Genomic DNA, 56,276 nt, shown 5'->3' on the forward strand with positions numbered 1-56,276 from the left:
ATATTATCCTTACAAACCATGTTCTAGAAACTCTAGAAAACTGGGAAAAGACAACAGATCGCCCTTCGCGTCTCTGGGGTTGCCAGTGCCGTGAGTAATTCTGGTTTCATTTGTGAGTTTTGGGCACTTGTCTCTGCTGACCTGGAGCGTGACAGCTTCCAAGCCTGAGCCTACAAGCGGGTGTGTAACTGTGCGGTGGGCACCCCAAAGCCCACAGGCGCCTTGGACTTGGGAAGGGGCACCTCAGAGCGGCCAGGGGGCCTGTGCCAAGAGGCAGAAGCCCACAGCACCAAAAGCCCCTGACTGCTATCGTGTTTTCCACCAGCGCCCCCCTTGGCCAACGGGCCATGCTGGTGGACATAAGTGGACAGCCGGATGCTGTCACAACCCCCGACAGATGCTGCATTCCCCTCCTGGGAAGGACCCCGCCCCTGGAAAGGCCGTGTGGGACCAGGTGCAAGAGTGTTTGGTGCCAGCAAAGCAGGCAGGGACCCAGCCCCCACCCCCCACCCCCAGTCACCTTGAGTCACCCTACTGCTGTGACCACAGGAAGCCTGGAGCCATTCATCCTCCGACACGGAAAACTGTGAAACTTATAGAAATGAGGAACTCCAGTTCTGGGTTGTGGCAGGCCTCTCCTCTGGCCTCCTCCCCACTTCCCCCGGCCTGCCCGCCCCTCCTCCCCCCCCTCCCCCCCACCTCTCCACACCCCACTCAACTCCTGAGGAGCCAGAGATCCAGGCTGGTGCTCCGGGGCTGGGAAAAGTGCAAAGGGCTGGGGCCAAGGCTACCTCAGGCCAGGCCCAGCTTCCAATCCCAGTTCCTCCATTTGCATGCTGTGTAACAGCAAGGAGGACTGTTTCCCACTCAGAATCTCATTTTCCTAAACTAGAAAGCAGGGAATTAAGAGAAGTAAATGAGATGAGACCCTCAGAAAGCAATAATAAGAACGGATGTTGAGCACCTGGCACGTGCCCTGTGCCCATCACACTATCATTTCCACCAAGACCCTGCTCCAGCCAGTGCCCATTGTACAGAGGGGACCGAGGCTCAGAGAGGTTAAGGAGCTTGCCGGAGGTCACACAGCTAAGAAGTGGTGGAGACAGGCTTTGAGCCCAGGTCTATTTTCAAAGCTCATCTTTTTATTCTTCATCCTCTGCTGCATGCAATTCAAGGCCAAACTAAACCAAGCAGAAATCTGTCAGACTTACTTGGTCCGCTGAAACCCCTGGGGAAGAGATGAGTAACTGCCATGGTCTCCTCCAGCCTGCCTCAGAAGCCTTTGCCTCCCCAGGGCGCCTGGCTGCTCAGTGGAAGAGCATGCAGCTCTTGATCTCAGGGTTGTGGGTCTGAGCACCACACTGGGTGTAGAGATTACTTAAATGAATAAATAAAAACTTAAAAAGAGGATTCCTAGCTTCCCCCACTTTATTGTCGCATGATATCAGGCAATACTTTTCTGAGCCTCTTCTGAGCCTCAGTTTCCTCACCTGTAAAGTGGGAATGATAATGTCTGTCTTGCTTACTTGTAGAGAGGATTAAGTGAGTGTATGTTTGTACTGAGCCTGCTCAGAGTAGGTGCCCACAGAATCACACCTGCCAATGTTTCTGGAAACATAGAAATGCCCCCTCTGTCCCATCCCCTCTGCTTAGCATACCCTCCTCCTGGGCCTGTAGCCCCATGGTCCCTGGCATACCTCTGTGCCACTCTTCTCAGCTCTTGCAAGCGTCCTTCCTCCTTTTCTTATTGGGTCCATTGGAGGCTCAGCAACATTTCAACATGACTGAAATACGCCCTCAGAAGATATAAACGCCAGCATACCATTTGACCCAGAAATTACACTTCAGGGATCTATCTCAAGGAAGCATTCTCCATGCATTCATTCAGTGAGTCATTAACAACAGCGATTTATTGAGCATCTATTGTTTGCCAAGCCCTGTGATATGTGATTGCTACACTGGGGAGCAAAGCAGACTGGTACTCCAACCTCTGACCACCAGAAGCCAACTGTCTTTTTTTTTTTTTCAGTAAGTTCTGGATTAAAAAAAATTTTTTTTAAATTTTATTTTGAGTAGGCTCCACACCCAAAGTGGGGCTTGAACTCACGACTCTGATTAACAGTGGCATGCTGTACCCACTGAGCCAGCCAGCAACTCCAGAAGCCAACTGTCTAATTGCTGAGGAGACATTAAATAAACAATTACACATATAAATATATAACCACAAAACTGTAACAGCGAGGAAATGTTTCAATATGCCGGTTGTAGAAGGCTTTTGCCTGCTAATTTGGTAGGTCCACTTCTGCGCCCAGGAATCTGAGAAAAGATAAAGGTCAAGGGCAAGGGAGGGTTTTAAATTTTTCTGTTGAGTGTTACCACTCAGGAGCTTCTCCCTGAAGGTCAGGGCTGGACCTGATGTCAGCTGGGTCATGGCGTGGGCAGCGATGTCTGTAATGTTTATGCAAAGAAAGAAAAAGACAAAAATAGGGGGCGCCTGGGTGGCTCAGTCATTAAGCATCTGCCTTCGGCTCAGGTCATGATCCCAGGGTCCTGGATCGAGCCCCACATCGGGCTCCCTGCTTAGCGGGGAGCCTGCTTATCCCTCTGCCCCTCCTTCCCCCCACCCCCCACCCCCGCTTGCGCTTGCACTTTCTCTCTCTCAAATAAATAAATAAAATCTTAAAAAAATAAAAATAAAAGGAACCAGGCTTCTGGGAGAAATGGCCGCGTGTAGGGCTGGGGCAGAAAAAAGACAAGATGAGTCTGAAACATCTTGTAGCATCAGACAGTAAGGAAGTGCTCAGAAAGCAGAACAAGGAGGGCATGGCAAAGGGACCCAGGCACCAGGCCGAAGGAACTCCCAAAGCTGGAACAATTTGAGCAACAACAGAAATAACGTAGTATTAGATTATAAGTCAAAGTATAAATACCCATGAGTCCATACTGACATAAACAAATAGTTGAATAAATAAATAAGTGGGGGAGAAGAGACACATCTTTCTTACAGAGGACTCCCAAGTAATTTATTTGGATGTTCCTCACTCCAGGAAGTGGGGCTTAGCTTCCCCTAACGGTGGGATGCACTTAGCAACCTGTTTCCAAAGAATGGAGTACGGATAGTGGAAAATAGCAACTTTCCAGTGGAGAAACCCGGAAACACTGCCTCAGCTAAGCCATCACAGTAAAAAGTCCTGTGCCCATGTCATGTGCCCCCTTGCAGAGGCCAGGAGAAGGACATATCACCTTGGTAGTATCCTCCCAGAAAACCCATAGCCCCAGTCTAGTCATGAGGAAAATATCGGAAAAAATTCCAGTTGAGGGGCATTCTGCAAAATGCCTGACCAGTTCTCCTCAAGATTGTCAAGCTTAGAAGAAGAACCAGGAGAGGTTGAGAATGGGTCACGGACAGGAGACATGCGGATTACATGCAATAGGGAATCCTGGTTGAGATTCTGGAACAGAAAAAGGACATCAGAGAAAAAGCAGATAAAATCCAAGTAAAGTCTACAGTTTAGTTAACATTAATGTAGCAATGCTGGTTTCTTAGTTTTGACAAATGTGCCCTGGTAATGTGAGATGGTAGCATTAGGGGAATTTGAAACTAGCTGAGGGATATATGGGAAATCTATTTTTTGCAACTTTAGTGTAAATTTTAAAAAGTTTAAAATCTGCACACAAACAATAAAGAGTAGAAAGAAAAACAGCCAAGTGTTAGTAATAAGTATGTTGGAATGCCCTCTGTTTAATTTGTCAAGTGTCTTTAATTAGGGTTTATTCCTCTTATTTTAAACTTTTATTATTTCTTTTTTTAAAAAAAGATTTATTTATTTGAGAGAGAGAGCGCGCGAGAGAGAGCAGGGGGAGGGGTGGGGAGGAGGAGGGGCAGGGGGAGAGGGAGAGGAGAGCATCTCAGGCAGGTACCCCCCGCCCCAGGCGGAGCTGGATGCCATACTGGGACATCATGACCTCAGCCCAAACCAAGAGTCGGAGGCTCGACCGACTGAGCCACCCAGGCACCCCAAACTTTTATTATTTCTGATTAGAAGTCTATTACTTTTATAGTGACACAAAGTGAAATAAAGAATTTTGCGCAATACCTAAATGATCTCATTTAATCCTCACAACCAGCTAAGAAAATATTTCTTTGCCCCATTTTACATATGAGGAAACTGAAACTCAGAAGTCAGTGATTTGTTTAAAGTTAGATACCAAGCAAGAGGGCTCTCGCCTAAGCAGATTTCTCTTTAGCCCAAGGAAGAAATTTTAACTAGAAATGTCCTAAGAGTCCTGGAAAGGTGGTGAGCTCCCCATCGGTAGAGGACCGTGAGTGTCCGGGAGAGGGAGTCAGGAGACCTGACACTGCATCTCTCTCCGCAGACGCAAAGGGCAGGGCTGTGTCTCTCTTGTGAGACCCAGAACTACACCAGGCCGGCCGCGTTTCCTCCTTCTAACTGGGAGGACGGCGGGGGCAGGTCGGGGCCGGGGGTCTGCTGGGGCTTCTCCTTCATCTCATCAGCGCCCCCCCCGCCCCCCCGCACCATGGGATACATCACAGACAACCCGGGACGTGGGGACCAGCCTTCCTTTAGTCAGAGCCTCCAGGCGTCGGGCCCTGATCTAGACCTTCGACGTCGCGCCGCCAAGGTGAGAGGTAGGCACTGCGGCCCATTTTAGGGCTAAGGAAACCGAGGCGGTCAGAGGGCACGGGCGAGGTCGCCGCGCCCCGAGACGGAGAGGCCCCGCCCACGTAGGCGGAGCGACCCCGCCCACATCGGCGCGGCGCGGCGCGGGCGGGGCGGGCGGGGCGGCCGGGGCGGGGCGGCGCGGGCGGGGCGGCCGGGGCGGGGCGGGGCGGCCGGGGCGGCGCGGCGCGGGCGGGGCGGCCGGGGCGGGGCTGCGGGAATCAGAGCGCGGACTGCGGTCACTCGGTCGGCGTCCAGCGAGCCGCGAGGACCATGGAGCCGGTGTCGCTGCAGGACTTCGTTTGCGCCCTGGACCTCGCCTCCCTCCCGCGTGTGCTGCGGGTCTGCTCGGGGGTCTACTTCCAGGGTGAGTGAGGGGCCGCGACCCCGCGACCCCCGCCCCCGCCAGGCTCTCGCTGGGTGGTGCGGCAGGGGCGCTGCCCGGGCGACGGCAACCGAGTCACGCTGCCACTGCCCAAGCCCAAGTGTGACTTGGGGCCACGGTCAACCTCTCTGGGCCTCGGCTTTTGCTTTCGTGGAATGGGAGAGCGCTCATTGCCCCGCACGGTGATGATGAGAAGTCAGTGAGCTTAGACACTCAGGTGGGTGGAACCGAGCCAAGCGCGGGTGAAACCGCTGTGCGCACAGACGGAGGTCTGACCGTGGGAAAGCGGAACATCGGGGCTCGTGCCGGGTCAGCCCTCCCCTCCTCCCCCTTGACGCCTGTCTACGCGCCTTCCAGCCCCCTTCGCCCTCGGCTTTGCAACCTGATCTATCAGCTCTTCAGTTCTCAGCTTGACTCGCTGCTCCCTCCAGTTCCTTCCCCGCTTGCCCTCTGCTCCTGGCGCACCTGCACATCTGCCTACGTGGTTCCCAGGGATGGTACATAGAAGGGGCTCAGTGGCTAGTTGCTGCCTGAAGGAGAAGAAGGGAGAGATGGACAGGCAGTGGAGGGGAGGGGAAGCTGCTCGGAGGGTGAGGCGCCAGAGGAAGAGGGAACTTGGAGACTGGTTGGAGGGGGAGAGGCTCCTTCCTTATAAAGCAAACGAATGCCGGGGTGCCCTGCCCGGTCTGCTCCCTCTTTCTCTTCCCTTGCTTTGCCACAGCAGCCTCCAGTGAAGTGTTCTGAGGCTCCAAGGGGGAGTTCGTACACCAAGGGGGAGACACATGGAGGGCCACACAGGTGGCAGGACGTGCCACCACACACTGGGTTTGGCCAGCTCCACTTGGGAATCTGGCAGATGTGGGTTCAAGTGCTGACTTCTCCTCGGGGGCTCCCTGCAGGCTCCTCTGCTGTTTGCGCTCCTGCTGACATCCTGTGACTGTAGCCTGTCGCAATGGCTGCTTCCTCATTCTGCCTGACCCTGGGCGTGGGAAGTGGTGGACATTTGGTGAGAGAAGGCCCTGGGCGGAGGCCAGGGGGTGGGAGCAATGGGAGCTAGCTGGGTGGTGAGGGGTTCCCGCTGTACAAACACCCTGGGCTGGGGTCCCCGTTCTGCCCCCTTTGACCTGATCATCTGAGGACCCCACCCAGCCTCACCCAGGGACAGCTCATTATTTAGGACAGGGAACCGGTCCTCCCTCGGAGGGCACTCAGGGGTCTTTACTGCAAAGCACATCCGCAGTCCGGTGCCCAGCACTCCAGCTGCTATTTGCACCAGCCCTGAGGGGCCGCCGCCTGAAACTGCAGACAGACCTACAGTTTATGAGACCATGTGCATTTTTCTGGGATAAGGTGTGGGATTTTCATCAGCTTCTCAGGGCCATTGTGAAAGCCGTGCTGGGGATGCCTTGGAAGTTTGGGGGGTTGGGGGGCTGTCAGGTGGTGGCCTCAGGGCTGACCTATGTGCGCTGTCCCATCCCGCGTCAACAGACAGAGCCTGTCCACCCCGTGGGGGAGATCTTTATCGAGCACCTTCTATGTTCTGGACACTGCTTTAGACACCTTTAGAATCGTTGAGTGGGGCCGCTGTGCTTGTTGCTGGCAGCCCAGAGCCCTGCCTCCTGCGCCCACCCTGTCAGTGGCTCTCCGTTTTCACCCGTGCTGCCTTTAAACACAATTCACATGAAGAAGAACCCACCAGCGCGAGTGTCAGGCTGTGTGTGACCTCCAGGCAGTCACTGCACTTCTCTGGGCCCGACGTGGTAGCCGTACATAGGCAGCTGGGACTTAGGGCTACTTACTCGCCCAGGACCTCAACACACGCTTAGAGGCGAGGCCTGTGGCAGCTGCAGGGGTCCTGGGACGGACCAGCCCTGCCTCGCCTGTGAGCTCCGCTTGGGAGGCATGGGGAGGGGAGAAGGCCAGAGAAGTGTCTCACAGAGGCGTCTGCCCAGCGCTAAAAGAAGGCACAGGCAGGGTTCCTGCTGCCTGAGTCCAGCTGAGCCAGGGGCCTCCGGTGGGGAAAGACAGGGAGGGCCACCCCGGGCAGCAGGAACATGTGCAGAGCGGAGGCAGAGCGCGGCCTGTGGGGGCGCAGGGCGCAGACCAGCCAGCACTTGGCCCTTGCGGACCCCCGGGAAACTGGATCTCTCTCTCTGCAGGCTCCATCTACGAGATCTGTGGGAATGAGTGCTGCCTCTCCACAGGGGACCTGATCAAGGTCATCCGGGTTTGCCTCCAGAAGGTGATCTGCAAGAACCCAGGAACGGGCCAGACCATGGAAATCTCCCCCAACTTCCCTGGTAAGACAGGCAGCTCTGTGTCCCCCCACCACCCCCAGGACACTGGCCCCCTCCAGCCCAGCATGCGCTCCCACCCCTCTCGTTTGCACCTGGACTCTCCCATCCCCCACGGCCCTGCCCCAAGGCCAGGGATGTCCTCTGAGTGGTCTCACGATGTCCTTACCCTGGGGTGGCTGCCCCCTCTCCGTATCCATCTCTCTGGTCACATCTGCCTCTCTGGCCGGGACTTCCTTTGTTCTAGGTCTTTGTCTCCGTGCTCGTGTCTGTGTTTGCTCACACATCCCCCCGCCACACATTTACTGACACGTGTGTGCCGGGCCCTGTGCTCAGGATACACCCGGTGCAGGCCTCTCCAGCGGGAGCTTCCCGGGTGGCAGCAAGAGGAGGGCAACAGTAGACGCGGAGTTTAGAGAGGGTTCCTGGCAGGAGGAGCCTGCCTCAGGGGTCTGTTCAGGCTTCCTGGAGGAGGCGGCACCTGAGCAGGAGGAAGGACTCCCAGAGGGAGTAACACGGGAAGGAGCACGTGCGTATCTGGCGCTCCAGAAATGACAGAGCTCGGTTCCTGCGGGGGGTGCGTAGCGGGCCGTGGGCCGGGACGCTGAAGCCAACGGCCTGGATGAGAATCCCGGCTCTGCCCGCTACGAGCCGTGGCCGGTTCCTGGCACCGCTCTGTGCCTCAGCGTACTCTTCTAGAGCAGGGTAGTCAGGCTTGAGGTGAGGGGTCAATGAGTTGCCAAGAATGAAGGGCTTAGAACAGAGCAGGTGTAGTCCGAGGGCTCCTTCTTGTATGCCTTCCTGTGATGGCCTGAATGGGACGGCTGAGGGCTTGGGTTCCCGTGAGGGGCAGGCGGTGGGGAGGCAGGCGGGAAGCCGATTGCCAGAGGGCTCTGGGGGGCCACGGGCACAGCTTGGTCTTGGAGAGCACCGAGGAGCCAGTGAGGGTTTTAAATATGCAAGTGGTGTGCTCTATTTTGTATTTTGAGGGTTTTTCCTTTTTATTCTGAAATGTGTTCAAGTTCACAGAAGACTTGCTAAAACCACTGTACACCCTTTATCCAGAGTTACCAATTGTTTTCCAGTTCACCAACATTTTGTTACATTTCTTTCTCTCCCTCTCTCCACACACATGCACATACATGAACATATATTACTATATGTGTATGTGTATATATGTATTTTTTCCTGGGCCATTTGAGAATGAATTGCAGACATGATAACCCTTTTAAAGGTTACTCCTTATATTTACTAATATTACTCCTAAGTACAAGGACATTTGTTCATAAAACTATAGTTCAGTGATCAAATTCAGAAAATTTAATATTGATATAATACTACTTTCTAACCTAGTCTATTCAAATTCCAACAGCTGCCCTAATAAATGTCTTTTATTAGTCGGTTTCCCCTTGATCCAGAAACCAATCCCAGATCACATCGGTTTCTTTCTTTTTTTTTTAATAGGAATTTCCTTCTCCATTTTTTTTTTTTTTTTAAGAGAGAGCGCGCGCGTGTGAGGCGGGTTGGGAGGAAGGAAAGGGGGAGAGAGAATCTTTTTTTTTTTTAAAGATTTTATTTATTTATTTGAGAGAGAGAGAATGAGAGAGAGCACATGAGAGTGGGGAGGGTCAGAGGGAGAAGCAGACTCTCCGCCGAGCAGGGAGCCCGATGCGGGACTCGATCCAGGGACTCCAGGATCATGACCTGAGCCGAAGGCAGTCGCTTAACCAACTGAGCCACCCAGGCGCCCAAGAGAATCTTTAGCACGTACACACCCAGTGCAGACGTGGGGTTTGATCTCATGATCCTGAGTTCATGACCTGAGTCAAAATCTAGAGTCAGATGCTTAACTGACTGAGCCACCCAGAAGACCCCAGATTACATATCGATTTCCTAATCTCCTTCAGCCTTTGTCTTGACATCAACTTTTTGAAGAGTCTAGACCAGTGCTTTTGGATGTCCTTCAGTCTGGGTTTAGTGTGATGTTGCCTTGATTAGACTCGTGCTGGACGTTTTGGGGCAGGAAAACTCTGGAAGCGATGTCTGGATGTGGACTGTTTTAGGCTGGTACAGTGGCAGGAGAAGCGTGAATGGGGACAGGGGGAGAAGTGGATGGGGGAAGAACAGTAGGGCCACCAGAATTGGCAGACAGGATGTGGGGTGAAGGGGGGTGGTCAGAGGTCATTTGGCTAGGAGCTCCTGGGTTTCTCATTTGGGAGAGAGGGGGACAATGCTGCCCCAGCATGGGGTGATAGGTGTTGGATGTATGGGATTGGAGTGGTGGTGAGGAATATGGAAGCAAAGTTGGCAGAGTTGGAGGTAGGTATGGTTCAGGAGGTAGGCAGATGTGGCCATTGTCAGTGTCTTTTGGGAAGTCCATCCCTGCTCTGTGGACAATCCCTCTGTGTTCTTGCCTCTCCGAGTAAGGAGGAACTGTCCCCATCTCTGCCTGTCACTGTCCCTTCACACATGGTCACTGGCTGCTTTTTGCCCCTCAGCCCTGCAGCCTGGATGTCCAGATGCTTGGCGCTTGTCTTTGGGGGATTCTGACGGGGTTCTCTCCGGCAGACCAGGGCCTGGTATGTGTGGCCCTGGACCCAGCAAGGTGCCATCCCGCCTTGACACCCTCTCCTGTGCCCCACAGGCTGCTTCACCCCCCTCACCGGCCCTCAGAGCTACAGAACCTTGGAGGAGTTGCTCTCTGCTGCAACCCAGCGCTCCAGGAAGCTGCCCATTGGCTTCATGTCAACACACAAAATCAGCACAGAGGCCAGGGTGGTGCCCAGGGACCAGCCCCTCCTGCTCGAGGATGTGGAAGCCTACCATGGGACCTACCATGCCCGCTGTGTGCTAGACACTGAAACCCAGCAGTTCATTCTACACCTGCCCCTCGCCCAGAAGGGGCCCTTCTGGGAGTGGGAGCCTGGTGCCCCTCAGCCCCTGCTCCAGGCCCTGCAAGACCCAGCCCTGAGTGACCGCCTCTTCACCTGCTCCACCCTCCCCTGGCAGTCCCTGATCCTGAGGCCCCAGTATGAGCTCCAAGCCATCATGCACAGTGAGTGGTCCGGGCAGGTGGGGCAAGGTTGGCGGGGCGAGAGAGGGGCCCCTGGGAAGCTGCTCAGATGGAAGGTACCCCAGGGACCAGGCTGCCTACCCAGTACATAACAGAATAAAGAGTCCCAAATAGTGGGAAGTTAGTAAAAGGAGACAGGAAAATGAGGGACCTTAAGAGTGAGGTCCCACTCTTTATAAAATTAGGCAAAAGTTAGATTGTGCGCTTGCTAGTAACTAGGACAAAGCAGCAGTTACAGAGTAAAACCGGGACCATTTGCTCAGGAGAAACAGATTTTCCTGCCTCTGGGGAGGACGGCATTGTTCCTCAAGGTCCCCTCCTGTCTGCGTGACAAGGGCACTGGGTGAATCCCTAGCTGTTTCATGGGCTGTTTCTGAGGACAGGCTGGTGGCCAGAGCAGAGCAGGGCTGGTGAAACAGGCAGAAGCTGCCCAGGTCTGGCCGCTCGGAGGCTGAGCCGGAGCAGAGCCTAAACGGGTGCCCTGGGGGACAGAGTTTGAGGTTCCGCTCTCTGGCAGTCACCGGGGGAGCAGATGCTCACAGTTGCTGGTGGGCTCCAGAGCCAAGTGGGAATGCTTTATCCTGATTTTTAAAAAGCCTTGAAAACCATTATGGAAAAATTCAAACATATACAAGCAGAGGGTAGTGTAACAGACCCCATCACCTGACATCACAGTCATTAACTCAGGACCTATATGTCCTGTTTCATCTCTCCCCACCCTGCCCGATTATTTCAAAACAAACCCCAGGTATCCTATCATTTCTCATATAAATACTTCAGTGTGTCTCTTTTTTTTTTTTTTTTAAAGATTTTATTTATTTATTTGACAGAGAGAGACATAGCGAGGGAGGGAACACAAGCAGGGGGAGAAGGAGGGGAGAAGCAGGCTTCCCCGCGGAGCAGGGAGCCCGATGTGGGGCTCGATCCCAGGACCCTGGGATCACGACCTGAGCCGAAGGCAGACGCTTAACGACTGAGCCACCCAGGCGCCCCCAGTGTGTCTCTTTTAAAAATAATTTTTTTAACAGACACACAGTACCATCATCACACCAAAAAAATTAACGGTAACTCCCAATACCACTATTTGGTGTTTGAACTTCCTCTGCTGTCTGATAAATTGTTCTCCAGTGTATTCACAGCAGGCCCCAGATAAGAGCCACAAGACTGCTGTTGATTGTTCGGCCTTTTACACCTGTTGCTCTGTAGTTTCACCTTTCTTATTTTTCTTATAATTAATCTGTCGAAGGGACTCGGCCATTTGTCCTGTAGGCTCTCTCACATTTTGAATTTTGTTGCCAGCATCCTTGTGATGGAGCCAGCGTGCGTCTGACCCCTGTATTTCCTGTTGTGTTGGGCCCAAGGCCACCCCCAGGGGAAAGCAGGTGTTCAGCATCACTGGTTGTACAGGCTAAGGACGGGAAACCACCCCCACCAGTGAGAGGATGCTGGCAACACTCGCTAAAGCACGTCCCCAGGCGCCAGCCGAGGACCAGCCTTGCAGGCAGGCTTGTCCAGGGTTAGAAGCCTCAGGCCCGCTGTTCGCTCTTTTCTGCACATCTGTAAACAGGCCCTCAGAGGTTTGACCAGACCCAAGAGGCAGTTCTCATGGCTGCATGAGGTGTGGGGCAAGGAGTCCCCCCCCACCCCCAGCTCTGTGTCTGTCCCCAGCCTAACTTACAGCACCAACCTTGCCCCGTGGTGTCGATCATATGCAAGGGATGGGCCAGCAGTTGTGATGTGAGTGGCTGTTGCTGATCCCTGCCTAGATCCCTGATTGCCCTAGGAACCTCAATAGTGATTTTAATCCTAGTGTTCCTTCTTCATCTAGTAGTCAGGAAACTACTACAACCCCCCTCCCGCACCCCCCCCCCCCGGCTTTGGTTAGCTTGTACGAGAAATATGGGACATTGTGTTTATATATGTCAAGGTCCCAGGGCACCATTCTCCCTCCGCTCTGGCAGACCTGGCCGGGTTCTGCCTGTTTCACCAGCCCTGCTCTGCACGCTATCTCCAGCCTGTTTGGAAGACCGTCCTAAGAAATGACCTATACTTTGTTTACTCGTTCTTTTTTAAAGATGAGAGAGAGTGCATGTTGGGGAGGGGCAGAGGGGGAGGGAGAGAATCTCAAGCAGACTCCTCGCTGAGCGCAGAGCCTCCCTCGGGGCTCGATCTCACATCCCTGCGATCACGACCTGAGCTGAAACTGTGGTCGGACGCTTAACCGACTGAGCCACCCAGGTGCCCGTTTACTAGTTTTTAAAATGAATTGGCTTCCTAGCATTCAAGTATGATCATTTAGGTTTTTTTTTTTTTTTAAATCATCATTATGAACTCACAGATGAAATATTTTCAGTGTTCCAATCCACTGGAATTATTATTGATGCTCACATTATCTCTGCCTTGGCCCGTGGGAGCCTTTTCAGTTTGGCTCCTGAATCCTTTTGACACACACCTGCATGGTCTTGAATAGATTTTTCTTGCTTTCTGATATAAGAGGTTCCAGACTGTTACATATTTCTTCCCGAGGAAGTTATCTCTTTCCCAGGGAGCTCTGGCATCTTGTGGGAAATGGCAGTAAGAGACCACAGTCTGGGGAACCAGGGCTTTTAGTGGTGGGTCGAGCGTGGGGGCTGCCCTGGATGATGAGGCAGTTCAGGTAATTCATAAAGTACTTTGAAGAAAAAAACCAGAACAGTATAATGAACCCCCATGTGCCTATCTCCCAGCTGCAACCAGACATCAGCTCACCTGGCACAGAGCAAAAATCCCAGCACTGTCACCTGAGGCACGTCACCACCCGAGCCTCAGTCTTCCTCTGTGAGGAAGGAGGCCACTCCTCCGTCTTCCGTGTGGTACGGCTCAAACGCAGTGGACGCTTACAGAGCCACCTCCTGAGTTTATAAACCAGGTACTAACCGATGCCCAGAGAGGAAACAAGTTGCCAAGGTCGTTAACCAGTGTTTTTATTTTTATTTTTCTTAAAGATCCATTCATCTATTTGAGAGAGAGAGAGAGAAAGCGCAAGCGGGAGGGGCAGAGGGAGAGGCAGAGAGAGAATCCCAAGCAGACTTGGCTCTGAGTGAGGAGCTGGACTCGGGGCTCAATCTCACGACCCTGAGATCATGACCTGAGCCGAAATCAAGAGTTGGACATTTCACTGACTGAGCCACCCAAGTGCCCCTCTTGATGCAGTTTTATCTCTTTATTTAAAAATGCAGAAAGGAGGGACGCCTGGGTGGCTCAGTCGGTTAAGCGTCTGCCTTCAGCTCAGGTCATGAACCCGGGGTCCTGGGATCGAGCCCGCCTCTCCTTCTGCCTGCCGCTCTCCCTGCTTGTGCGTGCACTTTCTCTCTCTGACAAATAAATAAATAAAATCCTTAAAAAAACCCAAAACCACAAAAATGCAGAGAAGATTTGGAAAGGGAGCTTATAAAATTACATTCAAAATTCAATTAAAGTTTAAAAAGTGGTTGAAAGAGGGGCACCTGGGTGGCTCAGTTGGTTGAGCGACTGCCTTCGGCTCAGGTCATGATCCTGGAGTCCCTGGATGGAGTCCCGCATTGGGTTCCCTGCTCAGCGCAGAGTCTGCTTCTCCCTCTGACCCTCCTCCCTCTCATGCTCTCTTTCTCTCGCTCTCTCTCAATAAATAAATAAAAATCTTTAAGAAAAATAAAAAGTGGTTGAACGAATTAGATATCTGATGCTATTAACAAATTATCAACTATTATCTAGATGTGGTAATGGCATTGTGGTTATTTTTTTTTTTTTTTTTTTTTAAGATTTTATCTATTTGACAGAGAGAGACATAGCGAGAGAGGGAACACAAGCAGGGGAAGTGGGAGAGGGAGAAGCAGGCTTCCCACAGAGCAGGGAGCCCGATGCGGGGCTCGATCCCAGGACCCTGGGATCATGACCTGAGCCAAAGGCAGACGCTTAACGACTGAGCCACCCAGGTGCCCCTGTGGTTATGTTTTTAACTTTATCCCTTCTCTTAGAGACACACACTGAAAGGTCAAGATGACATGTGATTGTCCTGATTCAAAATAACCCAGTGGAGGGGGACAGACGGGGTATGAATGAAAGAAGATGGGCCGCGACTGAAATACCGAAGCTGGGTGGTAGGGGGTTCACTATACTATTCTACTTTTGTAAATGTTTAAAAATTTCTATCATTGCTTTTGAAAAGAGGTTAAGGAAAAGAGTGAGCAAGGAATCTGATGCCATAGGAAAATGCTGGCAGAACAGAACAGGGAAGAGGTCAGCCAGCCCAGATATCTTTGCTGGGGTGCAGGGACACCCCTGGGCTGGTGTGTGGGGTGCCCCCTGAGCTGACCTCCCCTCCCCACAGTGCGCAGGACCGTTGTCAAGATCCCCTCCACCCTGGAGGTCGACGTGGAAGATGTCACCGCCTCCTCTCAACACATCCACTTCATCCAACCACTGCTCCTGAGTGAGGTCCTGGCCCGAGGAGGCCCCTTCCCTATGCCCACGGAGATCCTGGAAACTCCGGGGGGGCCCCCCATCTTCCTCGACCCTTGGGTAGGCTCCTTACAGAAAGGCCAGCGGCTCTGCATCCATGGCCTGGCCTCACCACCCTGGCGGATCCTGGTCTCAACCAAGGGCCGGAAGGTGCCCAGACACTTCATGGTCTCTGGGGCTTATCAGGGCAAGCTGCGGCGGCGGCCGAGAGAGTTCCTCACGGCCTGTGACCTCCTGGGTGCTCTCCAGCCAGGCCAACCGCTCCGGGTCGTGGCCACAAAGGACTGTGAGGGCGAATGGGTAGAGAGCCCCGGGTTCACCTCCCTGGCTGTGGGCGACAGGCTGGAGGTGTTGAGGTCTGGCCAGGCCCAGGGGGCTGGAGGCCAGGACATAGATGTCTTGGTGTGTCAGCGGCTGAGTGACCAGGCTGAGGAGGAGGCGGAGGAAGAGTATGAAGAGGTAGAAGATGAAGACCAGATTCTGCTGCCCCTCTACGTCTCCAGTAGTTTTGTGGAGGAGATGAGTGATAATCGGCGCTACAGCATGGAAGATCTGATGGCCCAGTTTTCACTGCCCTGCGAAGTCAAGGTGGTGGCCAAGGAGAGCAGCCATCCTGCTGACCCTCTGCCCTCCTTCCCAGGCCTGCGGCTGGAGGAGAAAATCATGGAACCCTTCTTGGTGGTCAGCCTCGACTCCAACCCTGAGATGTGCTTCGAGATCCCTCCCCGGTGGCTGGACCTGACTGTTGTGGAGACCGAGGGGCAACCTGGCCAGCCAGCTGGGATCCCCCCGGTAGCCACAGTAGAGGAGGTGACAGATGCCTTCTACTACACCCTCCGGCAGTTACCAGCCTTCAAGAACCAACCCCCTCCTCCTAGGCCCCCCAAAAGTCGGGGCCTCGGTGGGCAGAAGAAACAAAGCGGCAAGAACAAAAGTGCCCAGGTACCAATATGCCAAAGCGGGTGGGGAGGGGACCCCGCCAGGGTCGCTTGCGGGTCCTGCCCGTTCCTTGTCCTGCCTCTCGTCTCGCTCTCAGTTGTACAGAACTTGCAGTTTCTACACTCACACACTGTGCACCCATTCTTCTCACGCGATCCTGACAATCTGATGCTGGTGTGATGATTCATATTTTACGGGCGAGACAGTGAGGACTCGGAGAGCCAGAGACTTGCCCAGAGTCCCAGTCCAGAAGTGGGAGGCCTGAGCCGGAGCGTGAGCTTCCCCGGCTGTCCCCTCATTCAGGCTTCCTCAGCGCTCACCTAAAGCGTGTCCGCAGCCCCTCCCCCGCCTGCCCACAGTGGTCAGAATGGCCTCCCAAGCCCTTCCCTGGTCATCGATGGGCCTCGGCCCCATCCTCTGAACCTTCAGTGGCTCCCCATGGCCTGGGGGTAATGTCAACCCCCTAGCGTGGCGTCCAGGGAGGGTCCTTTATAGGCTGACTTCAGGCCCCCACCCCCCCCCACCCGCCAGACCCATCTTCCTCCACCCACTCTGGTCCACACTCAGCCACAGAGCAACTCCCACAGCTTCCTCCCGCCAAGATTCCTGCCTCAGCACTTTCCGCGTGCGCCTTTTGCCAGAATGTGCTTCCTCTTTGCAGTGGGCACGGCTCAGCTCAGGCTTCCTCTGGCAGCGACAGCCTCCCCCCGCCCTGTATTCGCACTGCCACGTGGTACGCGGCCTGGGGGTGCAGGTAGGGGTGCGGGCGGCGGGACAACACCTAGTCTCCAGTGTGCTGCCGGAGGTCTGGGAGGACAGGGACCCCGCCCGGTCCCAGGCGGGCAGACAGTGCCAGTGAGCGCTGAACTGACCCAAACCGAGTCACAGGCACGGGGAAGGACCCGCTTGGGGCGCAGTGCACTCGCTGTGCGGCCTGAGCTCTCCGTGTTCCCGCCCGTGAACCCGGGGTGAGGTCACTCGCTCACAGCGCGGCCTTAGCTGTGGCCACCCACAGGGTCTGCTCCTCGGCGGGCACGTCACCGGCATCGCCCCCCACAGCTCTCCAGACGTCCCTGTGAGCTGGGCGCTGAGAGATGGCGCTCCCCACAGCGGGGAGAACAAGAGGCACAGAGAGGGAGGGTAGCTGGCCTGAGGTCACACAGCCAGCAGACGGCAAGCTGGGGTCTGACACTGGGTCTGACGGCCCAGCCCGGGCACCGAGCTGCGGGCTCTGCTGACGACAGATGACCCGCATCAAAAGCACGGTGTGAAGTGTAGCAAGCCCGCTGTCTGGGGACTTGGGGAAACTCGTATTTTGTACCGCGAGGGTAGGTGGTGGGATGGCAGCAGAAGTGAGAAAGATGAATCTGGAGCGGTTTCGGCCCCAGGAGGGGCTTGCATGTGTGGAGGAGGGGGGAGGGCAGTTGTTTTCTGACAGAACAGAGAACGGACGGGGACATCTGAAACACAGGCCTTCCTGACAGCCAGGGAGAGAATCTAGGACAAAAAATGGAGAGACCTCAGTCCCCGCTTTTGCTCCTGTTGGTAGGGACTTGGGGCCCAGGCCCTGCCCACTGCCCTCGATCCTGCAGCTTTTCTCTGCGCGTCAGCATTCCCCACCGCTGAGTAGGGGCCCCGCATCCTTTGCTTTCCAAGGCGTAGTGTGTGAGCAAGAGCCCGAGCTTTAGAGGTCACGGACATGGTCCCGGATCTGAACCCTGGCCCAGCTCGCAGTCCTGTGTGAGGCATGACACGGCACACTCTCTCTGAGCCTGTTTCCTCGTGGGTGCATCGGGAACTCAAACAGTTCCTCGGAGGGTCCCCTGAGGGTAAACGGACAGGTGTGCATATGGTCTAAGGTGGGAGTGCAACAAAAGTCCTCCTCCTTCTGGGGCCCCTCTCGGCTCTGGCACTCTGTCCTGAGATTTTGTGACTGCTTTTTGCCCCTTCAGCAGCAGACGTGAAGGACACTGACTGAATCCCCTCTGGGGAGAAACTCAGGGCACCCTGTCTCTAGCCCCCAGCCCTTTCGTCTCTCATCCTGGCCTGTCTCCCCTGCCAAGAACATTTCATGCGCTAGAAACAAAAACACTTGGGGTCCCAGGAAGCCCTACCCTGAACAGAAAGTCAAGAGGGGAGCAGAGGAAGTGACATTTGAAGGAAATTACATTTCATGGACTCCGCTGCCCCATTTCTTGGTACCCTGCTGACTTCTGCTTTTTCTCCTACTTAGTCTTCTGAAGTCTCAGAACTGCCGCAAGCCTTTCTGCTCCCCAAACCCAAGATGAAGACCCTGCCACAGAGTGCCAAGGACAGTTCACATACATACAGCAAGGTTTCTGCCCACATGAAGGGCCTCAGGCACATTAAGTCCATCACAAAAGATCCAGGTGAGTCCCTGTGAGCCCCTGTTCACCCCTGTCATTGCTTCTCCCCTGCTTACTCTGCTCCTGCTTATACCTCTGACAGCAGCAAGGCCCTGCCCTCGAACAGACCCTTCTGCAGTCCCAGTTGGACAGAGGCTTTTAAGGGATGGGCTTGGGGCGCCTGGGTGGCTCAGTTGGTTAAGGGTCTGCCTTCAGCTCAGGTCATGATCCCAGGGTGCTGGCATCGAGCCCCGTGTCCGGCTCCCTGCTCAGTGGGGATCTGCTTCTCCCTCTACCTCTGCCCCTCCACCCGCTTGTGCTCCCTTCCTCTCTCTCCCTCCCTCAGATAAATAAAATCTTTAAAAAAGAGAGGGGGTCCCTACTGTCCCTCTTCCAGGGGCTCCAGAGTCCTGGCAAGGAAAATGAGTTCATCTCCAACATACTACCCTCCCCGAGGCATGCAAGGGGAGTATTTACACAGTATTCAGACTGAATAATTTGTAGTTTCTGGTCTAGCAGGGACCTTAGAGCATCCTGACCAACTCCTTCCCTGTCCGGTGCCCTAAAAAGGGGAAGGAACCTGCTTAAGGCCAAAGATCATCATTGACTTGAACTCTTTTGTAGATAACGATGAACATGATTATGAAGAAATACTTGAGACATTTCGGAACACCCTTTAGATGCTGGAGGAACCCTGCTTCCTAACTGCTGTTTCTCAGGGAACCTCTGATACCAGCCAACCGTTACAAGCCTTTGCAAGACCTCAGACAAGATCTCATGAAATCAGACTGTGGACAGGAAATGGCTTCGTGGGGACCAACGTGAAAAGGGATGGCCATTGTACCAGTGCTTTCCTCAGGTTCTAGGTTCCTGCCACTGAGGGCTGGCTTGTTTGGGCCCAGCACCTTATGCTTGACTCCCTCAGCCTCAGAGCTTTGGTATACAGAGGAGCCAACTGGGTTCTGTTCAGTCCTGAGTCCCCAACATCCGTGTCTCACTGGTTGGTGCAGAAAGGAATCCAAGACCACCAACCTTGATGGTGGCAGCACAGTGTTTCCTGCCTCTTGGTAAAGGGAACTCGATCCGGAACACACTGCCCTGAGAGCCTTTTCTTCTGTTTGCCACCCCCTCGCCCTCCTCCTCCCCCACCAAACTCTAAGACCTCGAGAGAGCAGGACTGGGTCATCTGTGTAGGACGCAGCATGATAGTTGCACGTGACGATCCAGGATTTTTTCACTCTAAAACCATAGAATAAAAATGACATCCGGGCATCGGGAAAAATGGAAAGATACCATGTGTCTGTGTGCCAGACCCTTTATAAACATTATCTAAATCTTCAACTCTGAATAGACAACAGCCTGATTTTAAAGGTCAGAAAACTAGCTTGAGTGATCAGGTGCTTCAGGAGGGCTGACTAGTCGTGGGCCTGGGTTAGCATCCCAGCTCACCACCTATCAGCTGTGACTGTGAGCAAGTTCTTTTAAACTAAGCTTCATTTCCTTCATATGTAAAATAAAACTAACGGTTATCTACCTCACAGAATTGTTCTAAGGATCAAATGCGATAACCTTGGTGAAGTATTTAGTGCAGTGCCTGGCGCGTAACGAACAGTAAGAATGTTAGCATCATTCCTGTTGACCCAGATCACGTAGCTGTACCTGTCTCTACAGCCTGTGTTCGTTCTCCACCCCCACACCGTCTCCCAGGCATGGAATCCTTCCGTGTCTGGAATATTCTGAGCTCCTAGACTGGAGACAGTGTGTGCGCACTGGTTGGCGAGCCTCCCCATCCAGCGTAACAGAGAGAAACCTGTGTCTATGCAGACACTAACTCGGCTTCCAAGGTCAGTCTAGGCCTGTTCCATGAGGTGAGACCACAGGCCTCACTTCCTGGAAGTGGTAGGGCTTTGGTTCCTAGACGGAGGCAGTCACAGAACCAAGCACTGTGGTCAGCAGAGGACAGGAGATAGACAAAACGGTGACCGCAGTCTCCAGCTGAGGCGGGAGTGGAGAGTGTCGGTCTGGAGCTCCTGGATTCGAGGGAGCACATCTGAGTATGTCCTTCCTTGGTCTGCTGACACTCCACTGAGCTGTCCAGACCCGCTTCACCTCCTAGGCCTCCTGGCTTCCATACCCCCGCATGGCGCTCTCCAGGCGAGCACTGAGCAGCTAACACAAGCTGCTGGCCAGTTCCCATGCCTTCCTCCAGAGACCGGCTGAACCGCCCAGGAGGACCCTGAAGAGCATGCTCCGGGACAAGCAATAAATAAGAAAAATACAGAAAAGAGTTCCTCTTTGGCACAGGACCCCGAGGGCCAAGCCCATATGCAGAATGCCAGTAGTTTTCACTTCCACGACTGCATTTAATTGTGGCCCCAAATGGGGCAAGATCACAAAAGGGGGCAGAGGGGGCTACCAGCTCCTACAGAAGGGGGTTTCCGAGTGGCCAAATGCTGCAATGAGAAGCAAGCAAGCAAATTCATATATAGGAAAGCTGGGCTGAAAAGGAAAACATGTTTGAAAACCACAACTGTGAATGTTTTATCACAGCAGTGGGGGTTGGCAGGGAACAAAGGTGGATGATGCCTGTGGGGTGCTTTTGTCTTAACTCTGGAATAAGCCACTGGGCGGTGGGGAGGGTGTTATAGTGGGGCTAGGGGATCCCCCTGAGCAGTGGCCTCCAAAGCGAGCACACACTCCTGGGAATATACAAGATGTACACTGGGAAACAGAAAAGAATTATTAGTCCATGCCTTCATATTTATTTTTCCTATCTTTTCTCATTTCTATTTTTTAATGTTTTGTGATGTAGAGAACATGCTAACACAGGAACAGATGTAAATAACTGCTAAATAAATGAACATAAACTGGAGATGCATACTCAAAAATGGATCGAGTTCTGAATTTCCCTCAAATGCATTTTCAAGTTTTTCTTTTAAGATTTTATTTATTTATTTGAGAGAGAGAGACACAGTGAGAGAGGGAACACAAACAGGGGGAGTGGGAGAGGGAGAAGCAGGCTTCCTGCGGAACAGGGAGCCCAACACAGGGCTCAATCCCAGGACCCTGGGACCATGACCTGAGCCAAAGGCAGACACTCAACTGACTGAGCCACCCAGGCGCCCCTCAAGTTTTTTGTTTTAAAGATTTTATTTATTTATTTGACAGAGAGAAAGCGAGAGAGGGAACACAAGAGGGAGAAGAAGGCTTCCCGCTGAGCAGGGAGCCTGATGCGGGGCTCGATCCCAGGACCCTGGAATCATGATCTGAGCTGAAAGCAGACGCTTAACGACGGAGCCACCCAGGCACCCCGTTTTTTTTTAAAAGTAATCTCTACACCCAACATGGGGCCCAAACTCATGACCCCAAGATCAAGAGTCACATGCTTCACCGACTGAGCCAGCCAGATAGCCCTCCCTCAACTGCATTTTTTTTTTTTTTTAAAGATTTTGTCAGAGAGATAGCATGAGCACAAGCAGGGGGAGCAGCAGGCAGTGGGAGAAGCAGGCTCCCCACTGAGCAGGGAGCCTGAAGTGGGGCTCCATCCCAGGACCCTGGGATCATGACCTGAGCCGAAGGCAGACACTTAACCAACTGAGCCACCCAGGCGTCCTGCTCAACTGCATTTTTTAAATAAAAGATCTGTTCAGGGACGCCTGGGTGGTTCAGTCAGTTAAGCATCTCACTCTTGATGTTGGCTCAGGTCCTGATCTCGGGGTCCTGGGATCAAGCCCTGTATCAGGCTCTGCGCTCAGTGGGGAGTCTGCTTGAAGATTTCTCTTCCTCTGCCCCTCCCCCTGCTCACACACATGCATGGACACTCTAAAATAAATAAATCTTAAAAAAACCACCCCAGATTTATTCATCCACGTCAGACACTAATTCTTACCTTCTCTAGTTAAACCTGATAAAGTACTACTATTAACCAAGGAGTCTAACTTCCCACCAGTATACCTAGAGATTCTCCTGAGAACAAGCTGGATTCATTGCTTGGCCGTGACCCTGTGCGGGTTTCTGAGAACACGGGTTGTGTTGCTGTTCCTGCTGTCTTAACAAACGTGCGAGAATACCGTATACTTGACATCCCAGGTGGGCACGAACACCCGGAACGCAAGAGCCTCCTGCTCCGGCAGGGCAGAGGCTCCAGAAGGCTGGTTTCGTTCTGCCGAGGAGGGCCTGCCTGTGCTCAGAAAACACACAGCTCCTGGGAGGCCGTGTCAATGCCAAGCTGGCAGGGAATGCCGCGCCACGGAGCTGCCACTCGGTGCTACCGGCAACACGGAACCAGCAAGTCCAGGGACACGACCTGGCGTTTTGTATTTCTAGTACTTGACCAATGGGCTGCCACAGGAGGTATTCAACAAATACTTGAATTAAGTAGTTTGTAATTGCTGAATCCTAAAAGAAAAAAAAAAAAAAGACTTCTACCCAGAATCACTGCTATCGCCCCACCGGTTGGCGAGCGCTAGCCTGAGAACCAGAGTTGTCAACCACTCATAAACGTGTCCTATCACGCATCCCAAATCCAAATGTATGGTTTTTAAAAGAAGATTTATTTATTTTGAGAGTGAGCAAGCACGTGAGGCGGGGAGGAGCAGAGGGAGGGGGAGAGAGAGAAACCCAAGCAGACTCCGCACTGAGCAGAGCCCGACATGGGGGCTCAATCCCACGACCCAGAGATCATGACCTGAGCCGAGACTGCATCAGATGCTTAACCAACTGTGCCGAGGCGCCCCTCGAATATGTATTTTTTAAAAATTTTATTTATTTGAGAGAGAGAGAGAGAGCACAAGACGGGGGAGGGTCAGAGGGAGAAGCAGACCCCCGGCCGAGCAGGGAGCCCGATGTGGGACTCGATCCCGGGACTCCAGGATCCTGACCTGAGCCGAAGGCAGTCGCTTAACCGAGCCACCCAGGTGCCCAAATATATGATTTTTTAACCTGTTTTTAGGCAGTGCCTTTTCTTTTCTTTTTTTTTTTAATATTTTATTTATTTGACAGAGAGAAACACAGAGAGAGAGGGAACACAAGCAGGGGGAGTAGAAGAGGGAGAAGCAGGCTTCCCGCAGAGCAGGGAGCCCAAGGCGGGGCTCGATCCCAGGACCCTGGGACCATGACCTGAGCCGAAGGCAGACGCTTAACGACTGAGCCACCCAGGTGCCCCTAGCCAGTGCATTTTCTTTCAGAAAATAATCAAGAATGGACAGACTTGCAGATAAACATCCTGGTTGACTGACTTTTAACCATCAGTCTAGCTCCCTGGATAGGAACCATTCTGTAGGTACAGAAACAACCACCAGACTTGTTCACTTTTAGAAACCAGAGGGTGGGGCATTTTCCACATGGTTGCTACTAGGTTTCATTTTGAAACACGTTAAAGCAGTTATAGAATTTTTATTTGCACGTTACACCTCATTAACTTACCTCAGAATTAGTTCTCTTCTTCACGAGGTAGCTTACATTCTGGAGTTGTCAAAAACATCTTTGAGGTAGTTTGCTCTCCCACAAGAAACAACTGATTACGGTGGCCAAAGGCTGTAAGCCTTTAGACAGTCTCATTTTTTTTTTTTTAAAGATTTTATTTATTTGAGAGAGAGAGTGAGAAAGAGCGCGCGAGAGAGTGTACACACAAGAGCAGGGGGAGCAGCAGAGGGAAAAAGGAAAGGGAGAAGCAGGCTTCCCTCTGAGCAGGGAGCCCAACTCAGGGCTCGATCCCAGGCCCCTGGGATCATGACCTGAGCCGAAGGCAGACGCTTAACCGGCTGAGCCACCCAGGCGCCCTTAGACAAGTCTCATTCTTGAGGTAAAACGGTAGGTTATCAATTCAGTTGTGACCACATATTGCTAGAGTCAAGATTAAGGTCCACTTTCTATCTACCAATGGCAATGCTAGATGCTTTGCAAACATTGTTTTACTCAGTTTTCACAACACATCTATGAGGAAATGATACAGTTGTCCTCATAAATAGGGAAATGGGAGGCCCTCAGAGCTGACATAGCCTGCTCAAGATCCTAACTAAAAGGGGAAAGCCAGGATTTCAAACCCAAGTCAAGCTATGCTACGCGCCTTAGATGATAAAAGTAGTAATTATACCAGCTTAGGAAGAAAAATAACATTTTCACACATTCTACAATAGAGCTTTTATTAAACATAGGGATGTACTTTTTGGTATGAAATCGAAAGAACATCTTTCTCCCCTCTGCCCTCATGAGGCCACCACTCTGGAACTTCATAAAAACACACTTTCGGCAGCAGTCATGACAAGGTGAAGGAAAGTGCAATTCTGAATATAACACCATATAACCAACTAAAGGGGGGAACAAAACCAGGCAGAGGTTAGTGGGTTTCTTGGCTAGCTCCCTGCTGAAGGCCCTAGTCCTGCTCATCTTCTCTCCACAGGGAACATGATAGGAACAGAAGCTCCTGACTATTCTTTAAGTAATAACTGCCCAACTCCCTCAGTAGCAGAGTTCTCCCACTTCCCTCTGTCCTAATGTTGTAAACAGCTAATTTGTAACTTTTTTTTTTTTTAAAGAGTTTATTTATCTGATGGGAGAGAGAGAGAGAGAGAGAGAGCACAAGCAGGGGGAGGGGCAGACGGAGAAGCAGGCTCCCCGCTGAGCAGGAAGCCTGACTTGGGGCTTGATCCCAAGACCCCGGGATCATGACCTGAGCCAAAGGCAGACGCTTAACTGACTGAGCCACCCAGGCGCCCCGATATGTAACTTCATTAAGAAAGTCCACCCAGGTTTACATTCTTGTCAAGTGCCCAAAATTGAGCTTCAACACACAAAAATAACAACAAACAAAAAACCAAAGAGCAGTAAGTTTCAAAAGGATGTTAAATGAGACCCTTCCTAGATGAAATCCTAGAAATCAATTGGCCAAACAGATGCATAGCTGGAGACAACAGTTTATGAAAACAGATCCAGCTGGAAAATGCCTTGGGTACTCAATTAGATCCAGTTAGTCTGCATCTGTGGATTTAAAATGATCATCGTCCACAGTGGAATAGATGTGTCCCTCGTTGCTAAGAAAATCCACAGCTTGCCTAGAAAGAAACGGAAAAAAAAAGGCTCATTTTCAAACTGATGCAGAAGAAAGGAAACAGACTTTTGGATATGGCCAAACATAGATTTTGCTCACTTCCCACTCTCTACTTTGCTAAGAAGTCACAGCCATTTCGCTCACAGAGGGCTCGTACAGGGTGAAGTGCCATAAAAACTGCAGAAATGAGATCATGATGGAGACTATGGCTATTAGAGCTGCCTTGGACCCCGGTCCCAAACTGTGTAAAGGCCAGAAAATAGAGCCTAACTCAAACGCCAGTCATCTAAAAATGCAGTCCAGCTTGCACATGGAACTCCTAGCATAAACAGCTATTTTTCAAAGTTTCTTCTCCTTACCCACCCACCAACCCTCTGGGAAGTAAAGCTGTAGGATGTAAAGGAAAGGAATGCAGGACAGAAATGGGAGGACACCTTCAAACCCTTCAAGACCTTCAGGATCAGTGTAACATATTTAATAATGTTTACTAACAGTAATTTAATAACAGTTAACATATTTATTATTTTATTATTTTTAATAATAGTAATAATTTATAGAGCAACTACTACGTGACAGTGTTTCTGTACCTCATCATCACTGGATCTCTGGGAATTAATTCTCTGGATATGATTAATATCTTCATTTTATAAAACAGGAAATTAGACCTGAGCTTTTCTTTTCTGTGTAAACCTAGAATATCAACTGATTTATTTACAGTAACAAGTAACTATCAAAAGCACCAAAATACTCAGCTTGTTTGATTGGCTCATCAGAATCAGGAAGCTGCTCGTCTACCATGGAATCAGAAGGAGGTTGGAAGGACCGATATAGGGCTTCAGGTCCAGACAACCAAATGCACATCTCCACAGTGGAAACAGTAACACCAATGGGACTGTCCATCTGAGGGCCAGGAGCTAAGGATCTCACTCCTCCACACTGAATTCCACAAGAGGTCAAATTTTATCTGGTCAATTTTGTTCAAAGTTACATCCCCTGCACATAACGGGAATCACTATTTGTTAAATGAATGACTGAATCAGTGATGTGACGGATAGCATCATCTTTGTGAGTCCTTTTTCTATCTTTCCATGACCAAACAACTTCCCTTCCGTCAATAAAGATGGCAGCTGACAGTTTTATTTTTATTTGTAATTCACTTCTCATTACCAGGAAACCCTGCTAAGGTAAAATGGGGACAATTCTGGAGCCCCAGCTGATAGAAACCAAATACTCACTTTATTGAGGCTACAGTCATGTGTTGGAGCTGGTTCTTGAGATCATGAAAGTTTAATCCTTCAGGTCTTGGACAAGCCTTAATCAAATTCAGCACCTGAAGATTCAAATGAGAAAGATTTGAGCAACTACTCTAAATCAACTCCCTTATGTAAACATGAGTGTCCCCACCCCCCGCCTTTTTTTAAGATTTTATTTATTTACTTGACAGAGACACAACGAGAGAGGGAACACAGCAGGGGGAGTGGGGGGGGAGAAGCAGGCTTCCCGCTGAGCAGGGAGCCCAATGTGGGGCTCGATCTCAGGACCCCAGGACCATGACCCGAGCCAAAGGCAGCCGCTTAATGACTGAGCCACCCAGGCGCCCCTAAACCTGAGTCCCTTGATAAGAAAGAAATGAGTCAGGTCCTTAGCCTTAGAATCATTAAGGAAGTAACAAATTTAAGACTGTCTGTGCCTTGAATTTCTGGAGCCACTCAGTGTTTACCTGGTTTTGGGCCACAGTGAGGCCATTTGCTGGCATGGAGCTATTCCCACCAAAGTTCCCTGTTTCACCCACTCCTGGATTGCTGATAGGTGCTCTCCCTGCTGGGGGCTGAATTAAGAAAGAAGTTCACAGCATCAGAAAAATTACCAAGTTAAACACAGTCCTTGTTATTGTGTTATAGCCTATCAATAAGCGCTCACAAAAATAATTTAAGCCGTTTTCCCAATAACAATTGCTTACATTGGAAGGAGCAACTATCATCATTAACGAGTATTTCTAAGGAAGATAAAGTGATTCTCTGAAGCATATATTATCAAACAGAGAGAGAGATACCTGCTAGCTCCTTGTTTTTGTGCTGTTGAGGGGAATCAAAGGAAAACTAGCACCAAGAAGAAAATCACCTGGAGATTTGCTATAATGGTATCTATCCTTGGTGCTTTATTATTCAAACATGCACTCGCTCACTCATTTATTTATTTTTGGGAATTCTTACCTTGTTCCTGATTTTATTATTATTAAAAAGTTTTTTTTTTTTTTAAAGATTTTATTTATTTATTTGACAGAAAGAGACACAGCGAGAGAGGGAGCACAAGCAGGGGGAGTGGGAAAGGGAGAAGCAGGCTCCCCGCTGAGCAGGGAGCCCGACGCGGGGCTCGATCCCAGGACCCCGGGATCACGACCTGAGCCGAAGGCAGACGCTTAACGCCTGAGCCACCCAGCCACCCCAAAAAGTTTTATTATTGAAATATAGTTGACACACAATGTTATATACATTAGTTTCAGGTATATAACATAGTGATTCAACAATTCTATACATTACCGGATGCTCACTCTAAGTGTTCACCCATTTCACTCACCCCCCCACTCAGGCATTTACTGTCACCTAGGCATGAAGCATGACAAGGAGAGAAAAACAAACAGTTCCCATCACTCTTTGTTCTTTTTTTATTACCAAACTTTTAACAACGGACTATAATCACTGTTTCCATTTCCCTTCTTCTTAGTCACTCCCCAGACCACTATATTTGCACTCTCACTGAATATACCTCTGAAATTGTTCTCACCGAAGTCACCAATGACTTTTCAACCAATATGCCCAACAGTCTCTTTCAGTCCTAACGCTACCTCTCAGAAAGACACGCTGACCACACTCCTCTTTAAATGTACCCACCGCTCCCTAGGTTTCTTGATAGCATGTTCTTCTGGTTCTCCACTTACTTCTCAAACTCTACCTTCTCAGCATCCCTTACCAGCTTTTCTCTCTACCTATCTCCCAAAAGACTGATAGCTCCCCCAGGATTCCATCCCAGACCTCCTCCTGGGCCACAAATTCTTGTTCCCAGCCATGGACTGGATACGTCCACCTCGCTCTCTCACACACTCTGAAGTAAGATTACGACCCTCCCCAAACCTGCTTGCCCTGCTCTATCCCACCTCAGTGAGTAAAGCTAACCTAATCCTGCAGACTTCAGTCATCTGTGAGTCCATTCACTCACCTCCCACAGTCTGTCACCACAGCCTATCACACAAGCTTCAGTGTATCTCAAGTCCCTCTTCCTCACCCTGGCCTCCCGATGGCATCTCAGCAGCTAGTCTCTTCCACTCCAGTCAACCTCCCTCTTTGCTACCACGTTAACAGCTTTGGATCCTGTGCCTCCTCTGGCTGGAAAGCTTTCAGGTGGCTCCCCCTGCTGGTGAAAAGATAAACCTAGACATTCAAGACCTACCACAACTAGATGTCAAAATCTGTTTTATTCTTGACTGTTCCTTCTCGACACACTTTACTCCCCAGCTGCACCTGGACTTCTTGCCAACTACAAACATGCCTCTGCCTCGAACATGTTCCCTGTCTAGAATGCTCCTCCCCTCATCTGCCTGGTAAACACTGACTTCTCATCCTTCAAAGTCCAACTTAATTTCCACTGCCTTTGCAGAGCTTTTCAACACGCCCCAAGCCAAGTCAGCCATGTTCTTCCTCCTTGGCTCTCACAGCAGCCATCACACTGTTCACCTGGCACTTTCCGCCACAAGTTCCTCCATTTTCACAGTGCCTGGTGCAGTACGTGCTCAGTCAATGTTTCATCCACCGGACTGAATAAATAAAGATGACAGAACATCAAACGTGTTAAGTACTCTTAACAGATATAAGAGCACTGTGGAAGCTCGTTAGGAGACATCCCATCCTGTCAGGAGACACATTCATTCAATAAATGCTCATTAAATGTCTACTGCTTTGAGGTAATAAACAAAAATCAATTGTGGTCCCTGTTTTCAAGCTAGATGCCTTCACGTTGCCTGCTGGTAAAACAGAAGTCTCACATTTTATGATCCAGTAATACTGAATTGAATGCTATTTCTTTTTTTTTAAGATTTTATTTATTTGCGAGAGAGAGAATGAGAGACAGAGAGCATGAAAGGGAGGAGGGTCACAGAGAGAAGCAGACTCCCCGCTGAGCAGGGAGCCTGATGTGGGACTCGATCCCGGGACTTCAGGATCATGACCTGAGCTGAAGGCAGTCGCTCAACCAACTGAGCCACCCAGGCACCCCCCTGAATGCTATTTCTTACCCAGATACTCCGCTGAAAGGGCATCATGCCCTGCTTCAGGTAACCCCACCTCACGTATCTTTCAGGACTTGGTTTAGGCATCACCTCCTCCAAGGGGTCTTTCTTGATGTCCAGGTCAGGACAGGAAACCCTTCACTGTGGTTCCACAACACCCTGTGCTTGCCACTTATCCTGTTTTTACTGCTTAAGTCATCTGAATCTCCACTGCTCAAACACAAACTCTGTGGGAAAGGGGTGTTTTATTTACTCCTCAATATAACTGTCTATACTTCCAGTTTCTACTCCCTAACCACCCATTTATTTATTTATGAAATATGTGATACATACATATATATGTCCTTAAGTATGGTAATAAAATAAACACCCTAAACTTTCTACCCAATTCCGTTCTTTTTAACCCACTTCCCTCATCCTCTACTGAAGCCTCCCTTTTGAAGATCCAAGTTTCCAAATCCAGTAGCAGACGTCTCTCATCACCTGCCTTGACTTCAAGGCAGCATTCTACAGTTGATCACCTCCTCCCTCCTAAAATACTCTTTTCAGAATATTCTACAGAATCACATTTCCTGGTTTCCTCCTGCCCAACTGGCAACTTTTTTGACTTCCACTGGCTCCTGTTTAACTCCAGACTTCTAAAGGTTACTGTGTCCCAGAGCTCAGGTCTCTGACCTCTTAACTCCCCAGTTATCTCATCTCATCTGAGGCTTTAAATATCACCTACACGATGACTCCCAAAGTTCCACCTCTAGCCCCGACCTCTCCCTTGGATCCCACCTCTACATATTCAACCATCCATTCTGTTCTCCACTTGGATATCTACCTGGCACCTCATACTTGGTAAGTCCAAACAGAACTCTGGATTTACCCTCCAAATGTGCTAGCTTCACTCAGTTGCTCAAGCCCCAAACCTAGAAGTCGTTTTTGAATCCTCCCTTTTTATATCCTATATTTGTAACCCACCAAGAAGTCCTGTGAACTCTACCTTCAAAATACATCAGAATCCAACCACTCCTTATCCCAGCTACTGCTACCACTCCCAGATTAATTCTGTTGCTATTCCTGGTGCCTCATCATCTACACTCCATACAGCAGCCCAGCCCAAGCGAATTTTTTAAAAGACATATCAGACCATGTCACTCCCTAGCTGAAACCTTCTAAGGGCCTAGAATAATGACTGGTACATACCAGGCTCAATAAATATTTCTCAAAGGAAGGAATAAATTAATGGATTTCTCTCCGTATCCCCAGTGCTTACCCAATTGTTTGGCATGGAATAGGACGCAATAGCATCCTTAGTGGCTCATGAGTTCTCTAGCCTCTCCTATTCTGTAACCAATAACCCTCCACCTGGGCCCCAGAATCATCTAAGGACTTTTTTTTTTTTTTTAAGTAGGCTCCATACCCAACATGGGGCTTGACTTCACAATCCCAAGATCAAGAGTCACATCCTCTACCATACCAACTGAGCCAGCCAGGTACCCCAATCTAAGGACATTCTAATACAAGAATAAAAACTCTCTGTGTGGCCCTAGATGGACTGGCCAAATGGAATTTACACAGCAGAAAATAATGTTGAGAAATTTCAATATGAAGCAGGGAAGATAACTTCAGGGACAAAATAATGGTGCCTAATTTTTCCTATTTAGCCAACAGGTTAGAAGAAAAGCAGTAAAATGCTGTCCCCGTTGGAATATTTCTCTAAATATAATCCTGGAGCCAAGCACTCAGCCTACAATTATGTGTCTACACTTGAAGGTTGTCTCAGGCCTCGATCTTCCAAGTCAGTGGGGTTAGAGGAACTTGTAATTCTGAGAGAAACAAGAGTGCTTCCTTTGGAATAAAGTAACATGGCAAAGCTCATGAAGAAAATGTTCTGAGGACTGAGTGAGGCCTTTCTTCTGGCTCAACCTTCAAACGTCAAGAAAATCAAAGCCAGAGAAGCCAGAAGCTGTCTGTTTTTCCAGAGAAGAGGAAAAACTCTGAGAGTGAAGTTGCTCACCTGGCTGTTAGATTTGCTCAGGATCATGTGTGCATTGACAACTTCCAGAATATGTGTGGTGAACTCATTCATATCCTCCAGAGGCATGATCTTAAAGGCTACAAGGCTTTTTTTGTTCTAATAAAATAAAGAGAAAAATGTGAATAAAAGACGAGCACATTCAAATCAACCTTAGCTTAAAACACTGTGGCACTTGTCTTGGTTATAATATTTTGCCAATATGGAAAAAATGTGTTATATACTTAAAATTTTTAACTCAAGGTTAATCCTAATATAGTCATTGATGGGTGAAAAAAACAAAATCAGCTAAGAGTTGTTCAATAACTTGCCCAAGGTTACACAACAAGCAGAGTATAGTCTCCTGACTCCTAATCCAGTGTCCTCCCTTTTACCCCTACTGGAGGTCACTGATGGCGATTATAGATAGGGATCCTGTTCTTTCTCTACCATTCTATTAGTTGTGTGTTTTCTCTTTCTTTCTTTTTTTTTTAAAGATTTTCCACTGAATGTGGGGCTTGAACTCAACCTGGATATCAAGAGTTGCATGCTCTTCTGACTGAGCCAGCCAGGCACCCCTCCGTTAGTTCTCTATTAAGCTAAAAACCCATTATTTCTCTTTGAAGAGAATAATGAAGTAATTTCAACCTAATTCCCATTTAACAGAAAGACTTGGTTCAATCTTAAGTATCCTAAACTGAGGCATGAATCCAGAAATTGCTTTATGCAAATATATATGTTATATATTTTTTAAAAGATTTTATTTATTTATTAGAGAGTGAGCATATTTTCTGACTTTACCTGAAAAGATCTCAGATGGCCAGCTACTTTCACATATGTCTCTGGAGGAACCACTATGTTTTCACTGCTGGCATCCTAAAAGATAAATAGAAACATATCACATGAAGGTTTTAAGGATGTTGATGAAACTTTAAAACAGCTAAAAAACAAAACAAAACAAAAAAACTGCTAAATTATGTACAGAAAGAGAGCATTATAAAGTAAGAGCACTAAAGGATCCTCATGTGGCACTAACTAGTTTGCCTACCTTTTAGAATTTACCTTTTTAGAAAATCAAGCATTAGAATAAAAAGACCTCTAAAGATAATTTCTAGTTCCAAAGTTCTGTTATGTACATCATCAAAAAAGCAAACAATTATGCACTCTTGCTCAATGCTGTTGGGCACACAACTTTCTGGTGGATATACTTATCAGCATAGCAATAATACATTTAGGAATTTAAGGAAAAAAGAACATGCATTAAGATTTAGCTTCTTTCTTTCTTTACTTACTTATTTATTTTTAAAGATTTTATTTATTTGACAGGGAGAGAGCACGCGTGCACGCACAAGCAGGAGGAGCGGCAGAGGGCAGAGGGAGAAGCAGGCTCCCCAATGCACAGGGAACCCAATGCGGGCAATTTTCTTCCTGGAATTAGCAGCATGGAGGACCTTGCATTATCCTTTTGTGCTTGCAATATGTCTCTTCATCTTTCCTTTTTTTTTTTTTTTAAGAATTTATTTATTTATTTGAGAGAGAGAGAGCACAAGCCGGGGAGTGAGAGAGGGAGAAGCAGACTCCCCACTCACTGGGCAGGGAACCCTACACGGGGGGCTCAATTCCAGGACCCTGAGAGCATGACCTGAGCTGGAGGCAGACGCTTAACCGACTGGGCCTGTCCCACAACTTGTGCTTTTTTAAGTGAAAATAGTATATACAAAGTGTTTATGATCCATATTTTCTATAACGATAAAATATAAAAAACCAAGTGATCTTTTACCTAATTAAAAATAAAACGAATAGGGGCGCCTGGGTGGCTCAGTCATTAAGGGTCTGCCTTTGGCTCAGGTCATGATCCCAGGGTCCTCTCTCAGTCTCTGTCAAATAAATAAATAAAATCTTTAAAAAAATAAAATAAAAAGGATAAAAAGTATAGGTTTCCTTTTAGTTTATTTTCTCCATGTTTATACAGATACATACACGTTGCTTTGCAAAAATGGGGTCATACCACGTATACCATCTTGTAACATGCTCTTTTCCTCTCAAGTTTATGGTAAACACTTTGTAACAGTATATCCATTTCTATATCACCTTATATCATAAATATATCATGGTTTAATAGTGCCCTATTGCTCGCATTTTGAAATTTTTTAAAAATAATTCTTTTCTCTTTTTAAAGCTTTTATTTATTTATTTGAGAGTGTGAGAGACAGAGAGAGAGAACACAAGGGTGAGGGGCAGAGGGAGAAGCAGACTCCCTGCTGAGCAGGGAGCCAATGCAGGGCTCGATCCCAGGACTCCAGGATCATGACCTGAGCGGAAGACAGACACTTAACCGACTGGGCCACCCAGGCGCCCCTGAAAAAAAATTTTTTTTTAAAGATTTTATTTATTCATTTGACAGAAAGAGACACAGCGAGAGAGGGAACACAAAAGCAGGGGGAGTGGGAGAGGGAGTAGCAGGCTTTCTGCTGAGCAGGGAGCCCGATGAGGGGCTCGATCCCAGGACCCTGAGATCATGACCTGAGCCGAAGGCAGACGCTTAACGCCTGAGCCACCCAGGCACCCCATGAAATTTTTTTTTTTTTTTTAAAGATTTATTTGAGAGAGAGTGCATGCAAATGGGGGAGGGGCAAAGGGAGAGGGAAGCAGACTCCCCGCTGAGTGCAAAGCACAACTCAAGGCCCAGTCTCACAACCCTGAGATCATGACCTGAGCCTAAACCAAAAGTCTGACACTTAACCAACTGAGCCACCTAGGTGCCCCTGAAACTGTTTTTAATTTTTCATTATTATAGACAATGCTATGATCAACACTCTTACAACTGAATCTTTGTATACATCTTTAATTATTTTCTTAATGTAAACCTCTAGCAGAGAAGTGCTAGATCAGCATTTTTATGATGGATGATTTTGATCACCAGCTGACTTTTGAGGTAGGTTATACCAATTTATACTCAAACCATCAAGGTAGGATGGCATCCATTTCTCTTGACTAACAATGACAAATCATTCAACAAATATTTAGTTAAGTGCCTACTAAGTGCTAGAGGCACTGCGTTAGCTACTACTCTTACCAGAAGTGGACACTGTCATTCTTTTTTTTTCTATGCTAATTTAATAAATTAAAAATGGCAGGGCGCCTGGGTGGCTCAGTCGGTTAAGCGTCTCACTCTTGATTTACGCTCAGGTCATGATCACAGGGTTGTGAAATCGAGCCCCGCGTGGAGCCTGCTTAAGATTTTCGCTCTCCCTCTGCCTCTGTCCCATCACAACCTTCCTTCTCTTAAAAAAAAAAAAAAATCCCTCTTCCACAGAGTTTGCATTCTAATGTCTCCTGTCACTTGCCTTTTAACTTTGCTTATACTATAGTGAAGTTTGGAACATTTTAAATTTTTATGAATTCAAATGTATTAACCTTTCATTTTAGGGTTTCTGCCTTTGATGTCCTGCTTATAAATTATTTTTAATCTAAGAAATTAAAAAGACCAAAAAAGTCCAACATCTCCAGAGTCCCAAAATAACCCCACCCTAATTCAAAAATAACTGCTTACATCTGTGTCAACCCACTGGCGAACATCCATGGGTGCAGCTGTCATGTCATCTATTTTGTACACAATGTTGGTTGGGGCCTTTTCTGCATGTCTGATTATACCCACAATAGTGACCTAGATCAGAAGAAAAAAGAAACGGTTGGTTTTCCTGGAAACTAAAACAACATTTATGTCTTTTTAAATAGATAATTTTTATTTCATTCTTCACATGATGAAGGGACTCTTCCACAAACTATTTTACTTACCTGTGAAATCTCAACATTCCCAATTTTGAACATTTCATCAACCAGAGTGGCAGAAAGCAGCTGAGATATGGTACAGGGTACAATGTGCTGGGCTCGGACCCTCTGAAAAGAAAATGTATAAATGCAATTAAGAAAATAATAATTACCACCCATTAACACATTTCATGTGCCAAGCACTTTACATACATCATAACACTGAATCTTCAGAATGAATCTCATCACCCTTGCTTCACAGAGATGGAAACCAAGATCATATAGCTAACAAATACCACACTTTAGAATTCAAACTAGGTGTGTCTGACTCCAAAGCTCCTGATCAATGGGTAAGTTTGTGTAGCACTATGGTTTCACTAAAATGAGCAGGCCAGAGTGGGGACAACATAAGGAAGGATGACCTGCTTCCGGGACAAAACTTATACTCCAGTTTTAGGACAAAGGCAAGCCAGAGCTAGCTGTTTAGTTCACCAATGACATGAGATGGTATTTGGAAAGGGTTTGAGAAATGGCCAGTAGAGACAGAACTTTGGAGTTGTTCTAAGTCTCATGATAAAATATAACAAAGTTCGAGGTATAGCTTTCTTAAGGACAGGTGCTCTGACAATCGGATGAAAGTCCTGGGGAAAATGGGATAAGGGCTTGGCCACACTGGACATCTTAAAGGGAAAGGACACGACATGTTGGGCAGAAGAATGTCCAATGAGGACATTGAAATCCCATTCAAAAGCAGCCTAACAACACTGTAAACTCTTATTGTCCTACCACTGGCCAGGGCTTGTCTCATGGCATAAAGATGAGAAAAATGGAATAGGATTTACTCTCAACACACTCCTACCTAATGGAGGCACAAATGTAAATAACAAACCGGTCTTGATATACTATAGAATGAGATGCACTATGTGGGATCCCAGAAAAACGTACTGGCACTTTCAAGAGTTAGCATTCGGGCTCTACGCTGAAGTATGAAAACGTCGACAGTAAAAAAACAGTAAGGGATGGGCATTTCAGGCTAAGGGTAAATATGCACTCTCACAAACTCATTTAGGAAATAAGTACATGGAAGAAAATGCACGGTGGATTAAAGATTAGAGTTCTTCTTGTCGGAAATCAACAACCTAATAATAGCTATCTACATGTAAGACATAACAGACTCTTTGCACTCATGGATTTAGCAGTTTCAGCTTTGCCCTGAAGGTCTATGATACTTGCAACATTTCCTTCTGCTGAAACCTCATTCTGAATGGTGAGTATTGCCAGGATGGTAAAAAGTACGCACTGCCAACTCCCAGCACACATCACAAAAGGCGGCAGTGAAGCTTGAGGGTTAAGATATGGCTCTGTCACTCAGGAGCAGTGTGTTCTTGGTCATGTTTTTCAACTCATTTCTATCTTAGTTTTCTTATCTGTAAAACTAGGAATGATAAAATCATGAAAATTAAGTATATGGTGAAGCACCTAGAATAATACCTGGCGCATCGTAAGCACTCAAAAAATGTTAGCAAATGTTATTTGGTCAACTAGTGTTCCTCACCGTTTAGATCTGTAATGGCTTTTACTAAGGATGTGAGGAATCAACAATGCTTTTCAATTTTACCTTATGGAATTGTATAGGTGAAGTTACATGCAACACTGGTATCAGTAGATTTAAAATTTGCTGAGGTCCCATGTTTTAGCTCTCACTACGATATATTCTGTTTCCACCTATCACTGGTGAGCTTTTCATTGTATTTTCAGTGTAAGAAAACTAAGAACCACTATTGGGAACAGGAACAAGAACATGGGCTTTGGTGCCTCACAGTCCTACAGACCTGTGTTCAATCCCAGCTCCACAGCCCTGGACATGCCACCACCTCTTCTGTCAAATGAGAATATCCACCTTCCAAATTGTAAACAAAACATATAATGGATATAAAAGTGCTAATGCTGGTTTCTACATGTAGTATGTATTCAACAAATACTATTACTCCTCAGATAAAAAAAAAGTTACATACGGGTAATGATTGAGGTGTTAGCAATACTTTCAAATTCATCTCAAATCACAGGTATTTCTTGTTTTTTAAGCACCTATTATTATTCCAAAGAGTTCCTGGTTTGTTCCAAAGAGATTCACAGAGAGTGTGTCAGCATAAGTATATTTAATTTTTAAAAAATTCTTTTCTAGCTGACTATGAATCACAGGTTACTCTGACAGTATTGTATGAAACCACCATTTTTATGGGTAAAAAGCTGTCACTACTGAAAATTTCACATGGTTCAATAAAATGTAACAGGTTTATGGTAGATAGGAAACTGTTTAGATGGGTGTTTGTCTAATTTACTGTGGAAAAGGCACTAGGTTTAGAAACAAAAAGATCTGGGTTGAGTCTCTAGCTTACAACCATCATCACTCTCTGAAAAGCTGTCTTTTTTTTTTTTTTTAAAGATTTTATTTATTTATCTGAGAGAGAGAATGGGAGACAGAGAGCATGAGAGGGGGAGGATCAGAGGGAGAAGCAGATTCCCCGCTGAGCAGGCAGCCCGATGTGGGACTCGATCCCGGGACTCCAGGATCATGACCTGAGCCGAAGGCAGTTGCTTAACCAACTGAGCCACCCAGGCGCCCCTGAAAAGCTGTCTTAATAGGGTGCCCAAGCTAGGGATCCTGAGAGAAAAATTCTATCTACTGGAATGAAGAGAACAGTTAAGCTCAGAAAAGATGAAAACCAATGATCTTTTGTTTTCTCCTTCACAACCTCAAGGAAGACAAAGAGTACTAGAGTCCCCACAGTCTTCCTGGGAAAAAGGAAACTGCAAAAGAGAAGCCGCTCACCAGATTTTGGATTTGCTCACCAGATTTTGGATTTGCTCGGCATCCTGTATGCAGTATCTAGTTCCACTTACTTACTAGCTATAGAAGCTTAGGCAGTCCCTTCACCTTCCAGGCCCTCTGTTATACAATGGGATAAACAATAAATACCTTATGGGATTATATGAAATAATTTGTATGAAAAATATAAAGCAATGTCCAAATATATGGGAATTATCAATTCTTTCCCACTGACACACACCCCTGAATTAACAGTTTAGGTAAAAGCTAATCAACCTGTACAAAAAAAACAGAACCGGCTAATACTGAATCTTAACACCACATCTGAATGACACCTAACGAGTAGCCAAATCAACCTTGTATTTAAAGGATGCAATCAATAGCAGTTGTTAAATGCAAACTCTTTTCTGATACAGTGAATAACAAGCATTTTGACAGCTTTTTACAGATCACTTTCCTATATATTACATTACCTTATTTATCAATTCTCAGCACCAGTGATGTACGTAGTACGGTACCATTATCAGATGAGAAAAACCAAGGGCCACAAGGTTCAAGTTGCTGTACTAAAGATACTGCCACTTAAAAGTTGATTCCAGACACTCATGTTCTTTTTAACAAAAATATCTGGGACCAGGGGTGTCTGGCTGGCTCAGTCAGAAGAGCATGTGACTTGGTATCAGGGTTCGAGCCCCACGTTGGGTGTAGAGATTACTTAAATAAAAACTTAAAAAAATCTGGGACCATTTATTGAAAGTGACTACAGGGCGTGCACTTTATATATACTATATATTAGAATATTAAGTCTCACAACAGCCTTGTAAGGTATGCATTATTAATCCCGTTTAGTAGTAACCCCATTTGATTCCCGATGTTACTAAATTTGTCCAATGAAACCCTGTGTGTCAGAGCAATGGTAGAACATCGATCTACCGGACTTCGAAGACCATGCTCTTTCCACCGCTTTTTATCACCTCATTACAATTAAAAAAAAAAAAAAAAAGATTTCGAATACATGAAGAATGCAAATACGCTAGTAACATACTCCAGTTTTCCCACAAGACTGATTCATTAGCTATATTGGTAAATTTCAAAATAAAGCCAATTCAACGGTGGAAGTTAAAGTAGGAGAAATTTCATTTTTTAATCTTACAGCACTTAATTCTAAGATTCGGTAAGGCAATAATCGGTAATTATCCAATCAGTTCGTGTTTGACATCTTTCGCCGCATAAATTTTCTCTCAGGGGCGAGTTAGGAACTTCAGGACAGAATGAAATAAAACGAAATACTCTTTCAACCTACTGATTTCTTTTCAACCTGCGAAGGTGTCGGCGATCCAAAGCCCCCGGGCGACTGCGTGTAGCTGCCCGCTCCGCCAAAGGAGGAGCTGCTGTAGCTTTCAGATCCACCTGGTTTTAAACAACAGTATCAATGCCTGTGCTGCCTTCCAAGCTTCTGAACAACCCACAGGCCTCCTCAGACTTCACCCCACGGCCAACCACTCCCAGCATCGCCCTAATCTTCCCCACCACCTTGCCCTGGCCCCCCGCCCCTTCGCCACCCCTTCCCTCCCCCACTCGCACCGTCACACGCCTCTCCGACCCCCGCCCTCCTGCTAAATCCTCCTTGCGTCTCTCATCCTTACTAAACCACATCTTGGTCCCGACTCCCTCAGGAAAGATGTCCAGAAGACGCCTGTCTGGTGAGTTCGTCTAACTCCTCAGAACCCTGCTGCGGCCGCAGTGTTAAATCCACTTCCCGCTGGTGCCACAAACTCCTTCCCGCGAACGACGGAACCAGTCAGCGTCCAGAACGCTTCTTGCCTCGGCCAGTCAATGCTCACGAACTCTACGCTTTTTCCTGTCGTACCTGGCCAAGCTTATGAAAACGCGCACTCTGCTTCCGAGGGGCCCGGAAGCCTCTGCGGCCATTTTTACTAAGGGCAAAACAAGCTGCGCAAGCGGAAGCAAGGAGCGGCGAGAGGCTGATAGGGCGTGTCTCAAGAAAACAACCAATCAAAATGATAATTCCGAATCTCAGGTCGCATAATCCCACCCCCGTCAGTGAGCGACACTTTACAGCACTTCCTTTGTTTGGCGTCCTCCTGTTCCCGCCAAACTCTCACCAATCAGACGACGCCTTAATCTACACCGCTACGGCAGAATTCTTGCTTCGGCGACTCCGCCTCGCCATCGTGCGGCGCTTGCGCATTTGGGGCCCTACCATGCTGTCTTCCCTGCACGTCGTGGGATTGAAAAAAAAAAAAAGAAAGCCAGGTTTTCTTCTTGTATGGGCATTCCCTCGTCCTGAATTTCCCCAGTAAGGCTGTAAGGAACATACACCCTCTTCCCCAGGACATCCTTTCAAAAGATCTGAGGATCGCATCGCGCCCCTGCCCCCTTCCTCTCCCCAGTCTAATAGGGTTCTGCATCCCTGATTATTTAAACTGTTCTTCACGTAACATTGTTCTGTCCTCCTGTAGAGAGAACACGTCTGTCATCTCCTTCCTCTACATATCGCTAGATTGTTAGGCTCCCTCACACCTCACTTATTTAGATAAAAAGTATTCATTGCTGCCTTTTTTGTTCCAGGTTCTGTGCTGGCCACTGGGATTCAACTGTAAATAAGATAGACATGGTCCCTGGGTTCCTGGGCCATTTTATTTTTCTAAAACTGTAGGCACTGTCTTAAATACTTTACATTTAGTAACTCAGTCCTGTGAGGTCGGTGAACACCGTTACTGTCCCGGTTTTACAAAGGAGGCAGCCAAGGCAAAGAGAGGCTAAGTGGTGGAAGTCTGCATTCAAGCCTAGGAAGTCTGATTTCATCAACCAGTGTAGTCACTGTACCTTCTTGAACATCCCACACCTGGGGCACAAACTCAAGTTGACAACTGGGGTCAGGCAGGAAAATTGTAAATGTAGTGGGCTGGATAATAGAGGGAATTTTTTTTTAATTTCATTTTACTTTTTTCTCCACAGTGAGAAAAACAGCCACACAAATACAATGGTAAATAGCAACTGACAACAAATATGGGTCCAGTGTTGTCATCTATATATTTTTAGCAGACTCCAGAAATTTTGATTTTTGTGTAAAAATTTCGGAATTTTTCGTGTTTTTAAGTAAATTTAAAGTTTTAAAAACAGCATGTGGGCCAGAGAAAAGGTATCTGTGGGACAGACGTTGCCTGTCTGCCACCTCTTATCTGTGTAAATTTTGTAAGCCTCCAAATCATCACTGAAGAATAAAAAAGATACAGCTGAGGACAGAAATCTGAAGCATACCATGTTATATTAAGCATAAGGTGATTGAAATTTACATAGTCTAACAAATAAGACCATATTTCTGATATATAGGATAAAATGTTTGAAATTAAGAGTATTCTGGGAAATTTAAGATGTGGATTCACTTGGAGTAATTGGGTTCATTTGGGTTCAATTAGTTATAAATTCAGCTGAGAAGATCATACATTTAAGGGATATGGGGCGCCTCAGTGGCTCAGTGGGTTAAGTGCCTTTGGCTCAGGTCATGATGCTCAGTGGGAAGCCTGCTTTTCCCTCTCCCTCTGCCTGCCTCTCTGCCTGCTTGTGTTCTCTTTCTCTCTCTCATTTATTTATTTATTTGACAGATAGAGACACAGCAAGAGAGGGAACACAAGCAGGGCGAGTGGGAGATGGAGAAGCAGGCTTCCTGCTGAGCAGGGAGCCCAATGTGGGGCTCGATCCCAGGACCCTGGGGTCATGACCTGAGCCGAAGGCAGTGCCTTAACTACTGAGCCACCCAGGTGCCCCAATAAAATCTTTAATAAATAAATTTAAAAAATAAATAAAGGAAATGATGGCATGGCAGGTATAAAGGGTGTGACCAAAATTAAGGAGAGGTGGCAAGAAGCTGCAGCCCACACTGACCTCTCTTTTCCATGGGGATTTGTGTCACTCTGCTTGCGTCAGCTCCTAGGGAGATCTTTTACTTGTGATCACACCTTCAGAGTTGGAGCTTACTCTGCTTCCTGCTAAAGATCCCCCTGGGAGTTGACAAGGATGTGTAGCAAGTATTTTCTTTCTTTTTTTTTCTTAAGATTTTTTAATTTATTCATTTGAAACACAGAGATACAGAGAGAGAGAAAGAGCGTGAGCAGGGGCAGAGGCAGAGGGAAAGGGCGAAGCAGGCTCCCTGCTGAGCCAGGAGCCCGATGTGGGGCTCGATCCCAGGACCCTGGGATCATGACCCAAGCCAAAGGCAGATGCTTAACCATCAGAGTGACCCAGGCACCCCTAGTAAGTATTTTCTTATATAGGCCTGCAAAGGCTGAAGCGACCTGGTATCCAGGATGGGAGTGCTGGTAGCTCTATGTATATGTTTGTTTGAGGTTTTAATCAAGTTTTCAAGGAGTAAAAAAAAAAAAAAAAAAAACACAAAAGAATATAAATGAAATGAAAATGTCTTAGTTAAAATACTGCAAAATGCGGGCGCCTGGGTGGCTCAGTCGGTTAAGCGACTGCCTTCGGCTCAGGTCATGATCCTGGAGTCCCGGGATCGAGTCCCGCATCGGGCTCCCTGCTCGGCAGGGAGTCTGCTTCTCCCTCTGACCCTCCTCCCTCTCATGCTCTCTCTCATTCTCTCTGTCTCAAATAAATAAATAAAATCTTAAAAAAAAATAAAAAATAAAAAAATAAAATAAAATACTGCAAAATGCAAAACATCAAAATAAGATTTTTTTCACATCTTTTCAAGAGCTTGATGATCCCATATATTGAGCAGAATTCTCAATCAGCACTAAAATAATGGGCATTTGCCTTTTTTTTCCTTTTAAAAAATTTTTTTAAATTAACATATAATATATTATTTGTTTCAGGGGTACAGGTCTGTGATTCATCAGTCTTATACAATTCACAGTGCTCACCACAGAACATAACCCTTCCCAATGTCCATCACCCAGCCACCCCATCCCTCCCACCCCCCTCCACTCCAGCAGCTCTCAGTTTTTCTCTTATTCCTTGTCTCCGTCTCTGGTTTCACCTTGTTTCATTTTTCCCTCCCTTCCCCTGTGATCCTCTGGGCATTTGCCTTTTGTTTGTGTGTTTTTTGTTTTGTTTTGTTTTTATTTTTTTTCCATAGCCCAGTAGTTATACTCTCTCTCTTTTTAAAAAATTTTAAAATATTTTATTTATTTGTTTGCAGAGAGAGCGTGCACAAGCAGGGGGAGCGGAAGGGCAGAGGGAGAAGCAGGCTCCCTGCTGAGCAAGGAGCCCGATGCGGGACTGGATCCCAGGACCCTGGGATCATGACCTGAGCCAAAGGCAGATGCTTAACTGACTGAGCCACCCAGGTGTCCCTTGTGTGTGTGTTTGTGTGTATATTAATGATTTCATCTCTCAAGGTTTACTTTTGTCAAGGTGAAGTCTTCCTTTTCCCTCTCCAGGTTACTAGGGAAATCTATCCACAGCAAGACTGAGGAGAAATCATCCTTTAAAAACAACTTGGTGTTAGGGTGCCTGGGTGGCTCAGTCAGTTAAGCGTCTGACTCTTGATTTTGGCTCAGGTTGTGACCTCGGGGTTGTGAGATCGAGCCCAGCATCAAGCCCTGAGTTGGGCTCAGTGTGGAGTCAGCTTGGGATTCTCTCTCTCCCTCTGCCCCTTCCCTCCTCAAATAAATGAAATTTTAAAAAAAATAAATAAATAATAACTAAACAAAAGCTGGTGTCACATCCATTTGGATGGCTACTATTTAAAAAATAGAAAACCCCAAGTATTGGCGAGGACATGGAGAAATTGGAACCCTTGTGCACTGTTAGTGGGAATGTAAAATGGTGCAGCCACTTTGGAAAACAGTATGGCAGTGCCTCAAAAAATGACAAATAAAATTACCATATGAAGGCGCCTGAGTGGCTCAGTTGGTTAAGCGACTGCCTTTGGCTCAGGTCATGATCCTGGAGTCCCGGGATCGAGTCCCGCATCGGGCTCCCTGCTCAGCGGGGAGCCTGCTTCTCCCTCTGACCCTCACCCCTCTCATGCTCTCTCTCTCATTCTTTCTCTCAAACAAATAAATAAAATCTTAAAAAAAAAAAATTACCATATGATCCAGCAGTTCCATTTCTGGGTATATATTCCAGAAACAAGGAGACCCCAAGGAACTGAAAGAGACTCAAACAGATACTTGTGTACCCATATTCATAGCAGCATCATTCACAATGGCCAAAAGGTGGAAGCAACCCACGTATCCATTGACAGATGAATGGATAAACTAAATGTGTTATGGACATACAATGGAATATTATTCAGCCTTAAAAAGGAAGGAAATTCTGACACCTGCTACAACACAGATGAACTCTGAGCACATTCTGCTATGTGAAATAAGCCAGTCACTAAAGGACAAATATTATACGACTCCACTTATATGAGGGGCCTAGAATAGTCTAATACATAGAGACAGAGGAATAGTGGTTTCCAGGAGCTGGGGGAAGGAGGAATTGGGAATTACTGTTTAATGGGTACAGAGTCTCAGCTGGGGAAGATGAAAAAGTTCTGCAGATGGATAGAGGTGAGGGTTGTACCACAATGTGAATGTTCTTAATGCCACTGAACCGTTCATTTAAAAACGGTTATAATGATAAATATTCTGTTGTTTTTTGACCACAAGTTTAAAAAAAAAAAAAAGCCCCACCCTGGTGTTTATTTATTTTGTGAGGGGGCTAATCAGCTTTTATTTATTTAAAAAAAATTTTAAATTTAAATTAAATGTAATTAACATATAGTGTATTATTAGTTTCAGAGGTAGAATCTAGTGATTCATCAGTTGCATACAACATCCAGTGCTCATTCCATCAAGTGCCCTCCCTCATGCCCATCCCCCATTACCCCATCCCCCCACGCACCACTCCTCCAGCCATCCTCCATCATTCCCTACAGTTAAGAGTCTCTTGTGGTTTGTCTCCCTGTTTTCATCTTAGTTTATTTTTTATTTTTTTTTAAAGATTTTTATTTATTTGAGAGAGAATGAGATAGAGAGCATGAGAGGGGGGAGGGTCAGAGAGAGAAGCAGACTCCCTGCTGAGCAGGGAGCCCGATGTGGGACTCGATCCCGGGACTCCAGGATCATGACCTGAGCCGAAGGCAGTCGCTTAACCAACTGAGCCACCCAGGCGCCCCATCTTATTTTATTTTCCCTTCCTTTGCCCTTTGTTCATCTGTGAGTGAAATCATATGATACTTGTCTTTCTCTGACTGACTTATTTCGCTTAGTGTAATACCTTCTAGTTCCATCCACGTCATTGCAAATGGCAAGATTTCATTCCTTTTGATGTCTAAGTAATATTCCATTGTGTATATATACCACCTTTTTTTTTTTAGATTTCATTTATTTATTTGTCAGAGAGAGAGAGTGCACATAAGGGAGAGAGAGTGAGCACAAGCAGAGGGAGCGGCAGGCAGAGGGAAAAGCAGACTCCCTGCTGAGCAAAAAGCCCGATGTGGGACTTGATCCCAGGACCCCAGGATCACGACCCGAGCTGAAGGCAGACACTTCACCGACTGAGCCACCCAGATGTCGCTATATCACATCTTCTTTATCCATTTATCTGTCAATGGACATCTGGGCTCTTTCCATATTTTGTCTGTTGTTGCTATAAACATTGGGGTGCAGGTGCCTCTTTGAATCACTATGATTGTGTCCTTTGGATAAATACATCATAGTGCAATTGCTGGGTCATAGGGTAGCTCTATTTTCAACTTTTTGAGGAACCGCCATACTGTTTTCTAGTGTGGCTGCACCAGCTTCCATTCCCACCAGCAGTGTAAGAGGATTCCCCTTTCTCCACTTCCTCACCAACATCTGTCGTTTCTTGACTTGTTAATTTTAGCCATTCTGACTGGTGTGAGGTGGTATCTCATTGTGGTTTTGATTTGTATTTACCTGAGGTTGACCACTCTGGTGTTTATTGAGCACATACCACGTGCCAGGTACATGTATTACCTCTGCTAAATGCTTAATATGCATTTTCTCTTCATTTTTTAAAAAATTTTATTTATTTAGGTAATCTCTACACTCCATGTGGGGCTCAAATTCACGACCCTCAGATCGAGAGTTACATGCTCTTCCAACTGAGCCAACCAGGCTCCCCTCTCCTGATGTTTTTGACTTTCCATTTCAGCCTCTAATGTCATTTTGCCTCCACTTTATAAATGCACATATTTTAATCAGAACTGTCCCAGCATTGATGAATTTTCATTTAGATTTAATTTCCTGTTCAATTTTCTCTACAGTGAGACTTACCCATTTCTGATTTTTTCCATTTTTAATTTTACTAAAATAATTTTTGTGTGAATCAGTTCTTTCCTGGACAAATTTTATAAGGAGTGCTTAATTCATCATTCAAATTTGATCCATACCAAATGTTACTAATTTTTCACATCTGCCACCATAGTTTTATGGGTGCTCATTATTTTTATCAAGTACAATTTGATTCAGGGGACTTTTTGAAGTTTTCAATGTTATATACAACATCTGATTCTCTAATTTTTTTTTTTTTTTGGTCTAAGACAATTTTACTGGGTAGAATAGCCATTTTCAGTTTTATATTGTACTGATTATTTCTAACAGTAATAATCAATATGAATTGGATAATACTGATAGAATTCTTTCTTTTTTTAAAAGATTTTATTTGTAAGTTATCTCTAACTCCAAGATGGGGCTCAAACCCACAACCCTGAGATTAAGAGTCATATGCTCTACTGACTGAGTCAACCTGGAGCCCCCTATCGAATTATTTCAATATCCGACAGGCTTTTATATGTGAGAGAATACCCATAACTATTTCTTGCTCAATCTATTCAAGTCTTATAGCTAATAAAACTTGAAATCAATCTTTGGAGTATTTAAACATTGTTTACAAACTTAATTAAATAACCTTAAAATTTTAAACTGCAATTAAATAAGTTTGGGTATGGCTGATTCTTATGAGTACTTCAAATATTTTTTTTAAAGATTTATTTATTTATTTGAGAGAGAGAGTGAACACTGCACGGGGGAGGAGCAGAGGGAGAGGGAGAAGCAGACTCCCTGCTGAGCAGGGAGCCTGATGTGGGAATCCATCTCAGGAATCTGGGATCATAACCTGAGCCAAAGGCAGACACTTAACCGACTGAGCCACCCAGGTGCCCCCTTCAAATATGTTAAAAACAGACCAAACATACAAAAATGATGTTTTATTGTGAAGCTAATGTTTAAGCTTCAGGACTCCTTACCTGTTCACCTTCTTCCAGGGCCCCTTCTTTTTTCTAGATACATGCTTACTCTCATACCTTACTCAGCATTTTTCTTCTTACATAGGGACACACAAATTGTATTTTATTTATTTATTATTTATTATTTTTTTTAAAGGTTTTATTTATTTGACAGAGAGAAAGACAGCCAGAGAGGGAACACAAGCAGAGGGAGTGGGAGAGGGAGAAGCAGGCTTCCCGAGGAGCAGGGAGCCTGATGCGGGGCTCGATCCCAGGACCCTGGGATCATGACCTGAGCCGAAGGCAGACACTTAACGACTGAGCCACCCAGGCGCCCCTGTATTTTATTTATTTTTTTAAATTAACTTTTTTTTTTTTTTTAAGTAATGTCTACACTCAACATGGGGTTTGGACTCAAGACCTGAGATCAAGAGTTCCACACTCTTCTAACTGAATCAGCCAGGTTCCTGGGGCGTACAAATTGTATAAGCTTTAGGTCCCACAAAGTCTGGATCCTCCTGCCCCCTGCTTCCTTGGATCACTGCTTTATTTATTTTTTCATCCTCCTAGAGTTTCTGTAAGGCTATATTTATTCCTCTCTGGGCTTTCAAAAATCCCGTCAGACTGAAAAGAAAAAGAAATGTCATCTTAGTCCAGTGGAAGTTATTGGATCTGGGTCCTTCATCAATTGATTCTTGGTCAGGACTCAAGACTTGTTTGTGCAGTCCAAGGGGACTGTCAGCAGGCCATACACGAGCTTTTCTTCATTATGTCTCTAAGACTTTTGAAGTCATACTTCCGCAGAGGTTTGAGTGTTTTGCAACCTGATGTCTTTCCTCAAAATCATGGGCTTTCAGTCTCATTTGGGCACCATCCTATAACTCATTGTCCTGTTGGAGAACACTGATGGGGACTTTCACATTTTTGAAATTCATGTATTCCTACTAATACATTATTTTGTTATATTCACAGAGCCACTTGAAGGCTTCACTTCCTAGAATAAGAATGAATTGAGTTCTGTGGAGTTAGCAGGACTTGGGGATGGTTGGCTAACTGGTTCTTGTTGTCCTCACCTACTTAGTCATTCTGCCCACGGTTCCCTTTGTCCGAACGATCTGACTCCTCACAGGCCTGTGAGTTACTTGCCTTATCCAGGTGGGAACAATACACATGTAAACTTTATAAATAGACATCTAATTAATAAAAGAAGCAAAGTACCCATATGGGTTAACTTATTCAGATTAATAAGTTATGGGATGCTAGGCTGGCTCAGTCGGTGGAGCATGTGGCTCTTGATCTCAGGGTTGTGAGTTCAAGCCCCATGTTGGGTGTCGAGCTTACTTAAAAGAGAAAAAAAAAGTAAAAAGTTAAACGTATCCTGTATCCTATAATAGTCACCATTCTTGTACGTTTCAACCAGTTTTTGTGCTCTTTTTCTATTGGAACTTTCCTATTTGGGTTGTCATCATGAACTCACGGCCTTTCACAGATTCAACTTTTCCAGTAGCTTTGACAGCAACAGTAATAAAATAATCATCACATTGTTATGGATGTCACAGTTGTCGCATCTTGGCCAGTGACAGGTTGGTTCCTTTGTCCTGTCAGCGCTGCTAATGTTATTTATAGCCTTCTGGCTTGCTGACAACAGGAGAGCATGTTCCCATGCTATGCAGCCTGATTTTTTTTTTCTTTCCGCAAGCTATGGACTCAGTGCCCCTCCTCTGGGTGGAGAACGACACGCATGAACCTTTTGAGAGTTGTCTGTGGGTAGGGGTGGGGCGGGGGGCTGCTGCTTTTGGAGCCCTCTCAGTAATCACTCAGCAATGACAATGGTAATTTTTTGTTAAGATTTTACTTATTCATTTGAGAGAGAGAAATAGGGAGCACAAGCACGGGAAGCGGCAGAGGAAGAGGAAGAAGCAGGCTCCCTGCCGAGCAGGGAGCCCAACGCGGGACTCGATCCCAGAAGCCTGGGATCATGACCTGAGCTGAAGGGAGACACTTAACTGACTGAGCCACTCAGGTGCCCTGACAATACTTATTTTTTAAGGTTAGGAGTTTGCATTTATTTTTCCAATTTAACGTGGAGTGCTACTGTACCTTACATTTGTTACACTGGCAGATAATTTGTGGGTGGTTTTGTTTGTTTGTTGTAATCTTGGGGCGAGGGGCATCAGATTGGCAAAGACACAAAATCTGGGTGTGCCTCTGGGTCAAAAGGGCAGGATCTAAAGGTCCTGCTTTAGTCGCCTAATCTTCACAACAACCAAATGAGGTAAGCATTCTTGGCATCTTCATTTTACAGATGAGGAAACCTAGCCTCCCAACCTTTTCCGTACCACAGGCACATGTACAAAATAATGCTTGTATGGCACCCTGGATTAAATACACAAGGCTGGCAGGGGCCAAAGGTATGGGGTGACCACTAGTCCCAGTTTGCCCAGGACTTCCCCAGTTTTAAAACCAAAAGTACCTTGTCCTGGAACCCCTTCCAGTCCCAGTCAAACCAAGATGGTTAGTCATCCTTGCGGAGGTGTCTGGCCAGGGGTCTCCAGCTGCCCCACGCCCAGCCTGCCTGGCTGACCTATGGATGAATACCTCCTTGCTCTTGTAAACTTTTAGTGGTACACTGGTGTGCCCGCCCATTTCAGGTGAGACTGAGCAATCAGCCTGAGGTCACAGAGCTAGTAAAGAGAGGAACCAGGATTGAACTCAGCCCTGCGTGACTCCCGAGCCTAACTCTTAACCACGATGCTTTGTCCTTCTGTGTCTCCTTTACGCCCATCCCCTCAGCCTTGTCAGTACTGCTTCATCCTCAAATACTCAACACTTTGAAACCAACAGAAGTAAAAGGGGCTTCTATTCACTTTTCTCAAAAATATTTGCAACTTTGAAGAGTGCCTCAGGAAGAGGAATTATGCTCAAGAAGACAGATGGTAAGAGAGGTACCTACAAAGGGGTCAACAGTGCCTCATCTGGATGTCCTGCTAAGAACCTGACTTTTCCCTTTGGCCTTGGGGAGCCACTGAAAGTTTTGGAGCAGAGGAGTTACATGATCACTTCTAGGCTTTAAGATGATCTCACTGGCAGAGTGAGGGAGCAAGGACAGGCCAGGGGAGGCCAAGACTGGAGGCAGGGTGATCTGTTAGGAGGCTGGGAAAACAACCAAGATAGCAATGCTGTGGGCCTGCACGAGGGCAGGGAGTGAGAGAGGCAGTTAAGGCAGAAGCCATAGGAAAGGAAAGGGTTTAAGAGGTCTGCAATTTATTAATTTGTTTTTCATTCAGTCTTAATTACTCCACTATTCATTTATTTAACATATTTATTTAGTGCCTATTAAGTGCCAAGAGCTATGCTAACCTCGAACTGACTCTAGTTTTGAATCTGGGTGATGAGAAACAGATCAGGAATTCAAGAGCAGAAGCAAGGCTCTTCAGTGAAGATTTGGCCATGCTGAGTTTGTCACGTATGGCCAACTTCAGAATTTCTCTCCAGGATCTTTAAGAATTGACCATCACAAAAAGCTCAGCTCAGAGCAGACACAAATTATATGCATACTTGGAGGCTTCTCATGTTTCATTATCAGATATTCATTATTTTGGGTCAGTCACTGACGCTGCAAAGGGAAAACTGAAGGAATTATTCTATGATCTTTTCATGTTCTTGCTCCAAAGCCTTCAGTGATCCCCTATGACCTACAGGAAAAAGTTTGAGATCCTTTAGAATGGCATCCGAACTGGGTACCATCAAAGTTATAATTTCACGTTAATCTGTATGAATTTTACTAAGGCCTATTTCTCTCAGTGAACTGTAAACTATTATTTTTAAGATTTTTATTTATTTATTTATTTGAGAGAGAGCAGGATGCCTGGGTGGTTCAGTCGGTTAAGCGTCTGCCTTCGGCTCGAGTCATGATCCCAGGGTCCTGGGATAGAGTCCCACATTGGGCTCCTTGCTCAGCGGGGAGCCTGCTTCTCCCTCTGCCCGCAGCTCCCCCTGCTGGTGCTTTCTCTCTCTCTGACAAATAAATAAATAAAATCTTAAAAAATAAATAAATCAATCCTGGATTTAAATACATTTTAGGGGCGCCTGGGTGGCTCAGCTGTTAAGCGTCTGCCTTCAGCTCAGGTCATGATCCCAGGGTCCTGGGATCGAGCCCCACATCGGGCTCCATGCTTCGCAGGAAGCCTGCTTCTCCCTCTCCCACTCCCCCTGCTTGTGTTCCCTCTCACGCTGTGTCTCTCTCTGTCAAATAAATAAATAAAATCTTAAAAAAATAATAAATAAAAATAAATAAATAAATACATTTTAAAAAAGAGAGAGCAGGCGGAGGGGCAGAGGGAGAGAGGCAAGCAGACTCCCTGCTGAGCAGGGAACCCAACAACGGCAGCCGCTTAACCAGCTGAGCCACACAGGCGCCCCAGACTGTAAACTATTTTTGTACATTGTTGTATCATCAGCACTTGGCACTCAAATGAGTAAACAAAGGAATGTGCTCTAGAGTAAATGGACTGTCAACATTTGTGGGTTCTATCATGGCCTCACTCTTTTTTTTTTTAATTTTAAATTTTTAAAGAAATATCATTTTATTACCTTACATAAATACAGTAATAGTAATTCTTAATTCTAACAATGCATCCTTGATTTAATGAATAAAAAAGGTTGATTTTTATTTTTTATAATACATATTTTATTTAAATTTAATTAACATATAATGTATTATTAGTTTCACTAGCATCAATTAATTAACATATAATGTATTATTAGGTCAGTGATTCATCAGTTGCATATTAACACCCAGTGCTCATTACATCATGTGCCCTCCTTAATGTCCATCATCCAGTTACCCCATCCCCCTGACCCCCTCCCCTCCAGCAACCCTCAGTTTGTTTCCTATAATTAAGAGTCTCTTACGGTTTTTCTCCCTCTCTGATTTCATCTTGTTTTATTTTTCCCTCTCTTCCCCTATGATCCTCTGTTTTGTTTCTTACATTCCACATATGAATGAGATCATATGATAATTGTCTCTCTGACTGATTTATTTCGCTTAGCATAACACCCTCTAATTCCATCCACGTTGTTGCAAATGGCAAGATTTCATTGCCATTTTGATGGCTGAGTAATATTCCATTGTATATATATATACACCACATCTTCTCAATCCATTCATCTGTCAATGGACGTCTGGGCTCTTCCCATAGTTTGGCTATTGTGGACATTGCTGTTATAAACATTGGGGTGCAGGTGCCCCTTCAGATCATTACATTTGTAACTTTGGGGTAAATCCCTAGCAGTACAATTGCTGGGTCATAGGGTAGCTCTATTTTCAACTTTTTGAGGAAGCTCCATACTGTTTTCCAGAGTGGCTGCACCAGCTTGCATTCCCACCAACAATGTAAGAGGGTTCCCCTTTCTCCACATCCTCACCTACATCTGTCATTTCCTGAGTGGTTAATCTTGACCATTCTGACTGGTGTGAGGTGGTATGTCATTGTGGTTTTGATTTGTATTTCCCTGATGTTGAGTGATGTTGAGCACTTTTTCATGTGTCTGTTATCATGGCCTCACTATTGACCTTCTTGGACTCTGTGGACTTGAACCCCAAGACAACCACAGATACAGCCTGGCTTTCCAGAGGCTCTGAGGCCTGGACAAAGGGCATCAGTCACCTGAGGGCTGCCCCCACACCCCCAAGGGCTTTGCTACCAGGCTGTTTGCTTTATAGGCACTGCTGAGGTGAGCTTTTACACAACAGCTTTTCTCTAAGAGCAATGGGGATTTTCTGGAGATCACAGTTGCCCAGAATAAAAAAAAAGTGCTTTGGCCAATATGAAGAAGTGGAGCTGTTTTGTACCTAAGAAGGCAAAATCCTAACCTTTCAGATTTCTCTGCCTCACTTACCTCTTCCAGCAAACCTAGGTCCAGCAGGGGCTGAGTGAGGGCTGAAATCCCCCCTGGCTCCACCCTGAGCCCTGGTTGTGTCTGTCTGTGTCTGTCTGGGAGGGAGGCATCTTTTTCTAATTCACACAAAGGCCTGGAGGGGTGCCCCTTTCTACTTACACAGACACCTTATGGGCTAGCCGGGGGTGACAGTGATGAGGGCCTTCTGGGGACATTGACCAAAATGAAGCCTCTGTTGGGGCACCTGGGTGGCTGAGTCAGTTAAGCATCTGACTTGGGCCTAGGTCATTATCTCAAGGTCCTGGGATCGAGTCCTGCATTGGGCTCCCTGCTTAGCGGGGAGCCTGCTTATCCCTCTGCCTCTGCCCCTCCCCCTACTCATGCTTATATGCACATGCTCTCTCTCTCTCTCAAATAAAATAAGAATCTTTAAAATAAACAAACAAATAAATAAATAAAAATAAAAGAAGCCTCTGCCTCCAGCAAAAAGCTGAGTGGGACTCTAGCAGCCCCTGAGATGGGTTTATAAGGAACTTCTAGGCCCCCTCAGAGCTCTCCCCCTTGTTCCAGTTTCAAGCCTAGTCATTACCAGCTCCCTGCTCAGCCCTGGGGAGCCGTCTACCCCAACCCCTTGCCTGCCCTCCTTCCCCACCCGTTCCATGGGTTACCTTCCAAGCATGCCTACATGTGGCCTAGATACTGCTCAGCGGTTCTGAATCAGGCCATAGGCTCAGGTGCAAGAAGTCACAACTGCCTTATTTTTGTTAAGTCAACAGCAGTTGGTCTCTGAGCCCTCTTCCTTCTGCCCTGGCAGAAAGTTCGCTCTTGGCGGTTATGATGATGCCCTCTTCCTCCTTGGGGTGACCCGGGGCCCTGGACACAGGCTAGACTTTAATTGTTTGTGGCCCCTCTTAAAAAATTCAACCCATAAATTTGAAGTACTGATTGACTTCATTAAGTGACTCATGAATCTGGCAGCATTCCATCGACCAAGGAGCTCAGAGGAGGTGTACAAAATGGAAGGTTTTTATAGGAAGGAGGGTACGTCAAGGAAGTTAATAGCCAAAGAAAAGAAAGGATTATTTCAGGCAAGGTCATTTTCCCTTAGCAGGAAGAGCAGGAGGTCTGATCACACAGATTACCTCGTCTTCCTTTGTCAGGAGGGATAGAGAGGGCCATGTGACAGAGGACCTCATTGACGCTAACCAGAAAAATCCTGACTGACCGCTTAAGACTACGTTTCTGGGGGGCGCCTGGGTGGCTCAGACGGTTAAGTGTCTGCCTTCAGCTCAGGTCATGATCCCAGGGTCCTGGGATCGAGCCCCACATTGGGCTCCCTGCTGAGCTGGGAGCCTGCTTCTCCCTCTCCCTCTGCCTGCCACTCCCCCTGCTTGTACTCCCTCTCTCTCTGTGTCAAATAAAAAATAAAAAATCTAAAAAAAAAAAAAAAAAAGACTACATTTCTGGGGGAGGTTAAAACGCAGTTAGGTTGGGTATTGAGTCCCAGTTTGATGACTTGGCTCTGTTTTGGGCCTGTGGGGTTTTTGTTGTTGTTGTTGTTGTTCTTTTTAAAAAAGATTTAATTTACTTATTTAGGAAAGTATGAGCAGGAGGGAGGGGCAGGGGGAGAGGGAGAGAGAGAATCCTCAAGCAGACTCCGCGCTGAGCCCGACGCAGGGCTCTATCCCACGACCCTGAGATCATGACCTGAGCCGAAGTCAAGAGTCAGGTGCTGAACCGACTGAGCCACCCAGGTGCCCCTGCGGTTTTCTTTTTGAAAGCCCGTTGGCTGAGCTTGTATGGTTCCAAGGAGCCTGAGGTTCTGGTGCATCTCTGGCCCGTGGGCTTTGCCAGGCCGGGAGCCTTGCTGATTTGTTTGTGTAATGTCCTCCTCTTCTGCTGAACGTAAGCTCTATGGGAGCTGAGGCTTTGTTTTGTTCACCACTGTGTCCCAAGGGCCCAGAAGCTCATAGACATCCAATATTGATTGAACCCAAGTAAATGTCCAAGGACCTCCTGTCTGAAGATCTGCTCCTTCCTGGAAACAGCCTGGACACGTTTGGCACCCAGCAGTCTGTGTCTTCTGTCCTGGCTGGGCCGGTCTCCCCTCTCTGAGAGGTGCTTCTCCTCCCCATGCCACTCTCCCATCCAGGAGGGCGGAGGACAAAAGCCCGGAGGTGGCTGTCTTCAAGAAGCTGTGGCCTTCCCCCTGGCCACATGCTCCCCCAAGGAAAGGGATCTTTGCTACCTGCGTGGAGCAGGGTTTAAAAAAATACAGCAAGAGGTGCGCCTGGGTGCTCAGTCGTTAAGCATCTGCCTTTGGCTCAGGTCATGGTCCCAGGGTCCTGGCATCGAGCCCCGCATCGGGCTCCCTGCTCAGCGGGAAGCCTGCTTCTCCCTCTCCCACTCCTCCTGCTTGTGTTCCTTCTCTCGCTTTGTCTCTTTCTGTCAAATAAATAAATAAAAATCTTAAAAAAAAAAAATACAGCAAGAATACAAATTAACACCTCAGCCAATGCCTCAAGCCACCGTCTGTTTCATTCTTCCTACTACTACTTACTAATTCCCCAGTGTAGACCCTCACTGCTTTTCACCAGCACTTCTCTGCTTCAGCCTCCTTGCTGGTCTCCCCCCAAATCCACCTTCCACAGAACCAGTGCAGTCTTCCTAAAATGTTAATTGGGCTGTGTCTCTCCCCTAGTTAAGACTCTTCCGTGGCTCCCCACAACTCTCAGCTTGGCAACCGAGCATGGCCTGGCTCCCCCTGCTTCCCTGGCTCAGGACCCCAAACTCCCAAATCACCCAACACTACTCCCTCAAATGTTTCAGCATCTCTGTCTTAGCCGATGTTGCTCCTTCTGCCTGGGACACCTTCTGCCCTATTTCCTCCTTCTCCACCCTGTTTCCCCCTTCTCCTGGCTACCTGCTGCTTGTACAGCACTTAAAGCAGCACTCGCCCTGCCTGTTCCTCAGAGCACGTCTGTCCCGCCAGCAACTGGAT

The 56,276-nt window shown here is 47.2% G+C and overlaps 2 protein-coding genes across 3 annotated transcripts; one reads left to right on the top strand and one right to left on the bottom strand.

The window, feature by feature from the left end:
• Positions 1–4,921: 4,921 nt before the first annotated feature.
• THEMIS2 (thymocyte selection associated family member 2) lies at positions 4,922–21,090 on the top strand. Its single transcript, XM_081817866.1, has 6 exons — positions 4,922–5,049; positions 7,227–7,367; positions 10,006–10,416; positions 14,783–15,855; positions 18,086–18,242; positions 18,843–21,090. Exons 1-6 carry the CDS (start codon positions 4,956–4,958, stop codon positions 18,896–18,898), a joined length of 1,932 nt encoding a protein of 643 aa, XP_081673992.1. The 5' UTR covers positions 4,922–4,955; the 3' UTR covers positions 18,899–21,090.
• A 3,254-nt stretch (positions 21,091–24,344) lies between these two features.
• On the bottom strand, positions 24,345–40,090 carry RPA2 (replication protein A2). 2 transcript variants are annotated; one of them, XM_081817862.1, is made up of 9 exons: positions 39,798–40,090; positions 39,455–39,561; positions 35,349–35,450; positions 35,104–35,217; positions 32,352–32,426; positions 31,554–31,670; positions 26,987–27,094; positions 26,502–26,596; positions 24,345–25,270 (listed from the first exon to the last, which is right to left on the bottom strand). In XM_081817862.1, the coding sequence occupies exons 1-9, from the start codon at positions 39,805–39,807 to the stop codon at positions 25,186–25,188; spliced, it is 813 nt and encodes a 270-aa protein (XP_081673988.1). In that variant the 5' UTR covers positions 39,808–40,090; the 3' UTR covers positions 24,345–25,185. The 2 variants fall into 2 exon arrangements, with proteins under 2 accessions (XP_081673988.1, XP_081673990.1); XM_081817864.1 differs by lacking the exon at positions 39,455–39,561 and having other exon boundaries at positions 39,798–40,088.
• Positions 40,091–56,276: the final 16,186 nt, after the last annotated feature.

Source organism: Leptonychotes weddellii, chromosome 4 (assembly GCF_054177405.1).
Source record: "Leptonychotes weddellii isolate Sample4059 chromosome 4, ASM5417740v2, whole genome shotgun sequence".
In the NCBI taxonomy this organism is placed as follows: domain Eukaryota; kingdom Metazoa; phylum Chordata; class Mammalia; order Carnivora; family Phocidae; genus Leptonychotes; species Leptonychotes weddellii.

Excerpts from the sequence above, each read along its gene's own strand:
- THEMIS2 (XM_081817866.1), top strand. The coding sequence starts at position 4,956 with ATGGAGCCGGTGTCGCTGCAGGACTTCGTTTGCGCCCTGGACCTCGCC. Across the intron at positions 5,050-7,226 it reads CTCGGGGGTCTACTTCCAGG|GCTCCATCTACGAGATCTGT; the intron begins GTGAGTGAGGGG and ends CTCTCTCTGCAG. Across the intron at positions 15,856-18,085 it reads GCAAGAACAAAAGTGCCCAG|TCTTCTGAAGTCTCAGAACT; the intron begins GTACCAATATGC and ends TCTCCTACTTAG.
- RPA2 (XM_081817862.1), bottom strand. Across the intron at positions 35,451-39,454 it reads CGCAGGTTGAAAAGAAATCA|AGGGTCCGAGCCCAGCACAT; the intron begins GTAGGTTGAAAG and ends TTTTCTTTTCAG. Across the intron at positions 32,427-35,103 it reads GCCAGTGGGTTGACACAGAT|GATGCCAGCAGTGAAAACAT; the intron begins GTAAGCAGTTAT and ends TTTATCTTTTAG.